We start from the raw sequence: 72,089 nt of genomic DNA on the forward strand, positions 1-72,089 counted from the left end.
TACCTATTAAACTGTTCTTATCTCAACCCTTGAGTTCCATATTCCTTTCCGATTCTCCTCCCCAGCCCTCTGGGTGAGAGGGAGTGAGCGAGCAGCTGCATGGGGCTGCGTTGCCCGCTGGGGCTAAACCACAACAGAAACCCAGACTCATCCTGCATGATGCCCTGCTAGCTGTACTGCAGAGGCAGGAGGCCTGGGAGCTTCCAGAGGAGGAGACGGAGGGCCATGTGAGGACTGGGGTGTCCGTGTGATGACTGGGCACCATTGGAGTTAGCGATGGTGACTTTAGAAAGGAAAGCAGCAACTTCATCTGCTTGTTTCAGAGTTTATAACTGACAGCGAACTTAGTTTGGTTTCCTTGACACTGACTCAGAAATGAATTTTCAGGAAACAAGAAGAAGGAAAATATACAGAAAACAAAAAAGGATTTCTCAGTTTTAGACCTCACTTTGAAGGAGGTGACTATAAGCTCTCTTTTGGAATTACTCCATTTTGATTAAATTGCTAAATACTCATTAGAAACAACGCAAAGCAGTGAAAAATCTCTCTTTAATCTCCCATTTAAGAGATTTAGATAGAAAGAAGGATATCATGGTGGGTTTTTTTTTCCTGCTCTGCTGAGTTTATTGTAAAACAAAAGAGTGTTATGGAAGATTGATGGTATGCTTCTGCAACTAGTCCTAGAGTTTTAAGTTGCAGGTAATGAACTACTGGTGAAGCTCTAAGGCCTGAGTTAGCAATTTGCATCTGTTCCATTGATCTATAGTAAAGAAAAAGATTATTAATTCCTCAGATCAGGTGTTAATCTATGTCCAGCTGCATATGATTTGATGGCACAGCAGTGAAATGCAGGGACTTTTTTCTATGAGATTGCTCAGCTACATCTTCTGGCTCTTGTTACCATCCTGGTAACAATAAGAAATGGCTAGCGTAAAGAGAGAGAGACTGCAAAAGCACCTCCTAGGAGGTGGCATCAGCCTTCTGTAGGGAGTGTAAGGAACTGAACATCTGAATTCTACATAAGCAAGGGATGACTTCACATTGCTAAATAACAGGGAGTGTTGGTCAGTCTTGCTTTTGTAGATCACAATTTGAGTATCTAGCAGTACATTTACTTTTCTTTTCTGGTGATTGCCTAAAAAGAAAAAAAAAAAAAAAAAAGAAGGAAAAAAAAAGGTTTTTATGTAAAGAGAAGAACAGAAAAAACCCACCAAACACTACACCACTTAAATCTTACCATAGTTTTTCTTTAATTTTCAGTTTGCCTCACTAGAAGATGGGTTACTCTCCTTGCCCAAAGGGACAATAGTTGTGATTACCAGCCAGACTGCTTTACATTTCATAAATGTTGCATTGAGAAATGTCCATAGAGCTATCATCACCTTTCTTTTCCAAAGCAATTGCTTATCACTTTTTGTGATAATATTTTCCTTAGTTATTTTAAATATTTAAAACTGCAGAGCTCTGTGAAGAGTGGCTTGTCCACCAAGTGCTTATAAAATAATTAATTTTTGATGTTAAGTTTCTATTGTTGTCTTAACATTTCAACCTCAGTTCACACTTGAAGGTGTAAAGTACTGTATATGATATGCATTTCCAGCACAAGCTCTGCTTTTTTAAGCAAACTTTATGTTGTGGTTTCTTAATTCTAAAAATCTTCACATGGTAAAACATGTTGCCCAGAAGCTATTAAATCTTTGTTTCCAATATGCATTTTCTTTGTGCATAAGAGACACATTTTAGATTAATTCTCTGCAATTATTTGGTAACTTTTGCAATGCACTTTTTCTACCTCCTTGTAAATCTACTATACGGTAAAAACTGAGTTAAGCAGTATAAACATATTCATAACAGTTTTTCACTTGAAATATCTATTCCTTATACAAGTTAAACTGTAAATTACAGTGTTTTGTTTTGTTTATAATTAACACCTATGAACTATGAAACACATGACAAAAACCACAGACCAATATTGTAAAATCAGCTTTTGCCCTAAAGAGAAGTAGGTTTTATGGCAAAGTGGTAAACAAAATACATCTTTAAGGTAGTTCAGTGTTACAGGGATTATGTTGTATAATGTATCCCTTTTTAATTAACTATAAAGTTATTGAATTATTTTAGAAAAGTACTAGACTTACCCAAATAATGAAAAATACCAAATAAGAAATACTTGTTTCAGGGAAATATCTTTAATGACTAACTATCTATCAACTGGACATAGATCCATTATCAATGGAGATGTAGTAAATTAGGTTAGTAGAATCTAAGGAGCTATTTGGCTGACCAGCTGCTAAACTTGAGACTTGTTTGCCTAAAATGATACAAGGAGGCTACATTTATGCAAACAAATCCCATTTCATGTGTGTGTATCAGAGTAAGATGAGTCTTTTGAGTGCATTGACTACCAGGTCGATTCAGTCGCCTAAACATGGTTTCAATTCCATCTAAGATGGCCTGGGGTATTCAAGATAGCTACACAAACCTGGGAACATGACACAGCTCCTGCCAGAAACTTGTACCTTTCTAGAATGGCAGGTAGAGGCCATGGGGAACACCCTGAAGAATCTAAAAAAGATGCTTAAGCAGTTAAACCAAGCCTAGCTCCAAGCCTAGCTTAGGCACATAGTTCATATAGAGATGTCTAAATGCAGGTGTCTTAATCTTGAACAGATTCCCAAACTAATTGTCTCCAGTTATGACCTACGGCCGCTCTTAGAAGGTGACATTTTGATCTTCCTACTCTCTAAGTCCTATTTTACAATAGACTGAGTGAAGAAAATCACTGAAAAACTTAAATCATTATTATACCAGGTTACCTGCAGCCAACCAGACTGTAGAACTGAACTGGAAAAGGTGAACCAGGTTTAAAAAGATAAGTAAGGCCTGACAGTGTGTAGGGTATGCAAATTCTAATATCAATGTAAGATGCTTCAGTGGTTCACCACAATTTCACTGCAAGAACAATGAACTCTGGGAACTAACCCAAAGACTGGATTATAGTTATGCATGTGCTGGCTCCATTTCTACAAAGGATAAAGTCAAGCATTCAGGAACAAAGCATATTTACTTGAACTCTACAGCATTAGGCATTTATTATACATTCATTATACTCTACTAAATGTTTCTGTGTTTTATTAACATCTTGTTTACATTTGAAGGAGCTGATGCTGTGGGGATTGGTGCAAAATAGGATACCGAAGCTGAAATCAAAATGGATCTGATAAGCAGTCAACTGTGTGCTGCAAACACAAAATGACAGCCGTTGGTATCGTGTGTGTGTGTGTGTGTGTGTGTACACACCTCCCCACACACAGAGAGACATAAACACACATATATATACACATATAATGTAGCTGAAGGACTAGAACAATCCCAGGAGTGAAGAGGGTTAAGTCTGATTTTTTTTTTGCCACCAAATACATTATTTTTAACTATCCATCCTTGTGCACTAATTTTGGGGTCAATTTAGAAGCAGATATATGGCTTTGCGAAAGCAGGAGGCTTATGATAAATAGATATTTCTATGACTACTGATAATCAGAGGGCCCAGCTGATGCTCTTGATGTTGACTCTGTGAAGACAGTGTTTTGTTTGTTATTCTTCAGGTTTTTGCAAATCATATTTTTGATGAGATAAGCATAGCTCACAAATCCATGCGGCCAATACAGTGCAGAAGCTGCAGCCCGAGTCAAGAGTTTTGTCATAGATTGACTATGGAGCAGTGCTCACACTTAGGAACTACAGATTCAGTTCATTAATGTTCAAAGGAGCAGAATGCTGATTGCAGGTATGGATTTAAATTTGGATTACCTACGTGGAATGAAAGAATAACGCATGTTCTGGCAAGAGGAACTACTGATATTAATGTGGGTACGACTGCACAAAGATAGCAAATACAAAGGAAAAAGGGGAACTAATTTGAACAGCGATACAGTTCTTTGTGTAGAAATGGCAGTTACCAATATGCACATTTTTTAGACAAATACACTGCATGCTGCTCCTTGCAACTGCTAAAGATGCATTTAATTCCGTATTTACCACTGTGACATTTTAGTCTGAGAGTAATAGTGTTCATTTAAATGGTGTTACGTTCTTGGTGGTGGTGGTAAAAGTCTTTGTGGTTTTTTTTTTATCATAATGTGTGGGTGAAGATAAAACCTTTCTATGGAAAGGTAGCATCAGCAAAAAGGGAAAAGGCAGATAAATGAAAGATCCCTTTGGGCAATTAAATATGCTGGCACAAGATCTCATGCATACATATTCTTCAAAACCTAATAAAACTGTATTTCCTCAGTAGGTAGAACTTCCACACACCTCTATCTCCCTCTGTGTATTCCCACTTACCCTTTTCATAGCCCATATGCATAGTGTGAGGCTGTGCAGAAGGATGGATAGGTTTTCTGAGATAAAATGAACTTGAGACTGGAGTTTGTATGTACAAACATTACATGGGAAATTTTACTCTTAGAGGTAGCCCAATCCAGTGGGCTTCACGCTGTGTGTGCATTTCTGCCATCCCAGGCTGACAGAAGCGATGCTTCTGCCAGCTTTGTGTCCCCAGGTCTGGCCAACAGTGAGGTTGAGCACGTATAGCAAGGTGTGTGTCCATACGTACACGTACCTGCACAGATGCACTGTACCGTACACACACCTGAGTAGTCACACAGGTCAATGCAGACAGAGCCTGGTGCCTTCACTGACACTCACATGTACACATACAGTGCTGCATTTTTGTATGCTTGCTTCTTCTGGATCTGCCCTAATCCTTTTCTTGCCTTTGGTCCTTTCCATAAACGCCTCATAATTACTTTTACACAGTAACCAAATGCTCTTTCCCTGCACCCCATAACAAGTTCTATGCTTCTTTAGGCAGCCGCCCCCTCTAACTTGCATGGCTTTCAGGAGAGACAGTTTCCTCCACTGACTCTTCTTGGTGGGTTTCCCATCAGGGACAACGGTTGAATTGTTCTACTTCAATAGCTTCATGAGAGTCAATTCGGTGGGTGCCATTTTCAGTGGTGATGTTACTAGGGTTCTTCCACCAGTCTTTGTATTTATTGTGATTAGCCTTTAATCATTTAATCTAACACTTTTATAGGTATGTGCAACATGCTGATGTAATTGCCCTTCTCCTTTATGTTCTACTGTTTTTCAGAGTCTGCATGCAAGTAACTGCAGGGAATATATTTTTGCCTGTCAGCTGCAAGGTCCAAAGTTGCAAAGCTGCTGCCTTACTCTCTTACACAGACATGTGATCACTTAAATGAGTTTAAGGTTTCAGAGTTACTAAGATACTAAATGTAAGACCTCAGTGGACCCAGTTCAACCCCACTGTCCTCAGCTCTGTTTCTCAGCCGGTGATATTCTCACAGAGATGAATAGATGAGAGAATTTAAGGTAAATTAAAGGTTTCACTGTTGAGAAATAAACTGTTTGTCTGAAGAACTATTTGCTCAAGAAGCTACTACATTCCAAAGCCACGTTTCAGAAACAATGATGGTGACATACCGGGTGCAGGAGGAATGGTGCAGAAATAACTGATCTATGAAAATCAGGTTTTCTGTGGAAGCATTTTTCTTTGTTAAAAAGAGTCAAAAGAGTTATTTTCCTCCTGGAGTGTCTGGCCATGGGGCTTACATTGTAGCAGCCTTTCCAAAAATTTGCAGAATGTGATGAATTCCAGATTATATGGCTTTCTGTGTAACACACCTTTTTTTTTTTTTTCATTTTGTTGGCTCAAGTATGTTTTATTTTCCTCTTGCATAAAAAAGATTGTTAGCTTTTAAGCTCTCTTCTGCAAACAGTGTTTGGGAAATATCACTCACTTTTATTTAATTCTTAGAATTTTAATAAGGCATACTGAGCATTAATATTTAAACTTACTTACAAAATTATTTTTTCCATGGTAGTATTTGTTCAGTTTTATGACTTACTGAATTGCAATACATTCACATTTCCGGGCTCTAAGAAGAATTAAGAACTCTTGTCTAACATGGTAAATAGAGTTCATTCAAACTCATATTCCGTAGAAAAAGAGCCCCACCAGATGCCAAAGAAAGAAAACAGAGACCAGAGCTTAGCTAAAAAGAAAATACAAAGAAATACCTTGGAACTCACTCCAAAACTATCATCTGCTGGCACTGGCTTTGGACATTCAAATAGCTGTTCCATTGACTTAAGTTATTGCCATTAAAGGACAGAATAAATAATTTCTATATTCATCTATAGTTTTTTTTATTGCTTTGGGTAATCAGTATTGCATTGCTTAAAGGCATATTCATTTCCTTACAGGTAGGTGATGATGTTACGTTCCCAAGAGTCATATTGTGATATCTGTTCTCAAAAGGACTTCAGTGAAATTACTGAAACGAGTTTCTATCAATACATGTACAGAAACAGATGGGAGAAAAGAATGTATTTTCTGATAATTTTGACTGCATGGAGTTGTAGTTCAGAAGATGGATAAATTACGTGACCCCGTGGCTGTTCTTTCTTCTATTCCCATGCGCTGAGGAAAGTGCCTAAGATTGCGGCTGCCAAAGCTAACTAAGCTCAGAAATAGTTGTTTCTCACGTGCCATCTCTCTAGAGATTTTCAAATGATTAAACAACATGCTTCAAGAAGTACTCAGTCAGATTGTCTGCAGCAATGCATTTGTTCCTATTAGGAACAAATGTTAGGAACAATATTCTACTCGTTAGGTTAGAAAGGTAGTCAGTATGGGTCCCTTTCTAGCCATTACTATTATTACTGCGTGGTGTATGGTAGAAAAATCAGAACCAGAGTTGCTTCAATGCCTGTAAAATTTATTAATCAATATCATCATGAACACACTGTGTTGTGATGCTGTCATGTTAACATATTACATGACTAAAGAAAATGGTCTTAACAACTAATTTACAGTAATACAGGAGCTAACTAGGAAGCTCCTAGAGTTACCAGCTTCTGCACTGCAGGAGCTTTTGACATTCTCGCAGCAAAACTGAATGTCCAACTGACTGCAGGAATAGCTGTAGTGTTTACTACAACACTTGTACCCCTGCAACCAGAACTTTACAAAATCTTTTTCAAAACAGATATCCTTTTTTTTTTTTTTTTTTTTTTTTTTTGCCAGAAAACTGGAAAAGTATCCTGTGGAGTTTTTTGCAGAAAATTCCTTTCATTTTCAAATGAGCTTTGCTATTGGTACTTCATTCCTCGTGGTAACAGCTAAATAAATGGGCTAATCCGGTACCCTTTGAAGTCAGAGTGCTGTTTTTCCCACTGAAATAAGGAAGCCCAGGTTCACGAGTAGATTGACTTCTTATCTTTATGACTGTGCCATTATCCTCAAAGTTGCTCTGCTCATACATTCACCTTTATAGCTGTGGGCCCAAGCTTAATGCACTCGAGATATTCAAGCCCCAGTGCAGATTAATTTGAAATCCTTTCCATTTCTATCATTTGCATGAAACCTGCCAAGTGTCTTTTCTCCTCCCAGTTCCTATGAGTTACTGCAGCTTTTGGTATCGTGCATGATATTGAAGGAAATGTGTTACAGGTTTCTTTCCAATTTGTTATTTCACAAAGGTGGATGTTTCTTCATTTTCCCCTCCTTTTTTTTCCTTTTGTTTCTCATATTCCAGTTTACATTTCCTTCTTGTTATATTCCCCTTCAACTCTTTTTTATTTAATCTTTGAGTCTAGTCTACAGGATGAGAGACTTAAACCCGTATTTTGCTATAAGCTACCAAAAAAAAAAAAAAAAAAAAAAAAAAGCTGAAAAAGCATAACAAAAATGGCAATGTTAGATAGTCTTCACTCATCTGGAAGATAAAATGCATGTTCAATTCTCTTATAAGTTACCTGCAGAGGACAGTAAATTCTACTATTCATGGTCATGCTTTTTAGTAATTTCTTTCATTCGAATACATGTAAACACAGGGCTGGGTGATCTTCAAAATAAAGTCTAACTGAATCGAAGTTGCTCCCTGGCTTAAAATTTCACATACACATAAGAAAACTAAATTAAAATCACTAGAAAATTTCAGAGTGACAAAAAAAGTGAATGTCAGAAGAAAATGAATCTATCTACTTCAAACAAAATGAAAAGTTTTAATCGGTGCAACAGGAATCAGTGGATTATGTCAGTTATTTATGAGGTGGATGGAATTCATCAGTGAGAGAGATAGCATCAGCAAATGTAATGAAGTAACCAGAAAACTGGAAAATTAGCCAATCATCCCACAAACATTGAAAATTAGTCATCACCATAAAGCCAGCAAAATCATGTATGGGATTAACAGCAGGCATGAACAGAAAGGTTAACAAGTCTGTGTGAGATAAAAGTCAATGCTTTCTTGATTTTTCCTTTTTTCACTTCTCTGCCATTGAACTGCAAATGCCCAGAAATATGACTCACCCAGAATACATCAAATTTCAAAGATATGACTGGATTGGTTTTGTGCTATGTGCATGGTTGGATTTAACTGCATCCATACCATAGATGTTATACATCTGTTCTTGGTTGTTATTTGTCCAGAATTTCCAGATATCTTTGGCTGTATCAGACTCCAATCAGGCTGAAAAAGGTCAAAAAATCATAAGTGAACAAAGTAGCCAAGAAATTTCCAGTCAGGAAAAGAGGATAAGCCTTGGGAAACAAAAAACAGATGAATGTCCACTGCTTCCTCTATACTATAAAACAAGTATTGAGTGAATTAATACAAGTGCTTATTTTTCACATCTCTCCATTCTACTTGGTACCTGTTTTTTTGTTTTCTAGCATCTGCTTTAAACTGAAAAAAATAAATACTGGAAGCTTTTCTAAAAGGTGTAATAAATATATAAAATATATATTTAACTTCTTGAGAGATTAATAGTACAACATTTATCTGAAGAGTTATAACAATGTTTATGAATCTTCTAGACATTACTGCAGTTTAATCACACATGTATTTTAAAGCTTTTATTGCAAAATCTTGTCCAAATCGGAGTTTGGAATAATTCTAATGGAATCTTAAGTTCCCAAGGTTACCTAAAACTGATTTCACATAGGAAACTGATAAATTACTTATAATCATTAATTTTGAGTCAAAGGATTGGAATTGCTTTTTGAAAGGAGATGGAAATATCAGGAAAAAAATAAATGAAAAGTTTGGTTTCTTTAGTTAAAGAAAACATAAAAAGAAGTTGTATAAGTCAACTGAAATTATTCTGTTTGTCAATAAATATAATACATTATGTTTAAATTAAAGGAGGCAGTCAGTGTATTCACATCTTTCTAAAGATGTTTAAGGTCAGTTTGAGTGCTTTTGGAACCTACAAGTACCCATTCACTATCAAGTAGAGTCTTTGTAAAAAGGAACAGAGACGGCACCCAGCAGTGCTCCACTACAGGTAAAACAAGGAAGGGTGGTTTCACTATCTTCATTTCTTATATGAAATAGACCCTCATAACCCAGGGAGCCTGCCCATGAGCTGCATGGGTTTGAGAGTCAGTCATACTCGACGTACTATTATATCCTGCTGTTAGCATTATAACTAAAGTGCCGTGCAATTTTGGAATGAATAAGTCTCCACAACAGAAATTTGATTTAAGACATTATTAAATATGATTAAAACAGTAAATAACAGCCTTTGGAAATAGTTTAAACACTTGTTAGAGTGTTCAAAATGTGGATGGATGTTGTGACATTTTATAAACAGAATTTAAAAGCAAAATATCTTTTTTTCTTATTACTGTTGTCAAGATATGCACATTACTCCTCTCTTTCTTTTATGAAAAAACAAAACAAAAGAACTTTGTTCTTCATTCACTTTTTTGAATTCACCCATCAAAAGATAAAGGTAAACAAGGTGAGAGGGTGACATGCCCTTCCCTGACTGTCCTTCGTCACTGGGTACCCAGGACTGACTGGCACTCTGACTAGGCTTTTGAGACTGCCTCCCAGTATGGTGGCACCACAGGCATACAAACATCTGCTCTCTAGGGGTTAAATTCCTCTTTTTGGATTATTTTTTGCATGCAGTGCACCCTTCTATGTGATCATAGGGACACATCTGTCTGTAAACAGTGTACCAAGCCTTGTATTTACAATAGAGACTCTTTTGTAAGACATAAAAATATCTAAGGAACAGGGGTATGAACTTACGAGTTTCCAAAGATAAAGCAGACCTTTTCAGCTTTCAACTACTTCTTCAAATTTGTCTCAAGTTAACAATAAACAAAAGACATTACCATTTAATGGTGTCTTGTGAATGAAGCCAGTGACATCAATATGTTGCTCACCTCTGTAATTCTGTTGCAACAATCTCACACAAGCGTTCACTAAATGGGACGCTTCTTAACAAGTTGCTAGGTATACCATAAACTGGTAGACCTGCATCTAAGCAGTGTCTCTTTCTGCTTTGACAGAGATGCAAGATTTGTTAGTTTGGAATTTTCTGAGAGTTATAAGTCGACTAATAAAAATGAAAACAAAAATGAAAATTCGAAGAAATGCACAGAGAGCTAACCCTCTCTGTTAATTACCTTATAATCCTTATTAAGCATCTGACTGTTTTGTGATGTTTATTGAACTGGAAATGCAAAGTTCAGCCTATTTCTGAAAATCATTGCCAGGGACAGAAAGAGATGTATTTCAGCAGCACAGCTATTGATCTGTGCTCTTCCTAAAGACAAGGGTTTTTCCAATTGTTCACACATATTACATGGGGTAAACATGTTTAGATCTTATTTGAAGCTTATTTCATGTTCTCCAGCCCTTCTTTACTGTTATTTCTGCATTTGTCTTCATTTCTTTCTATCAATAATATGATATCTTAGTACAACTTTGCTCCATGATGAGCTTTCTCTCTGAACCTCGCACTCCTCTGAATCTCTCACTCTTCTTGAGGTGGTGCAATATTGACTCTAGCACAGTGTAACAGAGGCTGCCACCTTACTGAATCTGAAGCACATGGCTGAACGAGCACCATCTCACCTGGTCATCTAAAAAAGCCGTAATCAATGCTGGTGATTTAGGCAAGGGAATAGGATGAAAATTTTCTGTTTTCTTAACCAGCCCCAGCAAGCCACCCGTTTCTTTTCTTGACCAATACTTTGCTCTGGCTCTCGAACACACTCACCAAGCCATGCATTCCCAACAGATGCTGATAAATATTTACATGATGCTGTTGGTGAAGTTTGCTGCTCCGCTTCGTGTTCAAGTTTGCCCCCTTCGGTTTGTTTTTCATGAGCTGTGATTTGTACATCTTCCTGCGTATTCCCTTCACCTTTGCTGTACCGGCAGAGAACAGGAGAGCTCCTTACAGCGTGCCCTTGGTGAGCCTTTTGTTCTTGTGTTCTTGGTGAGCTTTGCTCGCCTTTTGTTCGACTCCCCCCACAGCGAGGACCAAGCCAGCACCCAGCACCGGCACTGCTCAGCACGCACAGCGTGGTGAGGGAGGAAAAGATTGCGCAATACTGACCTTTGACGAATATTGTTACTATTTATATACTAACAGAAGGAACAATGCTAATTAGCCCTTCCCTTGTCCCTGCCTGGTCTTGGTCAGACAAGGCTGGTTTCATTCGGGAGCTGGAGTTAGTGGAAAAGAAAAATTCCAACAGAATTTATGGACAAATGTCTCAAACGTGAAGAAGGGTATCTGAAATGGATTTTCCTTGTCACTGAAGGCATGTTGTAGATTGTTAGCCTACCACTTCTTTCCTTCCACAAGCACAGGAAAATGATTTTTTTTTTTTAATATGTGAAGAAATAGAGATTTCTTTGAGATTCGGATTAATAATTCATTTCTAATCTTATCAAATAATTAAGTTAAGAATGAATGTCTCACTTTTTAAGTTAAAATCTTGAGATTTATGGAAAGTAAAGCATAATTCAATGTTTAAGAAATATATCATTAAAAGGCAATTCGGCTGGTCTTATAATCTCTTCAATCTTAAAATAGAGGATTTCAGCTGTTGAATAACTCACTAACCAGTGAAAAGAATGTAAAGAGATTCTGAGATTTTGATAAGTAATTTAGAAAGTCTCTTGTTTCAGGCTTTTATAATTTTAAAACTTCTGGGGTGTTGTGGTGGTATTTCATTGCTCATATTTTTGGCTTAGTAGAAACAAATAAAAGGTATTTTTCATTACTTCAAAACTGAGAAGCTGCTTCTTTACTCCAAAGTCTTTACTTTACTGAGTAGTCTTTATTTCACCTCTACTTGCAGTTGTTGTTTCAGAAAGTACATATTCATTATGGAGTGACATTATAAGATTTCAGAAAGTCCACATCTCCAGCAGTATTCTGCCTTGCTAATCGTGAGCTTGCATGCAGACGGGTCACTGGACTAGTAGTAGTTCATGAACTGGTCCATTAACTTTCAGGTATATTAAGAAGTTTTGAAGTTTTACCCCTAAGATCATGAAAAATTTGGAAGCATCTCTACTATTAACCTTCAACGAGGACTCATGTTCCTTAATCTCTTTAGTGTTTCTGACAGTTTTCCTATAAAATACTTTCATTTGACTGCTATGCCGTAGTATATCATTATATTGATACCATACTGTACATTACAGTGGTGGTGGATTTTTTCCCTTTCTCTGGGCCATTCTGGAAGTTTCTGATTAGGCCTTGGCACTTCTGAGTAATGAGTTAGGTGATTAAGCACCCCTTGATCGTGTCAGCAACTCTTCCATGACTAAGGCAGGTAACGGCTCTGTGCGTACCAGGCACTCCTGTTGACTGGTCAAAGTAGGGAACCAGAATCAGTTATTCCCTGACAGGCCTGGGACGCCCTGACCCAGATTATAACCCAAACAGAATGGGACCGTTCTGATTGCTATTTTGAAAAGTTACTGACTTGGTAATTTTCGGTCAAGATGGAAATTTAAAGATGACTAAAGCCAAACATCCCACAACCTTATAAACAGCGGTTCCAAAGGTGACCATGTGAAAACCTTTGTGCTGTGAAGCTCTTTTGAGCTCTCCTGGGCTGCAGTGGGCTGCAACGAGCATCTCCCTCTAAGCAGGATGTCGCTCAGAGCTCATGGACTCCCAGGATTGCAGTACTAGGTAGACTGTCACCCAAAGCTGATGATGGGGGCTGGGCTGATACCCTTGCACCTCGAGACCCAACCCTTTGCTCACTGAGAAATGCAAAGGCATTTGATGTATTTCACTGAACTTGAGGGGACCTTTGAGCAGGTATACCTTTGTACATTTGTGTATATAACCCTATAGATCTATTTCTCTTGTGCTTGTATGTATGTGAGTTAATTGATTTAGATACCTCATAAGTATTACAGTCTTAAATCAGTAGTTAAGCTACTTTTGTAATTTAAACAAATTCTATGGATTCGCTTTGTAGATGTTAAAGTAATCATAGATTAAAAGCTCCTAAAATCCTATGAACAACCTTAAACTATGAAAAAACCCTCTCTCTCTATATATATATATATCTATACCCCCTTTAGATATAAACTGTTGTCCAAGTCTGAGACTAAGGTTGGACCTAGCCACACCTAAACTCAATCAGGAGTTCAGAGTGCCTTGGTTTAACCCAACTACAACTAAGTACCATGCAGCTGCTCGTTCACCCCCTGCCACCCCTGGTGGGCTGGGGAGAAGAACTGGGGAAAAAAAAAAAAGGGAAACCCCATGGACTGAGATAAGAACAGTAAAGTAATTGAAATAAAGCAAAATATAAGAATAATATCAGTAATGGAAAGGGACATAACAAAAAGAGAAAGAGAAATAAAATTCTTGGGTTTATTTATCTTTCTCTTTTTGTTTCTCTATTTTTCTTTCTTAGGAAAAACAAAACAAATTATAAACAATGCGATTGTTCACCACCCACTCACCAATGACCAGCAAATACCCAAGCAGCGACCCTTCTCTGGCCAACTCCCCCAAGTTTATATACCAAGCATGACATGATATGGTATGGAATATCCCTTTGGCCAGTCTGGGTCAGCTGTGCTGGCTGTGTCCTTCCAATTTCTTGTGCCCCTCCAGCCTTCTTGGTGGCAGAGCCTCAGAAGCTGAAATGTCCTTGACTTAGTGGAAACATTACTTAGCAACAACTAAACCATCAGTGTATTATCAACATTATTCTCATCCTAAACCCAAAACACAGCCCTGCACCAGTTATTAGGAAGAAAATTAACTCTGTCCCAGCTGAAACCAGAAACCTCATGATTCAACAGCAGGATCCCCTTCACTCATTATATTCCTTTAGAGCCAAAGCTGTTGTCCAAGTCTGAAGCTAAGAGGAGATCTAGCCGCACCTAAATTATATTGAGTTCAGAAAGCAATGGAGTCTGCTCTAAACCTTGTGACTCAACAGGAGACTCTCCCTTACCCTTTTATGTCTTTGAACCCTATATAAACCACTTTTTCTCAATTCTAACTCAATGTTAATTTTATTTTATTTGTGTGTTCTATTCATGTAATAAGTAATAAAGTGAACCTTAGCATCAGAATTTTGAAGTTGCATTTCCACAAACTCACACTATTTCACACATACGTTTGATAGTGATCCTTTATGTGATTTATTTTTAATTTTTAATATTTTATATATATTTGAATTCATATATATATGAGTTACTGAATATTATTTTTTACAAATAGAAAAAAATATTTTATATTATATATGTGCTAATTTAATGCACTCATTCCACAACAGTTACTACATGCAACATCATAAAGAACACCAACATTAAGTTAATTCATGTAAACACAGATAAAAGCATAGACATAAAAATACAGGTCCCTGTCTCTGTTTCATCGTGTACTTCTGAGGGGCCATTGGGAAATGGATCCTAATCTTGCAGTTCAAGTTTCATTTTCGTTTAGAGAGAGATGGCTTCATACTGAGCGCTTAAACCATGAGATCATTACAGCACTGGAGGGCTACTGCAAAGTTTATTTTTCCTCTCCTGAGTCTCCTTAATCCCATTCTTGAGGATAGGTACTTCCATAATCCCTTACTTTTGAGGAAAGATGTCATTGTTTCACTAATCCTCATTCTTAGTGGACACTGCTGCATAAACAAAATTCCTTTAACCTGGCTACCAAGAGCTATTCATGCCCAGCCACTGCATCTGCTCTTCCATGATCTTTATTTCCAAAGTGCCAGGAACTAAAAGACTACTGAGAATCATCTGAGACTTTTTCTTTTTCCAAGTTTTTATTTATGAGAAGACACTGGAAATACAGAAGGAATTATAGCTTTGAAGAGAGATTTTTTATTCATGCAGAAAGGGCCCTGAAAAAAGTACAATTGCAGAAGATGACAAAACATAAAGCTTAGTTCTTGAAAGTGCCACATCTTTCTAAGATGCCTGTTTTCAACTGCTGTTGTGGGTTTTTGAATCAATATACAATTTTTCAACTTGCTTTTAGCTGAAAGCTATTTAAAAGGTCCTCTTTTCAATCAGAATCCTACAAAGGCAGAAGTGTTTATTCTGAACTTGCATTGTTATGTTATATGTTATACAGAAGCCCAATTTTAAAACTTGAGTGAAAGACAAACCCTTGCCTTTTGGCACTTGTACAATAGGTGCTTACAGAAAACTCAGAAGATGGACTTTTTTAATGTTAAAACATGAAATTGCCTGTCCTGAGATACACAGAGAAAGCCATTATGTATGGTTCTTACTACATCAGCTGGATGCTAGCTACGCTTTATTATTTTCTCTTTTTGGAGAATCAAGACCCTTTTTTTTTTTTGAACTAGGTATTCAGTTTTGTGCACTGTCCCAAACAACATAGAAACTAAACTAATATTCTGGTTTGGGGAGCTCTAAGAAAGTTACAGTACAATGCTACTTGCAAACCAGTTGATTGTTCATTAAAACTTGATAATTTTTTTGTTTCTTTTTGTGTTTTGCATTAGCAGGTGAGGAAATACAGGTAAATGAAGCAATGATAACTAGAAAGCTACTTCCTTAATTTCAAGTATACTGTGACATTTTCCTAACTGCTCTCAAACATTTGATTTTTTTTAAATTTTTTTTTTTAAAGAGAAACCTTTCCATTTCATTCAGGGTTTAGTTTCGTTGCTTGCTTGCTTTGGTCAAACAAAGTGATCAACTGACGTAATATTTCCATTCTTAGATAAAATTTTGTACATAAACATTTTGAGCCATGTTTTAAGGTGATACAACTCAAAAATCATGTTTAGAGAAAATACATATAGCGTGCTCAGTACTTAAATATGTGATTTCATAATAGATTTAGAAAATACAGTAATATTTTACTGGGGTTTTCTGTAACTAGATCGCGTTACTCTGAACGCTATTACCAATAAGCAGTCAGCTAGGAAACCATCCTGAAAGAATCATACAGCAAACCCTGTCCTTTAATTGTACTATTGCAGATCATGCACAATAGTTGACAAGTGTACCCCATCAAAATACCCATTTAATCAATGCTGCCTTTCACTTTTCAGACACTTGAAAGTGCTCCAGTAGTGCAAACTAATCCTGGTACAACACCATAATGTTTTACTAGAAAGTAATGGGAGGAAAAGATTTCAGGACTCAAAGATCCTTAAGAAATAGTCTGAAACTTTGGACAAACAAGAACCATACTCTTTTACAAGGTTTTCAAAAGTGAGCAGGTGGCCTGTTCTTGGATGTCCCTAGCTTAAAGAGTGCTGTGAAAATACCATGTAGAGTAAATGGGATGCTACTTGACAGGGTTGTAAACAGAGAAATCACCAAGAAGGTAAGGTTTTGGTGAAATACTGTATTTCACTGATACTGCTTCTTACAGCAAACTTGTGCCGCAAGATTTATTTACTGTTTTGTATGTTTAGAAACACTTCATTCCACCACGTCAGTAAGTGTGTAGTGCCATTATCCTATCAAACTACGTATTAGTGCTCCACTGAAGCACTTAAAGTGTAGCACTGCTGCAAGATGCACTGCTTTCTGGTGATGAGTTTTATAAAGCAGTCTGACAAGCCTCTGTGATAGCATTTGCCTTTGTACCTGGAGTATAAGACTAAAGAGATTTGATGCATTGTGTCTTGTTATGTCTGATTCTGTCAATGTGTGGCTTTGTGTGGCTCAAAGTGATATGATATGATGTGAGCTGTAATGTATCAAAGGGACTTAAAGTTTCTTCTGCATTTTGAATAATAACAGAAACTTTTGCTACAAGACTAATGTTATGTAACGTTACATATGTAATAGGAAAGCATTTGTAGAAGAGTTGCAATGCCTAGATATGGGCATGATGAAGTGGATGCAGGGGAAAGGGGAGAAATCTGTGTTACTTCTTTGATACATACAGAAATATAAAAGGAAGACATAAGATAATTAGCATCCAACATCTCTAGCAAATCCTAGTATATGACAAATGTTACATCTACAAGTGCCTTGTTGAGACTTTACAAGAAAAGAAAGATTACAAAACAGTTTTGGAATTTTAGCTGTAAAACCTACAAGCTTGTAACTTATTTAATGGAAAGTAGGCATTTGTGGGCAAGATAAATAATTCTATGTGTGTATGTTTGTGTGAGAGAGACAGACATGGCAGAAGTGAGACAGACAGACTTGCAGTGAGACAGAAAACTGAATGGACAGTGGATCAGACATCTATGATTTTAAGATGTCCTGTGTAAGGCATACATCCTAGACTTTTAAGGGGCCCTCTAAAGGTAGATGCCAGATGTTACAGGAAATTTGTTAGGATGACTCATTAGAGGACATCTACCCTCCTAAAACAGTTTTAGATGCCTGAATTAGAAGATTTCTTCTAGGCTTTAAGTCTCCCTTTTTCATTTCCCCATATCTGAAATAAGCATAATAATATCTTACTACCTCACAGAAACGTGATGAAATGAACATTTGAAAGAAACTCGGGTATCTCAGAAACTAAAGCCATACAGGTAGCAAGATACGGCCACTGTGCAAAATGTGTTTTAACCATCAAAAGGCAGCAGGTTTACAAATCCCTCACACAGATTAGGAGGCTTGTTTGAAAATCTTGGCTTTGAAAAAGGTGGCTTATTGTGGAATATGTTGAGAGCTGATGATGGCTGCTACCAAGAAAACCTTTGATCCAAAATTTAAACAGGCATCATTAATGCCATCAGGTGTTCCAGATACTGTTTTTCAGGCATGGTGTTAAGTATCTGTTAAAACAGCAAAGGAACCGCCTAAGGGTCTGAGCATATGGCAGATCAGTAGTAACTAGAAGGGTATGCCTGTTGGAAGGGGCGCATGGTGGGAGATGAAAGTTGGTCTAGGGAACGAGTCCTGGTTAAGTGTCACAGCACTCTCCAAACTATCAAGCTGAAACAAGGTCTTTTACCATCTCATGCCAACACACTCTTCATACCAGTCCCACTGCTGCCCTCTCCTCGTTTCATCTCATCCAAGGCATGTGTTCTCTCCTCTCATGCTTCTTCCTCTCTCTGCTTCTTTCTCAGCTGCCCTCTCTCCATTGCCTCTCAACCCCTTAACAGAACCAGCCACAGCTGCACCTTATCTACATCGGCCAACCCGCAGCCCCTGAAGCCAGCCCACAGTTGCGTATTATCAATGGTAATTCACCCAGCTTCATTCCTCTACATTTAAGTCCTGAGAGGAGACATTGAAATGGGACTTTTAGGAAACAGAGGTGAAGTGAGATGGAGTAATGCTTTGGGATCTTTTGCTTCTACTAAACAGAATGACCCTACTGCATGTTTTTGTCATAAATAGAGCCAGTAGTAAACTTGATATAAATTATTAATTTTTCCTAATAGCAACAATCCTTCTGGAAGACACACACGTTTGACAATTCTCTAGGTGCATAAATGTAACATTTTATTAGATTATATTATTTCAATTTCAGATTGCAGAACACAACAAATAACAACTAATTAAAAAAAAAAAGTCAGTGAGAGCTATCTCCCTACAAGCCTGAAGAGGGGAAGAAATAATAGTGTTTGATTGTGAAACACATATACAAAATGACATCCCATTTTCATACATTCTGAAAAAATCTTCAGTCACCTCTAGCTGCTTGTCCTTGTGAAGAAGTGACCTGTATGAACAATCTGTTAATTTTATCACATTAGGTAAAATCTTTATCCATAATTGTCAATAGGTTAGAAAGTAATACCTGTCAGGATACAAGCCAGAAATATTGAAAAGGTTTTCTTTCAAAATACATCATCCATCTGTACTACAGCAATTAGAATTTTAAATGGAAGATATGACATAATTTTTTATGAGTGACATATCAGGAAAGGGTGAAATTTACAATTCCTTGTTTCTAGATAGAGAAGTTAATGCAGCATTCCCTATACTGGTAGTAGAATGTTAACCACATCTCTTCCACCTTTCGTGTTTCTTTCTGCAGGAATAACATGAACGGAGGTTCCAACACTGTGATACGGAAGTCTTCTGCAATTTTATTTTATTTTTTTCTGACTGGTCTTATTGCTACACAAGGTGGAAGGAAAGGAAAATCAGGGTCACTTGAAAGTGGTGTTGAAATGTATGGTTTACACAGGCACTTGAATGAACCCATCTTTTAATTGTGGCTTGGTTTTCTCACTACTGATGTTGAAACCAGCTGTGCTGTGTCAGTGTACTGCACAATCAGACCTGCTAATACATGTAACTCACAGAACAATAAAAAAACAGGTATAGCTTCAGCTATAAACAGAGAGTAAAGAGTATTGTTCCCTTTCCATTTCATGCTGTCAGTGTGGTGGGTGTGGTACAACTCCCTTGAACTAGAATAGAATCAATGCCTCTGTAAGTATTGAAATGAAAACCGAATACCTTTTCTGATAAATAAAATATAGCCTGGTGTAACTTAGTGCCGCTGTTGGAAGATAAGTTTAAAAACTAATATATCTTCCTTAGAAGGGTGGAATAATTTGTTTCTTCAGAAAGTATTAACATTTGTCACAGAAAAGAAATAAAGGAAAATCTAGATTTGCAACAAAAGAAAAATACAGTCTTTGAGTGAGACATAACACATGATGACACCAGGATCCATGTGTTTCCTCAGATTCCAAGAAATGGTCTGTCATTTATGTTGTTACAGAGAACGGGATTACAGAAATGCAGTACCTGCTGAGAAGATAAACATTTTAAAACTAAGCCTGCTCAGAGGAATAAAAATACACATGTTGCCTTTCACCATGAAAACTAGCTTTTTGAAACTCAGGAAGGAATGTTTTATGATGGGAAGGAAGTAAAATGGTGATTTGTATTTTGCCATTCAGAAACAACAAAGTTGACTACTGACACTTATGTATCCTATTGGGTATCAGCTGCATATGCAACATACATCAACTTACAACTTTTTTCTTTTTACATTTGAGCCTACGGTTTCTATAGCTTCAATTTAGTGAACATTTGGGGCCTGGTTTTGAACTGAACCTCAGGAAGATAAATATAATTATATATGAAACTTTTTATCTTCAGTATTCTTCTCATTTTCCCACCTCTTCAGATATGAAGCCTATCTACTATTTCCACTCATTATTTCACTCTTGTAAAGGCTTTTGAGTATCAGATTGATGAATTAACCTTTGTGGTTTTTTGTTTTTCTACTTAATGTTTCTCTAAGTCACTCTTTCTCTGGTCACCTTCCATTTCATTGCCCAAGACAGAAGTTATTCTTAAAGTATGTTGTTCTAAAATGATTTTCAACCTGACATTTTTTAAAGCATGTCTTAAATGTGTCCAGTGTGACACTCAACACATTTTCAATACACCTAATAAATATCAGCTGGCAGATTCACATACACCTTTTTATGATTCAGGTAGGAATGACTAATTCACAGTATTAGAAACCATAAACAAAGAAAAATGGGAAACTGATACAAATATGGCCATCCTACAAATATGCTTGGTTTTAATTTCCATCTCTTCTCACAGTCCAGAGTACCCGACTGATTTATCTTTTGAATTCTTTCTTCGACTATCTTTAAAGTGTTTTTCTTTTTGATACAGGTGGGTTTTTTTTTTTTTTCTGTTCTTTATTTCAGCAGCATTATACCAACCAGCACTACTCAAGGCAGCAGAAAGTTCAAGATTTACACTTACACGAATTAAGGTAGAATTGAACCTTTGGATTCAGAGAAAATACATGTGCTGCTTGTATTCCTTTGTACTGTTATAGGGGGCTAGAGATTCCTATCAAAAGTACTTACTATTCTCATCATTGTATATATAAACAAAGACATCACATTTCAGTACAGGTACAGTATTAAGCTGAATTAAATTTAAGGAGCAACAGCAGGTATATGTTTCCCACAGTATGTAGGCAAACAGAAAAAGCATTCTTTTGTCAGGCTTTTTTGCTAATATTTCATGTTCATTTTCACCACCATCCGTATATCATTTATGGCCACCATTCAGCAGTGTGCTCTCAGAGCTATTTTATATGCATTTCATTTATGTTTGCTGTGACTTTTATTTAAGGACATTCCTAAGAACATTTTTATACACTCTGTACAGGTTTGTTATATGGATGGTCTACTGGTTACTTGGCAGCCTATATGTGATTTATCAGACAAGGGCTTTGATGCCTAGAGCACCAGTTTTTCAAAGTTGTCTGAAGTGGAAGTGATCTTGAGGCTATGATATATATTGATTTGATTATTATTTTGTAAATATTTTCTTGCTTAATACAGAGAGAACAGTATGCCCCTCCTGCAGTGTAACTACTTGTGGAAAAGGGTTTGTGCTAGTCATCAAATAGGACACATAAATCAGTATTATTGAATAAAAAATCTGTGGCTTGATGTAAAAAATAGGCTTGAGGCTTTTTTTTTCAAGCTGAGTTTTTGGAGACTGAATGGATTTTTATTTATTTTAATTTTTCATCTCTGAAAATTCTGATTTTTTTCCATATTTGCATTCCTTTCTTCATCTTATGTAGCAGCAGATGAATTATACACACTGAGAGATTTCACTGATTAAAGGATAGTTATTAACAGGATATACGTGCTAGACATTATTGTTACTGTAGTTCATACTTCAAGAGAATTGAAGTATGTACATCACTTTGCTTATTTTTCCTTTACTTCTCTTTAAATAACCTTCATGCTGGAAAATAATGATAGTTAAGCTGATTACCACATGTGAATACAAGATAATTCCCTGTTTCATATACCTCAATAGTGGGGTTTTGTTTGTTCTTTTTCTCCCATGTCTCTCTTTTTCCTTCTGTCCTAGGATACCTTGCTTCCGACAGTTTTGAAAACATGGATTCAGTTCTGCATAAATTTAGGCTGTTTTTCATGAAGATGTGTTCTCAACACCCAACCCTTTACATCAGGTTATTTTTCTAAGATTTTTTAAAAATTACATTCCTTTTATGGAAAGCTTGTGGTTTGTTTTTTTGTTGTTGTTGTTGTTGTTTTTAATTTGGAGCAAAAGAAATAGTGATAATTTTTTTGGTTTTGTTTTGTTTGGGGTTTTTTTTTGTTTGTTTGTTTGTTTGGGTTTTTTTCCTCCAGAGCCTTAGAACATTCTTTAGTAGATGGATTCATAAAATGTCAAAAGTACCTTTTACTTTTCATGTGGTCATCTATAATACAGTAACATTAAAATTATGACACTGATTCACTGGTTATACTTTCCTTCCATAAAAAATTTCAAATAATTTGAGTATGCTTTGCTTACTTGCTTGGTTGGTACCTAAAAGAAGACTTCTTTTGCTCAAATATAAGGTAAATCACATTATACTGCTTATTGTCTGACTCAACCTTCAGATCAGAATTCTACTTTGAAAATTTTGCAGAGCTCAGTTTTCCAAACCAGGTCATAATCTTACGGAAATAATCAGGATTGTACTCTATCTTTTACATTGACTTCTCAAGTTGTATAATTTTCTACAGAAGCTCATAAGGTTTTGATACATCTCATTTTCTTCCATTTTCAGTTTGTCATTTGTTGCTGGGTAGTAAATACTTTCCCTAGGTCATCTCAGCCTTTCTCTATCTAAACAAAAAGGTTTTGCCCATCTCACTGTGTCAGCTTAGTCCTTTGAAAATGAAATCCGTCATTTTATTTTTTAGAAAACCATCACAGAAGGCTCATCTGTGAGATGAATAGTGAAGAGGTATTGATACTCCTTGAAATCTGAGCAAGCCTAGCTGAAGGAAGGATCTATTTACTTTCTTTCATGTCTCATCCCATTTGTGCGTCTCTTGTTGGATCAGGAGGTGATCTCAAAGTGTAGTGTGACCTTATCTTTATCTCCTTTTCCTGGAGTTATCAGTATTAAGCTTTGCTTGGGGTATTGTCACAAATTATGATTTTCCAAACTATTCCTTTACACTTATTTCTCAGCCTGGCTTTTTCAAAATATGTAATTGTGCAGGTGAGCTCCTTTAGTAGTTTCATAATAGTCTGTGATTAGCTTTTATTAGTTAATGTTCTACTTAAAGTTATATGAGTGGGTTTTTTCTCAGTTCTACAGAATAAGCTAATATTTTGGGGTGGGGGTGGGGTGTTTGGTTTGTGTGTTGGGTTTTTTCCCCCCTGGAAAGTAGATACTGCTAATATCAGTAAATATCTGTGTTGGTTTTATTTTACAGCATTTTTTGAGTCTTATTTCTGAAGCATCACAGTGTAGCATTAGTACTCTGAGTATTGGTACAGTGCTTAGTCTAAGTGTTTCATTTTATAATTTTGAGTTGTACCTTTGTTTGGTGGATCCCTTCCTACACTGATAGCTCACACTGAGAGCTATCCCAAGGATTTACAGCGTTCTGAGAAGTGACTACAGCTTCTGGAAAGTTACATGGCTGTCACTATGCATCACATGGTCATATGCAACCTTCAGAAAAAGCAGAAAGGTGTGAAATAATCGGTGTGAACCCAAGTTGTCATGTCTCTCGCACCTGCAAGGCATTAGCAAGACTTAGGAGGGACAAGCACAGATCAACGGGAGACAGTGCTCCAAGGAGTTTAAGGTTTTAATTCCAAGGTATTTGGAGAAGTGATAGAAAAGGACAGGTATGTTCCTTCGACTATAGTCATCAGAGATCCCTGAGGAGAAAGTTGGCAAGAATCATATGTAACTGTACTTGTGGCACTTGTGTTTACACAAAAGTGCTGTGTTGAACTGCAGCTTGCTAGGATGCAAAAAGAAGGGAAGCATGCTAATCTTTGTGGATTTGCTTTATGTTATACAGGATTTTTTCCAGTTTTTATGTTCTATGTTTCAGATTCCAGGAAAGATCAGTAGGTTCTTCAGAGGGTTGTGTTTCCTCTCTCAGAGTGTTGCTGATAGATCAAAATCATACAGTAAGAGCTTATCTCCTTAACCATCTTATACCTGAAGTCTGATTTCAGATTTGTTGTCATGAAGGGGCTAAACACATGACAGAATCCACAGGGATTTCTTAACCCAAAGCACTCTCTTAGATGCTTACATACATTTGCTTCTCAAGCAAAACAGTTTCACTCCTTCTCCTCTTTGCTCATAAAGGTGTGTCCATGTCCTGTGGCCCCTGATCTAGTAAAATGCCGGGGGACCGGCATCGTGAATAACCTGGATTTTGGATTTACCTACCCATGCCTGACCACTGTAAAACAAACAAACAAACAAACAAACAAACAAACAAAACCCCCCAAAAAAACATTTCATGGAGACAGTCACAAGCTCTATTACCCCTTTGCTGCAATGCCTTTGATGTCCCACGTGTACTGCAGCTGCCTGACTAGGATGCACCCTCCTGGGAGACTGGCTGGCTAGGGAGAGGTCTAGCATCCAGGTTTTCAGAAAATTTTCTAGATGTAAAAGAGCACACTTGGAATGGATGATGCTCCTTTAGAGGACTCCAAAATAAAGCACTATTAGGCTGAAGTGGGAACAGGAATTTTTAAAAGAAATGAGCCCACAGACTTATTTTACATGCCAGCAAGTGTGAGAGGCACGTAATTCAGAGTAGCTCCACATCAGCTTGTGGACATGGTGGCATAAGCATTTCTAAATAATTAGAGGACATTACACAGACTGCTTTGTTTTGCAGCATGACTTTGAGGGCAAAAAAGGGTGCAGTATGGAGATATGCAAGGGTGCCAAGGCTACCGGGGCACTATCAGAAGAAACTGGGGCCAAGCCAATTTTGCCCAGCCCTGCCTTACTGATGTGTATGCTCTACACATGTGCTAAAAGGACGGAAGTAAAAAGCAAGTTACTTTTCACTTTTTTTCTCCTACCCCAAGCTCAAGTTTCTTCAGAAAGAAAGGCACACACTTCATGCATACCAATGTGTATGCAGGCATATAGCTGTTTTGGACAGTCAGGGATTAGGGCTCAAGTGTGACATGAGAACAAGCCATTACAATAGTACAGGTGCTGTGAAGTGCCTTTTGAATAAAGGCTGATTTAAAAATATGCTTGTGCACATTGTGAAAGCAGAGCATTGATGTGTAGGTCAAAGAACAGAACTTAAATGTTGGGACACTTCTCTGAATTAAAACCACCTAGCTTTTCTCAGTATCCATTTCAGCTCTGTTTTCCTCGTGATAACTCTAATGTTTAAGGTATTTGGGCTGAACCATCTGGGAACATAGAACATACGTGAATGCACATAAAAGCAGTTTCTAAAATAAAGGTTAGTGCTTTTCCAAATATTTTCTATTTTTTGTCAAATATGACATGATATTGCCAGGTAAAGAATACTTAGAATTTATGTGGAAAATAGAGGTGAAAAAGGAGGGTGAGTTAAATTGGTTGTATATGAGTCCCTTAAAAAGAGAAAAGCTTCAGATACTCCAACCCCTAAAGCAGCTTTGGGTTTTCAACAATAAAAATATACGGGTGGATCACAGGCTGATGATGTAGGTAGGCATACCTTTCTTGACTTCAATATAGTATTTTTTTTCCTAGTTATATTCCCCTTTTTATTTCTTTTCTTATTTTTATATTTTTAAGTGTTATTTCCACTGGATAAGAACTACAGTAATTCCTCAAGAAAAGAACAAGACACAATGCACAATCCCCCGTATATTAACTACCCTTCTACATTATTGTCTTGTGTGCTAGTCTTGGGGACAAGCCATTTGTGCCTTCTGATTATCCTGGCAACATTAATAAAAAGTTCACACCGTGTTCTTGCTTACTGAACACACAAAACAATTATTGTTAGCTCTTTTGTTTAAAACAATCCACATATTCCACAATATACTCTCTGGTTACAACTAAAAAGTCAGCCTTTGCTAACATGGGGTGATGTGTAAGTTTTTCACTATTCCTCCCTGAATTTCATTTGGAAGGTTTCTACTGCCGCTGTGTATAATGGTTAAAAAAATTTGACTTTCATAATAGCTTTTCTATATTTTCATTAATGACTAGGTCTGTCACCTTTTACTTTCACTAACCTGCCTTAAACTTAATAATGCTGACATGATTGTTCATGGAGTAAGAAATAATAAGGTGTGAAAAAAGAAGGCATGAGCTGATGTAAATATTTATAGAAGATTTAAGTTTTATTCTCTCTGTACTCCTTATTGCTTCTTTTTTTTTTTTTCCCTGCCAGCAGAGATGTATAGTTCCATTAATATTTCCCAATCAATAAACACAGATAAGTAATGGCATCTGCTAAGACATATTAGCTCCCATCCCATCCTAATATTCTACTCTTATTCTATAACTTAAATTTTGCTAGGAATTCAGCCAAGGTGTGTGAACATTCCTTCTCGATAACTTTTTATGCTTTGAAGGCCCAGTTAGGAAAACAGTTGGCAATATAAATACCTGTGGAAAAGTCTGGAAAATAAACTCTTCAATCAAAACCAATATATAAAGTAAGTAAATTATGAGCATAGGATTATCAGAGTCTTCTTTTAAATAAAAGTGTTGCAGTAAAGGAATCCATTACCAGGGATGATGTTGATTGTTAAGAAGGTAGCATTTTCCATAGCGTGACTTGGATAAAAGAGGTAGATAACCAGTGGTTATTGTTTTAAATATCTGTAAAGCATCTCTTCAAGCAAACAGAAGCTGGAACAGATGTAAGGGTACAATATACGATGCGATGCCATGCCGCACACAGGGTAGCACTCTGGCTGGAATCAGACCAGTATCAGACCTGGAGCCCACAGTGCCTTTAGCATGATAAAGTGCTACTGTTTGTGGAATGCATTAGAAGTAAATAGGAATTGGATTTGTTCTTATTGTTTCAGAAACTTATTCTAGGACAGGATGAAATGTCCTTTGAAAATGACCTCTCTCTCCATCGAGACTGTACAGAGATGAACAGTTTAGCCTGGACAAGAGGACATCAGGTTTGATAACATTACCCTACCTTAACATGTGCTTCAAAAGTTTTCAAGGTAATTTGAAGACAAGTTATTTATAGACCTCCATGTACAGTTTAAACTAAATCTCAGGATTTGGGATGAGAATTTTACATGTACATGATTAATCTGGAAAGAAAAGCATCATTCAAAGTCAGTAAAATGTGTAATCCTAAATTGTTTACACTGCAATTTTGAAGAAGTGCATGTTTTTTTATTCATACAATCCATATTAAATATTTGGAAATATAGACCAAGGGTTTTTTTTAAAGAGTAACAACTTAATTCTGTTAATCAGGGGGGTAAGGAGCATTTAGCATTTTTAAGTTAATTCAAACCTAAGTTCCATTTTTGTCACACTCTAGTGAATACTTGTGAATATTTTTTAGGGTACTTTGATTTATGTGGGTGCCTTAAAATGAATGTAAATACCATTTGGGATTAGTCAGATGTTTTCCTGATTGGAAAATACAATTGCTGAAGGGAATATCAAAGGCTTATTATATATATCCAATAATACTTTTAGACATTCATGTGAACACCTAAATATCTCAATTAATGTTCACGCGTTTTGTTATTTCCATATGCTTCAGACTTTGGTTAACAGTGGTCTGTTTTGTAGCAAATTCAGCTATCTACAGATGTAGAAAGGCACCTTTCTGCTCCCTGATACTTCTCAGAAAGTGAAATCTGAGTCAGACACAAGCACTTTTAGGATATCTGTCCTCCTCCCCTAACTACTAGTAGAATGGCATTAAAAAACAGCTTTTGCACCCTGACTTAATTTCTATTAAAGCTAGCGTAAATAATTCAATTTCACTTTTCTTAACTGGGAGTTGCACTTTCTAATTCTTTCACACTAGCTTAGTTCCATTGTGCTGCCACTTCTAGCAAAATAGGAAAATGATACAATATAAATTCTCTCTTCCTGCACATAGACCATGTGTCATAATTTATTTTATCAAGAATAAAATCTATTACCTTTGAGGTATTTGCTTGTTTGTCTTTTAAGCAAATGCTGTTTTAGGGTCCAGTTTTTTTAGTAACGATTTATTTTTTTTAAGCTACAAAATAATTTTACAGATTAATTGAAAATTAATTAACATACTAGAACAGGAGGTAAAGAATTTACCTCAGTTCTAAAACAGATACTAGAAATTGCCATGAAGGACAGATCATAATTGAAAATTATTTTAGGGAAAGAAATCTCAACTCTCTTATACGAGTTAATTTGCATATTACTTTTGGGACAGTGTTAGAGAACAAGAATCTTTTAAAACAGTATGTCTCAAACTCACAGTTTCATCATAAAATTTCTGATAAAAATTTCCTTACATTGAAAAATGTAACGTCAAACAAGTATTGTATTGAATGGGATTGCATGTCTCTGTGTGGATTCAGTGACTTTGTTTGAGTCAACTCTACAGATTTTTTTTTTAAAAAAAGTAAAACATGGTTATTGACTTTTTAAAAAAATGAAATATCTAAATCAACTCTTTGGAATAATTGGCTCAGTTTAAATACGACTGGTTTTATTCTTATGTAACTCAAACATGGATGCAGCAGTTTTATCCTACAGCTTCCCTTTCCTTGAATACTAAACAGCAACCCTAAAATCTGACTCTTCCACTTAGATCTTACATTTTTAAAGGTAAAACAGAGTTCAAGATTAGTAAAACCTCACATATGAGGGTCTTCACATATGTATAAGTGAAGTCTGACCCATATTCATAAGCATAGACTGTGATGGACACAATATCATGCTTGTAGTAAAATAAGCAGTAGCTCAGTTAGTGTCAAAAAGAACAAAAGCAATAATTTCCTTCATGGGCTCAGAGTCCAGGAGTAGAGTGGTCTTGTAAAATACAGCTGGTTTAAAATAAAGCATAGAAGTTCTAAGTCTTTTACTTTGTACTTTTGCCTTGGTTTCCTCTAGTGAGTCTGCTCAGTTGCTCTAAAGCAGTTACACTCAGGGGAGGAAGCTATCTTTGCTTTAGAAAAGCATCATCAGAAAAACCTAGCAAAAAAGAAGAGTTTGTGGTATATCTGATTTTGATGCACAGGTGATATCCTTAGGACATATGTTCCTGCACAAGTTTGGAGATATTTTATTTTTATTTTACTATTTTAAGCTACATTTGCTTTTTTTATACCTTTTTTTGTATCTTTATACCTATTTATGCCTTGCACATACAAAACCTGAAAGAATCTTAATTTGAAGGTGCTAACCTTTGTCACTAAAAATTATTTCCCTTCAAATTATGGAAAAGTATCTTTGTAAAATAATATGAAGTGTGAGTTTGCACTAACATTGATGAATGCACCTTGATTTTTCTGATTTATTTAAAAATATAAATTCATTCTTTGTTTATTTTCTGCTTTACAGATTTTTTTTCATCATGTTCTCTGCAAAATTTCTGTTTCCAAAGTGAGAAACTAAGTAGTTATGTCCCATTTTCATGCACACCTTTAGCAGTGGGCTTTGTTTCAATTTGCTGTATCATCTGTATAATGTTGCTTTCGTGGCATTATAAACTTCTCATGTGTACTGCGAGAAGACATAAAATGGCCCAGTGGCATATGTTATGTTCTTGCATCTGCCTAATTTTCAACTTGAAATACCACACAGCAATGTTTGTGATAAACTACACACAACAAGGTCAAAGCAGGTGCCTGCTGGGATGAGTAATCATCTTTATTTCATCATCTCGTATCAACAGGTATCATGGAGACAAAGTAATAGCTTTTATGAGAGGAGCTTCATACGTACCTCTGAAAAGTTATGAGACACAAGACAGAATCAGCTAAGAGATAATGACTGTAGATTTGCTATGGAGTGCCCCGCAGTTCAATTTACATTGCATCCTGAAGGGTACTGTGTGGCAAGGACAGATTTTTCAAACCAAATAGGCTTGGAAGTATTATCTAATCACTAATGTTCAAACTGTGTGTGCTGTTTTTAGAGTTCCCTCTCTGTAGAAAAACGGGGTTTGTTTGGGTTTTTTTACATGCAGTTTTAGCTCTCTCTGTACTCTCTCTGGTTTTTAAAGTAACAAATATATGCATCCCCCACTTATATTTCAACACTTGTGCAGCCCTAATTGTCACATGAAAAGTGAAAGAGTTTTACATTATTTAGACTGAAAATATTTTACCTCTGTATTACCGCTAATATCTAAAGAATGACCGTATTAGAGACATGGTGGAAGCTGAAGGTCAAATAAGTAAGTATAGGTAATCTTTTAGAAGAATAAGCTGCAAGAGTTTAAAAAAAAAACTGTACACAAATACATCTTTTCTTAAAAGAGTATGGAGTAAAATCTAAAAAAATAAATAATGAAAATTGTTGTAGGCAAAATCTGGATATGTAGCGCACAGATCAAGGGTTCAGCTGCCTGCAGCAGTGCTTTGTGAAGCACAACTGTATGGCCTTGGCTCAGCCTCAGCGAACAAAAACATCACTAAGCTGTGTGAGTGCACATGAGTCAAAGCCATGCAAGACAAGAAACTTGAAAACAAACCCAGGAATTATTTGTTAGAATTAGTAATAGTAATTCAAAGCATTCTGAAAACCATGAAAAGGTATAGCACTTGATCGGGTTTGGAAGATGACTACTCACTGAAATAAAACGTCAGCCCATTCCAAGTACCAGTGGGTGTTAGAGGGAAATACACGGTGCTGATAGGGCAGCTTGAGAGACACCTTGCTGCTGCAGTGCCCCCAGGTCCAACAAGCAGTAAGGCTGAAAACCTATTCCACAGTGGCAGATGCACAGAAAGCATACGTATACACCACATACACACATGGATGGCCATACCAAGCACAGACAGACCCACAGAGCACTCACACAAAAGCAAACAGCATCAATGGCATCATGTTGCTGTCCCCTCTGGCTGAGCAAGATGAAGGCCTGTTAGTAAGGAGGTACATATATATATATTTATGTGTGTGTGTGTGTGTGTGTATATATATGTATATACAAACAGAATGTGGATCCCTCCAGCAGCTGGGCTCAGACACTCCATTTGCCCGATAGCTGCCCCTGGACCCCAGCATCCCCAGTTGCTGCCACCTGGCCATACAAGCCCCTGAGGCTGTAGCCCTGCTCCCGTGGCTGGCACTGACCGTCCCGCTCACACACACACAACCCCCTTGCTGGGTTTCCCCCAGCAGACCATCCCTCTGTGCTCTTGCCCTTAGACACACATGCACATGTGCCAGTGGGGCTCACCCTCAGGGACCCCCAAATCCCATGGTGTCTCCAGCAGCTTTCCAGGACTACCCTGGTCCTGCTCACAGCCAGTTCCTCCCATAGTGTCACCCATGGAAAAGAAATGTAATGGATGAGACAGAGTGTACTGATGAGGTTTGGGGCATGGACAGATAAGCAACTGACCAGCAAAGTGTTCACACATGACCAGCTGTTTTTTATCCCCTTATGCTTCTCTTATTTCCACAGTTATTCCTCCCCAAATCACCCAGATCCTTCCTCTAAAGACCCCATAATAAGAAGTTATGTGCAATCTTGAAACGCTCTTCCTCTGCATGCTGCAATGTGTCCCACAGGCCTAGGCAGTGACACTCCTTGGACCAAAAGGTGCTTCTCCAGCACTGGCTCATTTTGATGTGTTTCTCAAGTGGACTCTGGGACTAGGGCTTTTCTGGAACAGCCCTGGGAGGGCCTGGACAGGACGTCCCTTCCTCTGAGTCCTTAATTGGAATCCTGTCTGGCCTTGTGCCCCATGTGCTCCTCTGAGGTTTTGGAGATGAGCCTTTGATGGGCTGATGGCTGCTGTGATGGGCTTGGGAGGAACAGGGTCAGGGTTTGCCTGGGTTTCTCCACCCCAGCTACTGTCTTTTTATTCTCCTTTGTGGGCGTGCAGATGAACTTTTATCATAAAACCTGGCAGAGCGTAGGTGATGCACCTGCAGTTGACCGGTGACTGCCTACCCAACAGTGGCTTGTCAAGTACTTGTTGAGCTGGTGAGGAGCATGTTCATATGATTATTGTTAGAACATTAGTCCTAGGCATCAACATGGTGTATTAAGAAATACTTGTTGTATACTATAGAAATGGCATGTAGTCCTAAGATACTCCAAACGAAACTGACCAGTGAGGGCAGAGCTGCAGATCGTGTTGCATCTGCACGCTATCTGGTCCCTAAAGGAAAATATACAAAAAGAAGGCTTTTCTACCATGGGTGCTTCAAACACGTACATTTCATTCACTTTTCCAGTCTCCAGGTCTACCTGAAATGATTTTTCTATAGATACCAGCCTTTTTCAATGAGATACATGGTCAAAGAAAAAGATGAACTTTAAATTTCAGAGTTTCTTTTGGCTGGGTGATAGAGGTCTCAGTAGTGGGAGAAGACAGAGTGGCATCAGATAATTTTCTTGGACAAACAGCAACACTCCAAACTCTATCTTTCAGTCACCATCATGTCCCTCCATGTGCATTACTAACATTGAAAGATACCTGAGGCAAAAAAAAAAGCTTTTATTCTTTCCCAAGGAGAGTGGAACATGATTGCATACTTCATTTTGAGAAGCACCTGGGAAATCATTTTAATGAAGAGAAAAAGTGCTAATTGTGAGCTGCAAACAAACTTGCTTTGAAAGGCAGGTAGCAAATTGTGAGAAAAACTGCAAAGTGGTTGCAACATTCACTTACTCTTGCAGAATTTCTTGACATTTACAAAGAAACAGAATAAAACCTTCATAGCAATAACATTCTGTCTTGGTTTCCACACATCAACAGTTTATAATTAGACTGTGGATTTTCATACTTTGTTTACCTATAGCAAAATATTCTGCAAAGTTTGATGGGAATAGATTGTGCAGATTTTATGGGACTGTTTCAAAATAGGAGTGCACCCCGCAGGAGTAGCTCAAAAAAGAGCTCATAAGAATTAGCAGAGTTCATGCAAGTGGTTGGTAGTAGAATTTGTGGGTATTCTTCCTCTTGAAATGTTTACAAAAATAGTTATGATGGATTTAAAATATTATAAGATAGTTGTATGCAAACCACATCTAGTCTAAAAGACTTTGGGGACCTATTTACTATGCTAAAATTCATACTTTTAAAAGTGTGATTAACCCTGGACTCCCTCTTATCCCAAGTGAATTCTATAATGGGCCTCTTTAGCACTACAGCAAGATTTAAGTTTTCTTACCATTTTCTAAAAGCTTGGCCAGGCAAAAATTTAGCCAGCCCAGAAAAGAATACTGAGCTATTTGTGTGTGAATCCCTGGAACAAACGCTCCATCCTGGGAGGCAGAGAGGGAAAACGACAGGTCAGGTGAAGTCCCAATTCACCTAAGAGGACGCTTGCTTAGTTACAGAAACCAGAGATTTTGGCAGCAAGCCACCGCCTAGATTAGGGTCATAAAATAAGGCTACAGGATAACCTGTGGCTGTGGCAATAGAAGCCAAACGGGAATTTTTGTGGGAGGCCAGTCTGGTCAAGACCAAGCATGTTTTTATCACCCTGCCTTAAATCTGAGAAGAACTGGAGCTATTTATACACACATTGCTGCAATTCCAGTAGAACAAACAGGTTCTGGTCTACGCTCTGGACTCGAAAGACTGAGTTGAAGCTTGATGGACTTTGAGCTCTGGACTCTGATCTATATGAAGGAGCAGATATATGCAAACCCAGCAGACTGGATCTCTTAAAGTTTTATCAGATACAGCCTGTAAATTACATAAATGATAGGAAAGATTTCACTAATCCTTAACTGGTGTTTCTAAAGGCCACCCTGCACCCAATCAGTAGATGCAGCTTATGTCTGGTTATGACATATGTCAAATTACCGTTACAACTTTCTATTTAAACCCACATCACATACCTGTGCTCTTTTCACATGACCCACTGTTTGTGATTAAACCAAGTAGTTTCTTGCAAGCAAAACACAAGGGAAAACAAAGAAATTATGATAAACAAGAAAATTGTGTTGTGTTGCCTCCCAAGCTACTAGAAAGATTTGTACCATAGGTACAATATATCAAGTGCATGCTGTACATGTGTAAGAATCTACATTCAATGACAAATACACGAAGATAATCACAGAGGAAGGTTCTTAGAATCATTTGAAAAAGAGAAATCCCTCACTTCAATTCTGTTCTTGAACCATTTTGGAATCTCTGTCTTAATTTTCTTCACACGCGCTCTACAGTGAGAAGGAAGATTCTTTTTCTAAGGGTAAACAGTCATGAACATACAGTACTTCTGTATTTTAAAGCTGCAAACATTTTCACTATTGTGAGTTCATGGAAAATCAGGGAGTTTCTCTATACTTCCCAGGTGGAAAAAAGTGAATCAAACCTCAGCTGGCTGCAAAAATTGCTGCTGCAGGTTTCTAGCTGTGGGAAGCTCACTGCAGATTCAGCAACCACATGTGACATTATGCTTATTCTTCTTTGGGCAAGTAATTAAAATGCTCAGGTTTCATATATTTCCAGTCCACAATTTATCACAGTTAACAGGGGAAAAGGTGTATCAACACTCCAAAATGTCTTTAACAATCAATACATGGATAACAGACAATACAGTAGAAGTAGTTGTTTTTACATGCAAAAAAATAATGTCTCTCTCCACCTGAATAACTTATTCAAGGTTATTTAAAACAATACATGGAAGTTATCTGTAAATGAAAATACAGTGAATCACTCTTTTACATGCAATGTAAGTTGAATATGAGTACGAAATAGCAGTCACCTTTCTACCATCTGCAAGAGACTGCCACTCTTTTATACTTAAAAAAGGAGAACACAGCTAGCAGAATGACACAATCTCTTGAAAGCTGAAATTCTGCACACTGAATAATCCTCCCCTACCTCTTTGTAAAGTAACACAATAAGACAAAATTTCCTTTTTTTATTATAATAATTCTCCTCTAAATGTCATCCATATGTGGAATTTGTGAGTTCATACGGTAAGCAGAGCTTCCAAAGTAAACAAGAAATGTGATGAAATAACAAGCGTGGTGTCATAATTTATGATAAAGTACCTGATAACCAGAGAGACAAGCCATTAGAGTTGATGCATAAATAGCGGCAGATCCAAAGCTGTGTCGGATCGCCCCTCTGTACCATTAAAGAAGCTTTGCCACAATATGTACTGACTTCGGGAGTGTAAAAGCTCCATTTCCATTTCCTCTGTTGCTGTAAACATGAATTGACTTTAATAGATGGCATTTTCTGGGAGATAGTCAGGAACTGTTTTAATAATTTTTGTTCCTAAGAGTTGCTAGGTACCTACCCTTTCTGCCCCATGAAAGGAACCACTTCAGGTTTACAAATGCAATTTTGCTAGACAGTACCCTAGTAACCCTGGCTATAGACTGACAGCAGCAGTGATAAAAGGAGTAGCAGTAGAGATAATATCAGCAATCATATGTCCCTCTGATACAGCTTTGATTGATATTCCAGAAGTTGCAAGGCCTAGGGGATAAATGCACAATGGAGGCTGGTCGTGTTTACTTTTATTACCTCTTGATGTTTCATATGCAACTTGCATGCAGGATGCAGGAATACATATAGCCAGTGTATTTTATATAGTGCTTTACACCTAGAAGAACCTTAGAAAAGAAATGATCCTAACAAACAAAAAAACCAAACCCAAACAAACAACCCCCCTCTGTAGTTCACAGCTTTAGAATATCACTGTTGAAAACATCAGTTGTTGCTGAAAAAGATTGTACTGAAATCAAGTGGGACTTTCGAGATTCTTGCTATTTACCTTTCTTTGCTTTCTTGCAAATAAACACTTTTGTATTTAGGTGGGGTTTTGATTGACAATCTAATGTTCAAGCCCTAGACAAACATTGTATTTTGAAAGATGGAGGTATTTCTGTTAATTAGAAAGGACTCCAAATGAGAAGAGCAAATATTCCATGAGAGGGGCATGAAAGGGTTTCTCCCACCCCGATCTTTCTGAAAAGCATAGCCGCTTGCAGTTGCAGCTTTCCCTCAAAACCACACAGCAAAAGGGAAAAATGCCTGGCCATAGGCACAGAATCCGCCAAGGCAGGGTCACCTGAGCATTCGCTGAATCTGTGGTTTTGGCTGACTTTCCGTCTTGTTCTGTCTCACTAATTGCTCCAGTCTTTTACTCGCAGCTTTTTCATACATGCCCAATTCCATTTTACACCCTCTCCCTGCCCTGTTACTCTGTTTACTTTCCTTTTTTTCCCTGTCTTTACTGCCTCTGAAATAAATTGCTAAAGAAAGAGAAATGAAAAAGATACTAAAAGCATGTTTATTGCCACCCTGTGGTTCCCTCTGTGTGTCAGCTCCCATCTCCTTTCTCCATGCAGTGAAAATTTTTCTATGCAGTGGAGTTTGAAGAGAGGAACACCGACCGTTATGTGCTTTGTATAGTGCCCAGCACCGTGGAAGCTCGGTTTAAACTGTCTCTTAAACACTGCTATAAGAAGAATGATTAAAAATAATTATGATTTATGTTAATTCAGTATCTGAAAAAGCCTGAAATAAGGTCTATGCCTTCCAGGTGCTGGTTCTCAAGTTCTGAGCTGGAATAGTGCTATGTTTCCCCCCCCCCCTTTTTTTTTTTTTTTTCTAATTAGAAGAGGACTAAGGTGTTTTTAGCTTAGGTTCGCCAATTCCTTTAGGTAATCATTAACCCACTCACCAAAAGTGGCCAGGAGGAATCCAGAAAGACCTAGCTAACTCCTGACAATAGCTGTACGGCCATGCATTATTAGAAGATGCTCTTTCCAGCAATTGCACAATCAGATATATTTCCAGGGTACCTGTCAACTAAGGTTTGTCCTACCACTTGTGACCTTTCAAAAGAGTGTCAGCTACACTCTGGTCAGGGAAACAAAGGCTGATTTTTTGGTAATTTTGTGACAAACTCTGTCTTTTTTTAAGTAGTCAATAACTGTACTTGAAATTCATATGTGGATGCAGAAGTGCCTTCCTCAAGATTAATAAAACCTGTCTTTTTGAACACAGTGAGTGAAGATTAGTTCTCAGCGACTGCAGCATCTGCCTTCATCTAAACTGGGCTTCAGGACACCCTCAGGACCTCTCCAGGGTTCTGCGGACCAGGGATGGGAGCCAGAGTTAGATCAGTTTGTTACAGGTTGTTTTTGTGTACACTGGAGTTCTCAGAAAGTGGTACAAGTGCTCAATCTCATTCCAGCTCTGCTGCCAAAAGCCATTCCTTTCATGAAGCAACAGAAAGCTAACACTGAACATTTCTGAAAATCTCATCCACAGGGTCTTAATCACTATGACTGTGCAGCTGAAAAACAGTGAGAGAAGATGCAAAAAGAGACAGGTGTCTTTTACCATTAGCCCTTCCCAATGAATAACCTCTGCAGTGTCATAAAAAAAAAAAAAAAGTAATTTGAGGTGTTTGATATACTCTCCTGAGGCTAGTTGAAATTTTACACTCAAAAAAAAGAGTATTAAAATAAATGGACATTTCAACTGAAGATATTTTGTCCAAAATATATTCAAGGAAAATATGCCTTTCCACTTCCAAAACAGTCAAAAACTCAAGCTAAGGTATTGGAAAAATCTCCAGTAATAATCCCCCAGCAAACCTATAAAAGATGCATGTGATAACCATTTTTTCTTATGATCTTATCATTTATATGTCCTATGATGCAACACTGTGGTTTCCCATACAAGAATGAAATTAAGATTGCAAAGATGAAGAACAATGACTCAAGGCACACAACTTTCTCAATAGGTGGAAACCAGGAAAATGGAAGCTGTTGTGAAACAGAGTTGAAACTTGAACTTTAGGTTGCAGCTCTGTGTCATGCTTCTTCGCCACATCTTAGGGGATGGCCATACATTTTCATTCTCACATTGCAGTTTTCCACCTCTTCAGTAACTTTTGCCTAAAGAAGTGTTTGTGGGGAGACACTGTAGACAGACGTTCAGAAATAGAGATAATCAACAAATTGATACTTTTTTTTTTTTTTTTTTTAACAAAACCCCCAATTACTATAAATCATTGACCTGATCTACAGCTCAAGCTTTTTGACTTTTTTGTCAGAACTAATGCGGTAGCAGGCAGTGACTTACAGCTTCTAAGCTGTCCTCAACGTAATTAGGGAACAGGCCTCTTAGCCTTTGCCTAAATCTATATTTAACTTGCTATTTGCTGTCTTGCAAGAGAAGGAAGGTTTATACACCTTGAATCTTTGAGCTAAAACATTTGTTCCCATAAATAGCTTTTTCCTGAAAAAGTGGGAGAGAAAGCATTTTTCCAGTACCTGTGGTCTACATTACAGGCTAGTAGTAAAGTAGCAAATGAAGGTTAGCTTGAGTGGTTTGTTTTCATTAAGAATTGTTAAAGCTTCTTATAAAAAACATCGTTTTCATGCAACCCACAATCTAAGTAATACAAAAGCAGTGAGAGCACTGTAAGCTTGGTAATTACTGCTTCCTTTATTACAGTGTTTTCTCTCGGGCTCTGGAGGATTTCTTGTGTAAGTCCTGAGTCTTTGAGAGTCTCTCCATTGTATCCTTTAGTAACGGCCTTCTGCCTTGTCTTATGTTTCATAATATAGTACGTCCTTTCTTTTTCAAGAATGCAAGAACTTAAACAAAGAAGGTCTATGCACAGGCAAATGGGAAAAAGAGAAAACAGAATGATGTTCACTACTGCATTCATATCCCATACCTTCTTATCTCCCTTCAAGCAATAGGCCGGTCAGTGGCATGGCTTTAGTTGCTCTTAACAGCATAAACGTAACAAGAGCTGTGCTAATATGCCAGAGACCAAGAAACAGTCACACAGGCAAAAATATGTAGTAGAAAACTCAGCAGAAGTTATTCATTTGGAGATTTGAAACAACCCATCTTAAAGGTATTGGAAACTGGCAACTAAGATGAACTGCTTTCCCAGGAGAAAGACTATTATCATAGGCTAAACAGCTGTTTAAAAGGAAAAGTTGCTTCAAACAAAGAAGAAAACAGATGCTTAACTAATTTTTAAACATTTGTCAGAAGTGAAAAAAAAAAAAAAGCAAAACCCACAAATGCATGAAAATAAGTTTCCTTTAAATACCCAGAGAGTTTTATAGCCTAAGCTGAATACCAAACAAAAAAACGATTTCTAATACAGCCTATCCTCTTTTTGAAAACCCTAGGTATTCTAACACTTTGTCCTTAGGCATGTATAGCAAAGCTTTGTACATCTTAAGAATCCTCATGCTGCTCCTGGTTTCGCTAACTGAGAGTTGCTGCAATTGAGGATTTCATTTATCCACAGCTGGTTATATGTTGCTAGGGCATTACTGGAAATTTCCCCAGGTTCAGTCACAGAGTGCAAGTCCCTGTTTCTGACACGTGAAGAAAATGATGAAAAGAAAGCATCTCCACAGACCATTTTCAGTTTCTGCAATACCTGATTTCTACGTGATGAGTGCTAATGATACTTCCCAAATTCCAGTGATCTGTGACTGTGCTATAACAATTATTAACTCCTCATCGAAAGCAGAAGTGGACATCAAGAAGTACAGACTTTGAGAGTTTAGGTACAAGTTTAGCAATCGGAATCCTGAAGTTGAGAACACAAATTCAGCCCAGTATATAAAGTTCTTATGCAACAAAGATCCTAAAATGAAATGTGTATTACTTGCTATCAACAAATAAGTTTTTCTATGTCCTGACTTGGATAAAATAGTCATGGTTGTGTCATGGAGTTGTTAACTCCATTAAAACAGCTACCTACATTCTTTAGGATCATCATTTTGCCTATCACTATGTACAGAAGCCAGATTCTGGTTTTGGTTAGGCTTACAGTGCTACCACAACATAAATAAAAAGAATGTTACCTCTAAAAAACTGCAAAAAATGAATTCATATTGTCATGGGAATGTATCTTAATAGTGTATGCCGAAGCATGTAGAAATTAAAGCAGATAAAAATGGTCATTAAATAGATATCTGAGATAATTAGATAATTTATCAAAGGGTTATGTTTTAGTCCTGCAACATCCTGAAGTGACTTGTTTAGAAACGGACAAAGCCTCCTGGATCATCCTTTTGTGTCTTTTTCAAGCTTTCAAGTGATTCATTTTTAAAATATTTTTTTTCCTGCAACCTACCCACTGGAAAACACTTTTAAAAGCTGTCCCTTTCATCTAGGTGCTGAGCAAGATTCCTTTTGGGAGCTGCAAACTTTCTGAAAAACTGTCCCATTAGTAATGTATGGGCAAACATCCATTCTGGGTAGCAGAGCGAAAAACAGTATCAAAAGGCTTAGTCCTCTGACAGCTAAAATGTAGCTTGGGGATTTTCATTTGTCTTAACCATAAAAGCATAGTTCTGGAAGCAATTTCTTGATCACTAAATTTGGTCCAATCCTCTGTTCTTGTACAAAACCGTATTGCAGAAATAAGACTGGAAGGATGCTTTAGAGGTTGCCTAGTTATCTAGTCTTTCCCCATGTTGTGTGGATCACAGTGCTCAAAAACATTTTTCTAGCCTGTTCTTTAAAGCTTGTGGTAAGAAGTTTCCCTAAGCACCGCATGCAATCTATTTTAGGGCTCAACGGTTCTTACTGCCAGACAGAAAGCATTCAACAGTCAGTTTATAACCAATTATTGTGCTAACATTGTCCTTTAGTTAAACAAGTTTTCCCTTACTTTCCTCCCAGTATAGTTATAGAAAGTAATTTTGCTTCTAGCCCTCATTTTGCTATGATAAATAATTTGATTTACTTATTCCCAGAAAAATACCTCTCTATCCCCTAATATTGCTACTAATGTCTATTCCCTTGGTCAGTCTAATAGCTGCTTCAAATAGGGGATAGAAGTAATACTCAGCATTCTGTCTAGGTAAGGTCATTTTACAGCCGATTTTCTGATTAAGTTGTAAAATAACATCTGAATTTTGAGCAGTCAAAATCCAGTTTGCAGAGGACAGCACCACAGAACAAATGGCTCACAAATAGATCAGTAACACCAGTGAAAACCTTTCTAGCTAAAAGCAGGAAATAGTTCACTATAATAAAAATATCTGAAGGAAATTTATCCTTAAAAAAATAATAATTTTAAAACAAAATGTGTGGGGAACAGGGAACTTGAATTCCCATAAAGTAAACATACTGTTTGGACAACGGATTATTTTTTTTTTTTTCTTCTCCCAGTTCTAAAGTGCAGAGAATTCTGTTGAAAATTTACTATTGGATTTTTACAGATCTCCATGTATTGGGTGCTAAACGCAGCAATTTTTTTTGGAAGATGACTTTCATAATGCCTAGGATATTTTCATTTAAGAGCACACTGTCCTGATTGTACTGAACAGACAAGCCATGACAATCAACTATTTTAAGTTCTCTACAAGTTTGCTCTTTCCTCAATCCTCTTCTCATTTTCTGCCTTCTTTCTTTTCCCTCCTACTTCTCCTCCCTTGAACAGGGTGTTAAAAGACTGTGACCAAGAGCTGTTGTTGAGCCAACCTAGTGGAACTAATCTGCTGAATATAGCTGAATAAAGTATTATAGAAATGGAATTTAACAGTGACTCACAGTAATAATAATTAGGTGGGAGAACAATCTGGTTTTGAAGATCTGTTGTCATTCATGCCAAAAGATGTGGTCACCTCACTATTCCTCTGTCAAAAACCTTGATATCTCAGTGTGACTGGCAATAAAAAAGTGAAATATTAACGTGCCTTGGTCATACTTCTGAATATTATGCAGTAGAACCAGTTTTCTAATGAAAAATGGGATGGGATGTGCGATCTGTTAAAGGGAAGAAGATAGCAAGTGCATGAAGAAACATTTTGCTGAGTGCAAATAACACAGCAGCTCAACCACCTCTGTGCTTCAAAGAGGTGGCTGAAATTTCCCCTGAAGCCTACAATACTGCGGGGAAATGACGAGTGAAGAAAAGGCCTGTACTGAAGGCTTTACAACTCTGTGGCCACTGAGAAGCTCAAGTGATCAAAACTTAGAAGTGTGCATGGATCCTCTGAAAACCTCACGGATTTCTAAAAGGAATTGTCTGGAGGGATTCTCCAAAGCTTCTGTGAAGGCAACTGATGGCAGTATCGTTTACTCAGAGTAACAAGAGTTGAGTAAAAGTGCTAGCCACCTTTTATGGTAAAAAATATTTTCCTCTAGGCTATTTTAACTTTTTAGGTTGTTTTCCTAGATGTTCTCTATGTATTTCCTTCTGGGGAAAAAAAAAATATATATAGAATCATGATTGGCAGCCCACAATTTAATTATGGAACCTGTCTTCTGATTGCTTCTTCTGCTATGTGATTTTATGTTTATGATTTACAGGCAAAGATTTAAAATCACAGGGAATCGGGTTGAGTGTTAATTTTAGCAAAAGAATACTAAGAGAAGTTTCTACATGGTTTGAGTACTTACAGACCTGGGGAATTCAAACAGTAAGATGTATTCCTCAGGAGAAGCAACTCCTAATTGAAATGCTAAGGGAAATATCACTGAAGAATTATGTGACTTTTAAAATTATTTTTATTATTATTATGGAATTTTTTTGTCTCCCCTTGTCGTGTTTAGGGCTCTAAAGGCATGCTGATGATTTTGAGTATTAGGAACCGCTTAATGCAAAGTTTTCTTTGAGTCCTTGAAAGTCAAGCTTTCACCCCGATCTGTCCTCTGGTGTCTTCCCCAGCGTGCAAATTCTTCATAAAAAAATAAGCTTTGTGCTTGGGATTTAAGAATGCAAGGAATGCGATAGCTATAACTTATGTACTCTTGCCTAAACTTCGTTTTGAAAGCCCAGTTATTGCTAATATAACATGTGAAGGCAAGTTACTGCTCCATGAAGTGGAAATACCCACTGTGGTATTCCTGTGCTTCATGCTATGCTTTCATTTGTTCTTTAAAAAAATACAAGTCTGGACCAGAACTAAGGGGATGTCTGAGCTGGTGCAAAAATCTGGTAATTAATACTTACGTGAAAATGCAGTGACACACCTGATATGTCAACCAACAGTGTTTGAACCATAAGAAAGTCCTATTAATTACTTCCTCTACGAGAATGGCAAACCCTTGACCTTGGGTACAAGGTCATATCTGAATAATTCAGTTACGTTTGCAGATACCCAGCTGAGCCGAGTTTCAGCAGTACTGTCCTTATTTTGAGTGGTCTGTAGTTTACTTCTGCTCTCCTCTGCTTTTTTAGCACTGCAAACACTCTAAGTGTTTAGAGAAGATTTCTTTGTTCTGTACAGGGAGATAAACTGTGAAATTAAGCCTCATCAGCACAGCAACTTAGTTTATTTAACACATTTTCCTGAGTAAAGACTACAAAAAATAAAAAGACGAAGCGAATAATTTTCCAGTGAATTGCTATCTGCATTTCAGAAACGTGTCAGTCTACAAAATATCCTATAAAACAGTTATTATTTTTTTATATTTACATAACACAGCTAATTACAGATAGTTATGTATTCCTTCCTTGCATTGCTTAAAATATTGGCACAGAAATAAAATGAGATCTATCTTGTGGCAAAGTGCCATAGCATCGTCCAATTTCTGAGGAGCCATATGGCAATGGTACAGCCATCTGTTTATCTTGATATTCCTTTCCTGGCAAACCTTTTACCCATATGGGTTATTGGTGCCCTCATCTGTGTATATCATGAAGAGGTTCAAACCCAAAATCTATAATTTTACTTGGTATAACTTTTAACAATTACACTGAACATAAAGATCACGCTATCCTCATGTTTAGCCTCATCCGTTTCTGTTTTGTACACACCTGCCTTCTTCTGTTAGATGCGGGAACAATTTGATTTCCAGGATTTGTGAAAGCTGTCATCACAAGCTGTCAGGTTTGAGGCATCATAATCATCTCAAAGGACTGATAGCTTGTGCTTTGTGGATTTTAAACTTCATCACTAAAGAGATTAAATGATCCGTCCTTTTACATGCTGACAGGGTAGCAATTTTGTGTCACTGTAGAGATTCACGCATTCAGACAATAAAGCCATGCCGAGTATATGCAGAGTCCTTTTACATTTTCTTTGACAACCACTTTCAATAACGTCTAAAATATTTGACATGCACTGTTTAGAATAATTTTAAATATGGGAGAGCATCAGCTTTCAGCCTGATGTATTAGCAAGCCTGAGTAAAATCATGTTTATATCCCGTTTAGCAATCTGCTCTTTAATTTCCTCTTTATGTGAAAGAGTTGTTTCACATCGGATACACCCAGAGCACAAACCAGACATTTTGTGTATATATGTTTCAAATCACATCAGAATAGATAAACATATTCCTTTGTGTATTTGAGGATTGCCCCCCTTTTTTTTAAACAATACAAACAATTCCATTTCAGATACCAAGCAAATGCAGAGATGCAAGGAACATAAGCTATTGCATGTATGAGGGCTATACTGAATTATATATATAGGGAATTGTTTTGCAGCATTTAAGTGTTTGTTGACTAATGAAATATATTGATTTGTTGCATTCTACAAATTTGTAATGTAGCTTATTTATGAAATTTATTGGTTTATTTGATAACGGGGCTTTTTTTGAAAGGTCATGGTTTGTGTACATTGTGCTAATGTTACAATTAACATAATGTACTTTTTTGGATATTGAATTGGATTATCTCTTTCATTTTTCAATAGGATTTTTTTACAAAAACATGTGTATTTGTTTGCATTTTAAGTATTCCGTGTCTGCTGCTAATTTCAGTTTAGTGAAGTTTAAGGTAAAACTCTCTTTGATTCCCAAAGATCTCTACCACGACCCTTGTCTTTTAAGATTCTTTGCTTTAAAAATTAATCATTAGGAAATGACACTTCCAGTCCCTTTATCTTCTAGATGAACTTGGTCAGAGTCCCCACCATTCATTTCAGATACAAGATTTTTCTCCAGCCTTTCAGAAACTTCTACTATCCAAACCACTAGCGAATCGACCATTGGCTTTGATAGTAGTAGGATTTTGTCTGGTGCACAACAGAAATGATACAGGATTTGGCTTTATATGTCATAAAATACGGCATGTTTGTGTGCATATGTGTGTTTGCATCTCTAGTGATGCTCTATATGACATATATCTATTGCGTACAGACATATTAAAAGTAACCAGTCTCTTCTATATAATCACCTTCCACATTTGTTCACACCCTTCTGTCTGCTGTATCTGTCATATTATATACTTCAGAGGTAGATGCTTGAATTTGGCTCAAATTTGGCAGTAAACTAGTTCTATTTCCATATAAAACCTTTCAGTGCAACAGAGAACAAAGTATTTGCAAGGCTGTTAGTCCAAGGCTGTGCCAAACAGGGAGGAGTTATAATGATTAAGGAGTTAATAAACCTTTGATTTTTTTCTAAGAAGGTGTCCTAAATTTAACCTGTGAACTTTACTGTGGTGTTGAGTCTTCTGTATCAAGTGCAAACATGCTCTGAGCATTTCTTTCTGAGCCAGATGATTTGTCTCAAACTCTGCATCTTAATGGTGCTCTTCCATTCTATGTGCTAACATAATACCCCTGAACAACATTCAGACATCTCTGCCTTCTATTGCATCCTTTAAACTTTCTTCTAACTGAGGAAGCATTTGAAAAGCTGCTTGCCTTCCTAAGGGGTCAAAGTTTCTATATCAGGACGATTCGAACATATCCTCTTGGTCCCAATTTAGTAAATATAACTCTGTCTAGCAACTTCAATTCTGCCTTAAAGGCCTTGGCATAAGTAAGAGACAGCTGTAAATGTGCTTCCTCCTTTTACCAGCATGCCAGGGCCCTAGCAACTCATGAATAATTCTGCTATGAAAAGAGTTATAGGGCAGAAAGAATAAACAGATAACGTATTGGGGTGCAGTGGCTATCAAAGTAAAACAGGACAACGGCCTCAAATATCTCACAGCTTCCAGAGCCTGCACTGCAACTGCACCGGTCTGCTCAGAAGGGCAGAGATCAGAGACAGTTTACCTGCAACAGCATGTTACTTCATCCAAGCTAATATTATCCCTTAGAGTCCCTGTTAATTACTTCAAAGTATTTCAATGCTAACATAGCCATATTTCTTTCAGAACCCAACATAGAATCTCTGCTTGCTTCTCTACATTGTGCACCTCTACCGGTATTTAAAAAAAATAAAATATGTAAAATGTAAAATAAATAAATGAATGAATGAATAAATAAATAAATAAATAATATAATTTAAGTACTTAGAACATAAGGCTACAGCTGAACTAAGAAGTCAAACGTTCCTCAGTGCTTCCCAAAATCCTAATCCCTAACTTTTCAGGCTGATGACCTGACCAGATCACATCACACCTCCCATCTAGGCCACAAGTCTGTCTTGACCCTTCTTGAAAAGAAGAGGCAGGACGATGAACGGAGGAAGCAACAGCATGTGCCTAAAGTGCAGCTTAAGACAGAATTGGGTGGCAGGTGGAACAGCCAGCCAGACTGAGCCCATCATGTAGACACTACATACATTGGGTTTGAAAATGCACCTTGTAAGGGTGTGGGGACAATGTAAATTTTTAGATTCCCTTTTATCACCTTTACAGCTCCTCTAGTAGCTTGTGCATGACTTCCTCCAAACTATGTCTTGTGTTACTATGAACACACCACGTTAAGAATTAATACAATCTGAAAGGTCAGACAGCATTAGAACTGAGGCTGAAAAACCTCAGCTAAGTGTCTCTAAGTAACTTTGGAGCTGAGCACTCACCTAGGAATCCCAAATAACGCTTCTCAAATCACGAAGGGCCAGAGAAAATGCTGATGGATAAGTACTAGACTTTTAATGAAAGCAGCGTAAAGTCAGCTTATAACAGTGTTAATCAATGGCTTAGTACTGATAGAAATAATAAAATTAAATGGTCACAGCATACAACCTACTGTGGAGAAAGAAACAGGCTTAGTGAAGGCTTTGGTGTTTTTTCCTTTCACTGACAGTAAGCTATGCAAATCTTCAGCTAATGAGCTCATGAAGCATATCCCTGACTTTACTAAAAAACTTAAACAAACCTCTTGAATTAACGTATTCAACATATGAATACCATTAATTGGTAGTGTTGTCAGGAATAAGTCCTTTAAGTGGAAGACCAGTGTACATGTCACCTTTACTTTTGATCCTTTTGCAACACCTCTTGTCCTGGACAGGTCTCACAAAACTCTTGTCCAGTGAGAAGGGCTGGCAGCACGTGAAAGCATGGCTGGAAGGCTCCTGGTGTAATAGACAGTGTTCTGTTCGTGGACGTGCTATTTGACATTAACACTGCTAAAAAACCCTCTTTATTCCACTAAATCCGTTCAGGCCTTGGACACAACAGTCAGGATTACGCAGTTCTTCAGGCAAAAGCAGAAAAAATCCTCTGTGGAAACACACCACAATGGCAGGTAGATAGACATTTTTTAGTAAGTACAGTTTTTGGAAGATTTGGAAAATGACAAAAGCGATATTGCTTATTTTTTATTAGCATCAGATTGGGTGAGAATTGCACAGCTTGATGTTCCATAAGAAGGGAAAAGACACTACCGCTCTTCATAACAAACCCTACACCCTGCACTCAGATTCACTGCTCTCTCAAGAATGTCATGAGTTCACTTTCACTAAGCTCTTGCTCTATAGCCAAAAACACTTGGGGTTTATTTTTCAAACAAAGCGAAAAAAAACCCCTCATAGATAGTAAGAGTTCTCTAACCACTTTACATAGTAAAATTTTACCTTTTCATGTGGCCTTTTGCAAGATCATTTCAATAGACTGACTGTAAAAGGTGAAAAAAATACCCATTTTTTCTATTTTGTGAAACTCATTGCTTTAGTAAACAAGACACAGTTTGGCTGTGGTTCACAGTAACAAGCAAACACAGGTCGTTTACTTATTTTTTCAGGTGGTGTTGGCAGAAAGCAAAAAGAAACTTCACCACCACCACGTATTTGCAGAAAAAGAAGGCATGTTACTTAGGGTGAGTTACTTGGCAAGACAAGATCTCTGAACTTGAACCAAAGTTTTGTTACCTTTATTAGTTTTCTGTTACTTTTTATTCAGTTAATTCAGAAGTCACACTAATGCCTATAGCACTGACTTAAGTTTAAAAACATTATAGTCCAAGTATTAATGTTTCTTCTGTCCGGTTTTGGAGATCTTTTAGAGTGCTAACTTCATTTTAGCTTTCCCTCTCTTGTCCGCAAGCGATCAAAGAGAAAAACTATAGCAGAACCTACTTGGGAGATAGTAGGTTCAAAGGTGAAAAAGGATGAGAACTGATTAGCTTCAAAAGAAGACATACAATACTGGTTGAAGAACAGGTGGAATGAGGAATTCATTCATGCTGAATCCAGATTACTCTTCAGTTTTGGGTGAAAAAGACAGAATTGTACCTGAACCATTCCTTGGGCATGTTTGTTGAATCACAACGGGAAAAAAAACAAAGCAAAACAAAACAAACAACCCAAACAAAAAACCCAGACAACTGAGGAAAAGGTACAGTGGTACAATGCTCCTTCTCTTCTCCTTCTGCCTCTTGTCACCTGTCTGCTAAAAAGTCTGTGCCACTAGCAGTCCAGGACAACACAGGGCTACAACATTTTTTGCAGGACTTTAATCCCATTTTCCAGATCAAGAGGGCTGGAAAGAAGCTATGTTACTGTGCAGGGAATGAGAGCATGTGAGGGCTGAAAAAGAGGGCCAAACTGTTTCCTAGAGAAAGGTTTATTCATTGCTATTTAACCTTTTCTAGTCTTCAAAATTGCATTTTGTAACACTGACCAGATAATTGTTACGAGCATTAATCGAAGATAAAACCAATATGACTTCAGTCATAACTGGAGTGGAAATGGAAGCAAATGGAAAAATCTGCTGGTCTGTCCCACTGAACACAATAAAAAAAGGGGAAATAGAGAAGTACTGTCACTAATCCCTTTTTGTGACACAAGACAGAGGAATACATCTTGTCAGCATATTTCTGATGCCATCCTGTTTCCACTTCAAGCCAGTTCCAAATGATTTGTAAGAAATCACACAGAATTTCCAGTGCAGGCATACATAAAATAACCTGTTGTTTGTGATATGCATATGACCACCTAAAATACATGAATACAATGGCAAGAGCTTGAATTGTTGAGGATGTGGATGCACAAAGATCACAAAAAGATGGATGCAGGAAAAAATATAAAATTCTGAAAGTATAACTGTGCCTTGTATCAGTATTGTTGGATTCCTTTCCAGTTTTCTTTTAAAAGAAAAATCCAGTTAATTGACCTGATTCTTTAAACATGTTGATTTTGGCAAGATTTCATATTTCAGTGAAAACTAGTCCTGTCAAAACTGTTGAAACCAACTGTGTTTGTAGGCTTAATGACTGACTTATGCCCTAAAGCACAAGAATTTCTACACTGTATGTTGGAACAGCAGTAGTAGACAAAAAGTTTTTGATGGTGCAGAGGGACCTGGATGGGTCACTCATTCCTTACTTCACTGGGAGACTGAAATAAAAGCTTTTTGGATAATGTTATGTACTTAACATTTTCCTTCTATGCCCACACTGAACCAGTGTCCTTATTAAGGTTGGAGATCACCTCTTCAGTGTCTTAGAAGACAAGCTCCTAACTGCCCACAGCTCATTAAAAAAATTGGTCTTTATAACGTATCTTCTCTATTTAAACTGCACCTAATTAAAAAGGCAATATTTTATTTCAAATCTACTATGCGTCCTTTAATTTTATTATGCCCTGCTGCCCAGCAATTCAGTAGTGGACTGAATACATTTCACTCATTTTTTCTATGTTATAAAATGTTGTTTGGATTTATGAAATTTCAGGTTGATTACTCTGTGAACTATGCATGTAATTATCTAAGACCATGTCTACAAAAGCTGCTGCTGTTTTGTTTTTAGAATTGGTGCAGTTTGATAGCAGCAAAAGCTCACACTGCAATATCTCATGAAAACTTCATTTTCTTTGTCATTTTTGACTTATTGTAATTTAAAATTGGTCTGTTAGAACAGGAATTTGCTATTCTTGTTTGCAGACAGAATTCACAGGATGGGTTTGGTTAAAAAGCTACAGTAAGAGGACTGCTCACTCTGATTGTGCATTCAGTTATAATGAAAGGTACCTTAAAAATGTACAGTATTGCATAGTCCAAAAGACAGTACTGTGCAGGGTCAAAATTCATTGAATAGCAGTTGGATAATATACTTGGAAAATGTTCAACACAAGGAATGACAATAGGTGGAATGTTGTGGTGGTGGGTTTGGTTTTTTTTCTTCTTTGTGTGGTTAAAAATGAGAGGATGGAAAAGAATGAAATGAAAAATAAGTAGAAATGATTTATGAAAGCAGGACTACATTTTGCTAAACAAGCTTCCATCTAATTAAAACTGAAATTTAAAAGAGGTGATAGTGAAATAGCTTATTGGAGACTTATTAATGCTTCTTGTTAAGTAATAAACATGAAAAGTTATGTGTAAAATTCCAGGTCATAAAATTCTCCATCACTATGTGGACTTTTGGCAGCCATTTCAGAAAGACTAAAGGGTACCTGAGTGTGGAAATGAAACTATTCTTTTGACACATCAAACTTTTCTAGGTCAGCAGGGTGGTATCAGTCCTTGTCTAAGCTTTACAGGTTAGACAGTCTTCAAATGATAGGTGTGTGACACCCTTCAAAAAAAGAAACATTAAAAATTAAAAATATTAAGAAAAAGTTAGACAAATGTAGCTGTAAAGTGTGAGTAACTGAAATCAGAACAGAGGGGGGGGAAAGTGGATTAGCATACAGGAATGCTTGAGAATGCCATGACAACGCAAAGACCGGCAGGCTCAGGCTATTTCACATCATTCCATTTGACTTATCCTTGCCCCCTGCCTCTTCACTTTCAATCCAGGAGAACAAATCCTTTGTGTGCTATTTCCATGAAGCCTTTGCACATTTACTGGCAGTGAAAGTCATTTTCTTATTGTTAATTATAACAGTTCTCCTGTTAGTACATAAATAAATGCCATCCTAATGGTGTCCAATTCTTGATTTCTCCCTCTGGAAGAAAACAGTGTTATTGTTACAGCAGCATGTTTAGGATGCTTTAGTTAAGATTCTGTCAATATTTTCATTAACTCATAGTTTCAGGGTTTTCAAAGCTCACAAAAAGTATTCTGTGCACAACTAGACGGCACCTGACAGTGCCTAGGACCAGAGCCTGGGGCCAAAGTCAATACACCACCCTAAGAAGTATGAGTGAGCTAGATAATTCTTACACATACAAAGAATTTCTATTAAGTAATATAGAAAGATTTGTAGTACAAAGGTATATCTAGCATGGAATCACAGTCATGTGGTCTTTGAAGGTGCAACCGTAATATTGCTTTATGTTATATGCTTGTTGTAAATCAATGGCTGACAGATAAACATGGTTGTTCCAAGATAATCTGATTGTTTTTCCTGATCCAGTGCTATATGCCACACATAGTAGGCATATCACTTTTAATTATTCTGAAAAAAGCACATGTGTCTGTCATTTTAGTTGCAGTAATTTATATTTTTTTCTGAGGAAGATGAGTCTTTGTAAAGCAGAAGCAATTTTCGGTAACATTATAAATCATGTAATACAGGAACTGTTATGACATTATATCAGTAAACTGAACAGCTCAAGCTCTTCTTTTCTCTTAACACTCAGCAATATAAAGAAAACAGAACCCTGACTGGATTATATCTATGAGGCTAAATTAGCAAGTATGTTGCTAATAAAAAGCCGAGCTGAAAGCTCATTGGTAAGTGAAGAATCTTCAAAATCAAGGTAAGTTGAAAAATCATGGAATCATAAAACGGTTTGGGTTCTAAGGGACCTTAAAGGTCATCTAGCTCCAGCCCTGCTGCCACGGGCAGGGGCACCTTCCACCAGACCAGGCTGCTCCCAGCCCCATCCAGCCTGGCCTTGGGCACTGCCAGGGATGGGGCACCCACAGCTTCCCTGGGCCGCCCATGCCAGTGTCTCACCACGCTCACAGTAAAGAATTTCTTCCTAATATCTGACCTAAATCTACCCTTTTTTAGTGTAAGACCTTTACCCCTTGCCCTGTTGCTACAGGCCCTGCTCAGAAGTCTGTCCCCACCTTTCTTATGAGCCCCCTTTAAGTATTGAAAGGCCGCTATAAGGTCTCTCCAGGACCTTCTCCTTTCCAGGCTGAACAACCCCAACTCTTTCAGTCTGGCTTCACAGGAGAGGTGCTCCAGCCCTCTGATCACCTTCATGGCCCTTCTGTGGACTCAATCCAACAGGTCCATGTCATTCTTGTGCTGAGGGCCCCAGAGCTGAACTCCAGGTGGGGTCTTACAAGAGCCAAGCAGAGGGGAGAATCACCTCCTTGGACCTGCTGGCCACGCTTCTTTTGATGCAGCCCAGGATACAGATGGCTTTCTGGGCTGCAAGTGCACATTGTCAGGCCATGTTGACCCACCAGCATCCCCAAGTCATTTTCCTCAGGGCTGCTCTCAATCCATTCTCTGCCCAGCATTTTTTAGCATAAATTATACAAGCTGAAAAACTAACAGAGTACACTGGGTATCAGCAGATTTGGAGTATTTCTTATATTAGAAAAAACAAGCGATTATTCCACAGGGGAGCACCTTCCTGCCCTATTGCCTATAGAGGGCCAAACCCGATGGCGTAGGAGCAAGGTGGTTCCAAAGCTGGCAAATGTAACTTCCAGCAGAAGCACATACCCTCCCAGTCAGAGGGACACTGACAGTACTTGGTACGCTTTGTGTTGTCTTTTTCCACATTACTGATATCACTTCTGTAAAGTCTGAAGTCAACCTTCCTCACATCACTCTTATCCCTGCTGTGGTCACATCTAACAAGACACAGACAAAGAGACCAGCTGCATGGGAAGAAATGCAGACAGAACTTTGACTGGCATTTTGAAGATACAAGCAGAGTATTCTTCCAAAAAGCTTTCCCTTACTCTTAGAGGCAAACCTAAACGATCCTCTTGGGAAATACTATCAGCACCCTGCAGTCTGTTGAAAGACGTCTGCACCCAAATTTCTTATTGTAAGTGTGAAAAATTTCAAACTAAATACCCACAAGGCAATATTAGTTTGTTTCTTTACATTTAATCAGGATGTTCACAACAACTTTTGCGTAGCATTGGCTTTTAAAATGTTTCCGAGTATTGGTATATTTCATTTGCATTTCTGGTCCACGCATATTTTAACTTCAGTGAAGATTATAACGTTACTGAGTGACAGGTAGTAAGGTTATTTCCATCAGGTCATAGGGTAGGTATTATTATCTTTGTAGAGAAGATAGGATCTTAACCAGTGTAGCTGATATTTCTGGCAGTGTTAACATATATATATATACCAGTTATGTATTATAACACTGGTGTGTGTATATATATATACATAAATAAATATATATATTTACACACACACATATATTGCATATATATTTTTACACACACACACACACACATATATATATATATATAAACACTGGTAATGCTATTTTGGACTGAGAAGTCCTCTATAACAGTGGTAAAGGTGGAATTACTGTGGCATTCCCTAAGAGATTGGCAAAATCAGTTCATCAACTTTTGCACAGAAGCATATGAAAGTTCTTGAAAGAATTTGGCATTTAGAAATCAAACTACAGCAGTTCAGCCTTCCAGTAGAGAGGGACTGAGAAACAGATGTTCTTCTTTAGAACACGTTACTAAAAGAGCTAATGACTAATAAGCCCTTGTCAGTAAAGCTGTTGTTTTATCAGAAAGAAATCTTAAACTGAAAAATCTCCCCCCCCAAAAAAAAGACTTTGCTGCAGTTCAATATAGTAAGAAAGCTATCACTAGAAGAAAGAAAATTGGTGTCCATATATATGACATGGTCCAAGACAGTATGGAAATAAGATTATGGTTTACTGCATAGTCAAAGCTCTGAGAGCATCTTATATGAAAGTTTATTTCTAATAAGATAGGTACCTCGGTATCTATGTGCTCTTAGTACCTGAATTTAGTGCTTCAAAATATGTTAGATGTTAAAGGAAAGTACTTAAAGATGAATAAAAATAGTTAATGCAGAATAAAGTTATGAAAACACATTTTACAATTTTTATTATTGTCATAAAAGTTTATGGTTTATTTTTCTTTTCATTGAAGTGAATAGCATGATTTCCATTCTCTTGTTAGTTTCCTGATGTCTGTTTACTTTAACCTTTAAGTTGTTCAGAGCTACTTGATGCTGGTTCATGAGGAAACATTAGCAGCTGCTTTCTGTTCCTCTGGCTAGACCCTTTGCCCAAGTGGAAGCACTGCCGTCCATCTGAGGGGTTTTAGTCTGTATTTCTCACATGTAAGAAGGGATCTGTTCACAGGATAACAATTTGTTCTGAGAGAAAGGATCTCAATCTCTTGTTGGTATTGCTCCACTTGGTATAAATTATTTTATTAGAATACGGATGTTCCACTGTGTAATTGCAGTCTTTGTCTGTGGAGCTTTTCAACTGCTTATAAAATATTTAAATATTCATTGAGCCAAAAGAAAAATGTATGTGACCCTGTAGTCTTTGATAAAGCCATTTGCCTGGTTTCTGGTTCCTGTTTCAGAATATATTTAAATAATTCATATGAAGACAGAGAACATCACTATAAGGTATCCAGAGCAAATTATTACAGCATATTTGATAGAGCAGGTTGGTCTGTTCTTCCAGGAAAATCTGAGTATCTTTTAGAGCAATGGAGGAAACTCTAACTGGCCTTTGGTTTGTTGGGTGAATGCATTGGGCTTTTGCATTAAAATAGCTAATTCCTTATTAGTTTTAAAAGTTGTGGGGTTTTCCCCTGTGTATATAGATTGAAATAGTTCACATAAAGCATAACAAAATATCTCTAAAGGCAGAGGGGAAAATAAAAAGCCTGACAGCCATTTGTTCAGTCAACAAGATAATATCATTCAGAAACTTCCTTTCCCAACTCACCTGGTTAGATGACTACCTAAGGAGTCATTATTTACATGGTTGTGTTCCTATATTTTTGAACAAGAGATAGAAAAGGCCACTATAAAAGACTTTGAAGAAGACCCTCTAAGAGCCAGACATGCATGACACAACTTGTCCCAACTCTCGTTGCCCATAGAGAGTAGATCTGGCTCATGTTTAAGTGGAGATTTTTGAGTGTTAGTTCACATTCTTCTGGAATTTTATTAAGTCAGGAGAAAAATCACTGAGGTCTACCTTCTTTTGCAGAGAAATAATTAATGATTTCAGGTCATAGCACAGATAATTAAAAATAAACAAATCAGGAGCTAGCCAATTAAAAAAAAAGGTGTGAAAAATGATTATTTTCTGTGGACCTAAAGAGTGTTTATTTTCTGTATAACGTTAAGTAAAATTATTTAAAAGTTCTTACACTGTTTTTTACTATTTTAGGGGAGCATAACCTGAAAAACATGAAGTCAAGTTTCCCAGTATGAAACTGTCAGATTGGTAGTAGTTTCACTCTTTACTTTTCCTATAGGAAAATTATTGTCCCCATAAAATTTTAAGCAAAATGCTTTGGGGTCAGCTGAATATTTAGTGAAATCTGGCTTGTCTGTAGATTGCCTGTGTATGTATGAGGAGATTTCCTTTGGAGAGAAGGATTTTCAGATTTCTGAGCAAACAAGAAAAGAACTCTTATTTCCTTAGAGTTGTGTGCCCTGAATATTCGTAGTAGCACGATGCAAACAGATACTTCTTGTTTACAGTGCTGTCATGTTCATAGGGCAGACGTTACAAAAAACCCATAAAGATTGAGGGATTGTGGTGTGGTGGACTCTAAAAGTGCACTAAAGATTCAATCTTGTGTCCATGCATTGTAAAATAGACAGGCTAAGGTGCATTAGCAGATAGCACAACCCAGAGAGGGATGGATCTACCAAATGAAATAGTTGATGTGGAGGAGCTTATATTCATTCCCTCCACATTTATTTCACACCTGTTCCATCTGGACCCTGTTGACCAAATGACCATTACTAGTTGGAGAACATTCAGTGCATCCCTGGGGAACACGTTCTTGTTGAGTTTTGTCCAAAAGGAAATGATCGGGGAAGCCAAGCAAATCATGGCAGCTGGGGATGATCGGATGACTAACTTCAAATACACACTGAAGTGTTTCTGTAACCATACCACCAGTTCATCAGCCCAGGTAATTTCTAACAGGTCTTTGGCATCTTTCTGTGAATAACATTCTCATTAAATCCCACCATAATGTATATTTTGGGGTCACGAAACATGAAGACTAACTTCCAGCTGGTGTTATTGCTACAACTTGACATTTGAACCCCATCAGAGGACAAGATTTACACATGCAATCACATAGACTTTTAAAAGGCGTTGTTTGAAGAGGTGGTAGAACACAGACACACAAAAAAAATATTAAAAACTCTCAGTATTTAATTTTTTCTACAGTCAGGAAAAAATGGCAGGGCAAGAAAGGAAGGAAGGAAAGAAAGGAAATAAAGAAGTGTAATTTTATTTACTTTTGCAGGAAAAAAAAATAACGTTCCAATAGATGTATTTCTTTAAACAAAACCCATGAAATCCTTCTCATTATGAACACTTTTAGTAAGCTGATACTTCACCGAAGTGTATATCTGAAATTGTTTAAAACACTTTCCACTGCTCTACCTTTGCCCAGCTTTCCACAGAAACTTAAATGCATATTCCATGTACTGGTGATGGTGTCAAAAGCCCATAGTTTGCCAAAATAAAGAAATAATTTTCATTATAAAGAACAGAGTGGGTTGAATCTACAAGGTTTGTTCTGACAAATTCTGCTTTTGTCCACTCTGATTGTCTGTGGTAAACACATACTGTGAATGGAAAGTAAATAATGGATTTCAATAGGGACAGAAATGCTTCATACCTATAATTTAGCTTGTTAAAAATGTACGATTTGTGTACTTCTTCTATTTGAAAGCATTTCAGATCTTTGATTTTTCTATATTGGTAAGAACATAAATGTTATTAAGTTTAACTAAGGTTGTAAACTGATAGAAGTTACAGGTAGGCAGCAACTTGTTCCTTTTGGTTGAGTACACTGCCTGAAGCTGTCTATACAGGCTAATGTTGGGAAAATTTTTCTTCTGTTAAATAAAACCAGAAAATAGTAACTCAATAGAGGATCAGGGTCTCAAATTCAGTTTTTTTAATAACTTGTGTTTTATCTTAGACCTCTTCCCAAACCAGCCAAGCTTGCCCATTACGACATTTTACTAGGTTACTATTAATAATTAAAAAAAAAAAAAAAAAAAAAAAAAAAAAAAGCATTTAAAGGTGATAGTATGATCTGTTCATCACATTTCTTGGAAATATCTGTCTTGCCTCTATGCCATTCATGCACAATCCGTTCTCTGGCATTATTGGTCTTACATTTTCTCTCCTTTCCAAAACCCTGTGACTTTAATACTGCATTTTAAGTTTTCACTTCCTACAAGTTTGCTAGAAGTTTTCCTTTTTCTGCTCTGGCATTCGTATAGCTGTAGGACACAATCACTCCAATTCAGCTGTGATGCCAGAGCACTGGAACAGGCTAGTGTTGGCAAAGCTGTCAAGTACTATAGCTGGGGCTGGATGTTGGCTATATCTCTCCTGAAGGATGTAGCTGAGGAATGTATGTTGTATGGATCTCTGATATCTATTTCTCCCACCTGGCATTAGGACAATAACAGCATGGTTCATCTGGCTGCTGCCACGAGGAAGGACACAGAGCAGAGAGGCTCCAGGAAGAACTGTCATTTACTCTGAAAATCATATATTTTTGGAAAGAGCAGCAGAAAATATTTTTTCAGGTTGTTGGGGGTTTTTTTCTTCCTTTTTTAAAAATATGAATGCAATTCCCTTTCTGTACAGAAGAACATGTCATAAGTCAGCAACTAGCTCCGCTTCTCCCTGTCTTCAGTTAAGCAGTTTTAGCCCATTTCTTTTACCTTTACTTTCCAAGCTCTTCTTCGCCTTCCAACTTCCTTTGCCATCCTTTCCATGTCTCAGTTTTGTCCATCTCAAAAGAGTGGCGAAAATCAATATCACCTCTTCTACTGTGAAGTATTGTCACCCTGCTTAGGCACAGAACTCTTCACAGTTAGTTAGTCAAAAATACAAAAACTAGAACCAATATCACTACTCTAAGTGCGACAGATAATTTATCATTGTTAAAAGCAGCAGCTCCAGTGACCACATGAAGGTTATCTTAGAACTGTCAGTTTTCCACAGAGCCTGATTTGAAGACAGAGACTCTCAGTGTTATAAAAAGCCCTCAATTATCTGTATTAAAATGAGGAATAGTTCTGTTCGTGTTTTCAAAAGAACTTGAAGAGGAGAGATGGAAACAGATTTTTCAAGGAATTATTGTTCCAGAAGCTGTTATAAACATACATCTACAAAAACCAGGAGTAAGGCCTGAGAATAAATTATTTAGAACAGTGTGGGACATGCTTTTCTTAGAGATATGCATTATTATATTAATATAGAAATTATCACAGCCTGTAGTTACAACAAAATAGGTCTTACCCTTCCGTGGGGATATCTGTTGCTGTATTAGCAAGGACCAATTCAATTTCACTTTGTCTAGGGTCCTTCAGCTGTGTTCCACTTCGCTTTCCCTTCTGTTACCAAACTTCACTTCCAAGTCAAGGTATTATTAGAACTCCTTCTTGGATTATATCAAAATGCATTTATCTTGAAGAATGAGTTTAAAGAAATATAGCTGAAAGCTTTGTGACTAGCAGCTGACTATTTTCTGCAGCTGTAGTTGATGATCTCACTCATTTGAAAACTTTTCTCAGCAACAATTAAGAGTGTTCTGAATGAATTTACAAAATATAATGCTAATGTGTTTGGAGGGGAGGGACTGATAAAAAACGATGCTTCAGATAGATATCAGTATATATACATTGGGGGGAAAAGGAGAAATATTTTATGATTATGGTCAAATGAAATGAAGCAGTAAGTTTGGATTTTTTATGCACAACTGTTTTAAGGAGGAATGCCACAGCACAGGTGCCAGTCAGCACTGCTAGAGGTGAAGTGAACAGAATGGGCGAAGAGAAATCCCCAAGAAAGATAAAAGGAAAATAGAAATGCTGGTTATTAAAAAAACTTCTGTCTGCCTATGTGCTACTGTATTAAAAATTAGTGGAAGGACAAAGCAAGAGCCTGCAGAGCCACACAGACAGTTGTGCTGACTGCTGCAGGGTAGTGCTCCAGAAGACAGAAATTATTCAAAGTGAACAGAGCTCTAATTTTACTTTTCCTCCCCACTGGTTCATACAGCAACACAAAACACGGCTAACCAGTAAGAAGCATATCTTTGCATCAAAACCGATGATGTTGGCACAGTAGTCCCATCTGACTGAGATGCCTGAGTGAGGAGCTGGGGCATCTTCTGCAATCAGAGCCCCCTGGAGCACTCCAGAGCAGCTGAGGCTGGAATCAAGAGCAGAGTCTCAGCATTTTGCCTTGGTGTCTCGAGACATCATTAGATGCTCTAGGCTCCCAGTTCAGGTAGTCAGATGACTGAAGTGAGATGGTGTGAACAGTTGGCCTATTTCAGCCTCTGTGATCATTTTTGTTGTTCTGGTATCTGGGAAATATCTGAAGAGCCAGTACTATAGAATAACAGGTTATTTGTATAGTACTCTGCGATCACCAGGTGAAATGATAGAAGTGCAAATTAATTTGTACTGCACTGTTGCTTATTGGTCCTAAATGGGATAAACCTTTATGCGCAAGAAATTGTATACCACTGCAGGTTTTCTAAAAGCTGACTCGTGATGTGTTACCTATTGGCAAATATATTGCATGATTTGTTAGACACACATCTCCCAATATTCCTATGTTGGTTCCATCAACTGTATGATTATTGCAAAATCAATATGATATTGAAAAAAATATTGTTGAAAACTCCTTAGGCAGCTGGCTTTCGGTGGTCTGTAATAAATGAGCATGACTGGCAGTTTTAAACCTTGCATTTCAGATGCATAAGTATATTTCAATTAACAGGCTAAAGATGCTGAATAAGCTAATGTGTTTGTCACTGTTGCAGATCCATGCTCAGCTGTGCTGATGTCTTCCTTACTAAACACTCACTCAAGAAGTCCACAAGAATAGTCCGTAATCCACTAAGGTGGTGCAGAACAAGACAAATAAATAAAATGCTGGTGCACAAAACCTCCTTTGGGCCTTTTCCCAGCAATTATTTACATGGAAAAGTAACTCACACGTTTGAGCAATCCACTTGCAAATGGACACTTACATAAAATCTCACATACATCAAAGAGCTTGACAGTTCCAGGCCTCATTTACAAGCAAGGTCTGTGATCTGAATCCCATAGTGAGGGACACAAACTAAAAAAGCATGGTGTTAAAATGGACACAAACATCTACAGAAACATCAAGATTAGTTGTACATTCGCAAGGAAAAAAATTATAAAGTTGAAAGATTTATAATTTACCAGATTTTTCATACAATAAACTACTTCAATTTCCCCCTCTTGGTGCTCTAAAATTATGTCTGCTGTTTAAAAGAAAAATCTCAACAGGAGAGGAGTTCCTCAAGTGTAGACTTCTAAATTTCATCATAATCCAGTGATAAAACTTTTGCCATGCAGATGCATGTTTCCCCTCCCTCCCAATATACAGAGGTAAAAATTGATTGCAAATGCATAACATAGCTCTCTGTCTCTCTTTTTCAAGCACATCCTTGTTTGCACACCTAGCGGTTTTCAGTAAGGTGATGACATTCAGTGCCCAGAAATAGCGATGACGTTACATGAAATGGGCATCTCACAGGCAGCAGTGAGAGCTCGGACCCTGACATCGATGGGCATGGCAGGGACACACTCTGCATCCGCGTGCAATAGCATCCTGAGCATCCAGGTTTTTCTAATACTTCCTAGACTATTGCTTTCTTTTCAAACAATTAATTTTCAATAAAATATTACTAATCACAGTTACAGGGTTGGGTTGGGGTTTTTTTGTGTCTCCAATGCAGTCATTTACCTTACTTAAACATTCAAGCCATGTCCATTATGTATACATTCAGTTTACTAAAATTGTGAAATGTTTATATTTGAAAAGAAGACAATACTCATGGAGGTTTTGTGCTTTCCACATAAATATTTGTGCAATGTGCTTAGTGTGGCAACGTATGATTGCTGAAGCTAAAGCGTATTCTTCAGGCACAAGAGTACTTCTAATAATGGAAATGAATGGCAATCCAGTCACTGTGCAGGTTAGGGTGGGAGGGAGGAGAGGTGGATGAGATGCATTAAGTGCTCAGTGCAAATTCCCAAAAGCTTATGAATATGCAGAGGTATCAGTGCAAATGCGTGACTATGGGAACATTTTCAGATGATAATTCTAGAGTTTTCTCAACAATCTGTATGTAGTTTGCCATCTGCAAAGCCTCTTAAAGGAGCATGAATATGGAGTAAGTGCAAAATGTAACCAAGGCCTATTTATGAAATGAATTGGCAGATTTCGTTTTGTTTGCTCTGGAGAACTACTGCAAATATATTCATTCAAAATTTTATTTAATTTATGCTAATAAAATAAGACAGATCAGTAATAGGGAAGATAAAAGGCATAGTAAAACACTAATATATGAAATCTGAAAGCTCTACATTTTTACAATTTTGGTCAAACACTATGTTTATATTTTTTTTTTTCTCTGTTATACTATGTGACCATCCCTGGGGCACCAGGAAACCAAAAGAAGTTAGAGTAATTGGTTAGCAGTTGCCCAAAACCATCATTCATCTGCCAGAATTGTTGCATCAAAGCTGACATGTTTTCGAAACCTTTTCATTTGACTGGTAATGTAAGCAAAACACAAAAAGGCAAATCACTTCTACACTTCTACATGATCAAACAAAATAAAAGGTTCACTGCCACGATATAAGAAATACTTTTAACAATTTGTTGCAACAATTTTTCAGCAAAATAAAACATTTTTCCTCAGTCAGAGCAAGCTGGAAACACGATGAATATTGTTCAAAGCATGAGCTAACTTTCAGCCTATAAATCATGAAGGCCAAGAGCATTCCTGACTTTCTTTAGATGTGATGACACCTTGGTGAAATACTGGATGTGAGAGATCCTGTTCTGAAACGGTGATATAACATCGTTAGCCACACCATTCCCCTGTCACTGGGCACTACACCAATGCCCTGTACCTGACCTGGGAATAAATACAAAAATGTACCACGTCCTATTAGGATTTGTCTGTACTCACAATTTCTTACTTATATTGGAGCTATACTAAGCATATTTTTCAATGTATAGACTTTGCTGTTAGCACTCTGCCTGCAGCAAACTGTGTTTGCAAATGGGTAAACTAGGAAGAGGGGTAAAAACACCAAACAAACCAGAGAAGTCTCATAAGCATCTAATTTGGTTTTCAGGCCCCAAAGACTGGAAGTTTGGTCTAATCACCTCATAATAACTCACGTAAATGTTACGTGCATTCCATTTTAGGAGGGAGACTGACTATAATAATTAATAAAGAATAATTATTACATTAAGTAGTAATAAAATATATTTGTTTATTGTTTAATCATTTGGCTTTGTTTACTTGAGGGAAGTGATGTGGCATTGCAGATCCTTTTGCTGCATAAAGAGCAGAAATTATCTGGAAGTCTGGAACTGGTCCCCCTCTTTCTTCTTGCTGTCCTCTCTCTGATTTGAAGAGGCAGCTTAGACTGAGGTTTCCTGAGCATCTGCAGTCTCACAATTGTTAGAAAAGGAGAGTCTCACTTGCCTTTCCCTGCTCCCAGGTACAGCATTCTGACACTCCCCAATGCCTGCTGGACATCCCACCACCCAATTAATTTAAATAATCCATAATTACCCCCTGGTTTTATTTTCCCTGAGTTACTGAGTTGAGGAGGCTCAGTAAGGGGGTTGGAAAAGACTGAGGGGGTGTAAGACAGATGAGGGAAGCATGTGGCTGGCAGTGAGGGGGGAGGGACAGTGGGGAAACAGGACCCCTTCCTCCAGCAGCGGTGGGCTGCGAGGCTGGCCTGCTCGCCTCTGGAAAGTGGTGCCACAGGTTCCTAAGGACAGAAGTAGGTTTGATCGTTGGATCCTGGTAACACAGCATTTTAGGGAAGCCTGTAACATAGAGAGAGAAGAAAGACCCCACATTTTGGTCCCTCTTTCTCCAACTTCCTTCAGGTTTCCTAAAGCTTTTGTGAATTGCCTTCTTGTATCCCTGACAATGTTTCTCCTTTTAGTACGTAAGAGGGAAAATGACTACTTAATTAATTGCTGTTAATGACATTTCTACTGAAAACCTAACTACTACACTATGCCTGAATGTCTTTTCAGATGTAATCCGAAGTCTGCCTCTGCCATGCCACCTTCGTAATCCTTGCTCAAATATGCCAAGGGACCACACACACCTGCAGTGTGTGAGGCATTGGAAAAGTAGATATCTGACAGAAACAGGAGAAAGATTGCAACTCTAGGGAAGGAACAAAGGCGAGGTGAAGCTGCAGCTGCTGTGTTCCTCCTCCATGCAGGCATCTGTCTGAGCGATGCTGTAAAAGACGTGCAATGCTCTTTGTAAAGAGTGATGGCTATTGCTTCCCATGCCTGTATCCCCCCGAGAATCTCTGTGCCTGCTTCAGTGGGCTCATCATGTTGTTCTCTAGGTGTTAATTCTTATAACTAAAATTGAAAGTAAACAGGTTGCCTGATAATGGTCAGACACTTCCATGAATGTATATAAGCGATTTCTGTCTTCAGAAAAGTGAGTGGGGTTTTCACATCAACAGAAAACATTTATAGAGTTTCAAGTGTATATGTGATGTAATACATAGCATGTGCTCACATATTTCTTACAGTTTTCAATGTAATACAAAATGGCAATTATTTCATAACTGTGTTAATAAAATAAAAGAAGGGATCTCTGAAATAGATGAGCTGTTTATCTTGATAGCATAGTGAATGTTACCTGAATAAGGCGTCAGGATGCTAAAACACAGCCACAAAGCCAATAGATTTTATTAACAAGCTTTGATCCATCTCTATAGTGCTGCTTGATGTTTGGTTAGAAAGCCTTCATAAGCCAAAAGTGTTATTTCTCTGGGGCTGATGGCTTCTTTTATTCCTGTTAGTCCCCTGATTTTATAGTGACATACAAAGATTTGTCACAAAGAGGCATATCAGGGATTCACAGTATCTGTCTCTCACTTTGAAGATGTTCTAGTGTGTCCTGGACTTTGATCCAAGAGTTCCCCTCCAAACAAAACTAATATATTTTATGACTGTATTTTGCACTAGTTCGTTTCAGATAAACAGCACCACATTAGGTGTGTTGCAGGCTCAGTAAATATGAGCTATATAAGAAAAAATGTCTTAAAAATAGTTACTCTTTGAAACCTTTGGAATTAGACAGCACAGAAAGTACTTTTGGCCTGTGTTTATTTTTTTTCAGATAAGATGCAAAACAAGGTGTGAGGTACGTAGTTCTGAAACTAATACAGAAACCTCATTTTTCCAAAGTAAAGTGCACATTTTCAAGCAGTTGATAATCAAGCTGTAATGACTGACTTATTTTGATAAATAACTTATTTTATGCTCAGGGTAGTAAACAAAGACTGAAGATAGAAGGAGAGGGAATTAGGCTATATTTATCAGATATATTGTGACTGGGACATGTACACTCTGTGGTGAGCCCTGGAGTTCTCACCCCTTGCCACCTAGCAGAGAGGATGACATCTTGCTCCCTGTAAAAAAACGAGTCCAGGTTTGCTTCTGCAGCAAATCAGGGTGGGTGTTCTGTGCTCTTTACTACTGCTTGTAAGCAACCATCATACAAAGTCTTCTCTCTCAGTGGTGTTGTGTTATCATTGTTGTTCTGCATGATACCACTATGCCTCTCCAGGAAGGTTTTCTTTCCTTTGGAAATGGGGATGAAAGGATCATCGGTTTTAGCTTTGTCGGTAAGACGGCAATTTTGGCAGCTGTGAGCTTTCTATTTACTGATGGGGAGCAAAGCTGATGTGTGCCTGTTTCTCATCCAATTTTAGAGTCAGGATGCAGCCAGAGCATGCTGAAAAGCACTCCAGGTCTCATAGCAGACACATACCCTACAGGTTAGATGTCTGGTTTAGCTGGACTATTTCTACAATTTAGCATTCATTATACAGTAGATTCAGGTTTGCGCTAAAAATTGGAAGGGAAAATGTTAGTACTCTATATCCAAAAGACAACGAGCAGTAATAGAGTAGCTGAATGTTTGAAGTATTAGCACAGATTTTACTTTTTCGTTTTAGACACAAAGTTAATGTGTCTGCAAACTGAACATACTATTGCCATCAAAATAACAGTCATGTGCTGCTCAGATTGAAACATTCCCAAGCAAACCAGGTGTTGTTAAAATCCCCTTTGAACACTGTCTCTGGTCAAGGAAGCATTAGAGAATTGAAATGACATTTTTAAAGAATCCCACATAGCTACTAGGCATTCCTTTGCATAAGATAAATGAATTGTTTCTTTAGAGATAGTGCTGCAGAGTCTGCCGAAAAAAGAATATGTCAAATTTGAATCTCAAGTGTACAGAATGGTTGTTTGAAAATATGAATTAAAGCAGAAAAATATAGCTATTCCTGACTAAGATAATTTTGTTCTTTTTGGTTGTTTTGGTTATGGTTTGTTTTGGTTTTAGGCAGAAGGGAGTTTGATCTACCTTATTGTAATTTAAAAAATATATAAATTTTAAATTTTAGAGCTTTCTATTCTTTTTTAATGTTTTAAGAAAGGGGCTTACGTTATCTTCTATTTGTGGTAAACCTTTTTTTTTCCAAAATTCTTGTGTGCTTTTAAGTGTTTCTGCAAATTTTTATTTGAATTGTCACTTGCAAAACATTTGCAAGCAGTCAAGGGCTAAATTTGCCTCTGAAGCAATACAAGATGCCCTGCTGCTAAGGAAATCTCTTGTAGTGGTAGACTGAAGGACAACGTAAAGAACATGGCAATTGTGTAGGACTTCAGATCACGGGAGTCGAGGTTGGAAGGTACCTCCTGAAATCATTTAGTCAAATCCAAATGCTCAAGCAGGACAAGATACTGCAGGTTGTCCAGGACTGTGTCTTACTGGGTTTTGAGTATGTCCACAGTTGCAGCCTCCGCAACCTCTCTGGGCAACTTGTTCGACCACACTCACAATCAGAAAGGCTTTTCTCTTTTTTTAGAGAGAATTTCACATCCCTGTTGTCTCTTCTCCTGTTGGTAGGTGCTACTGAGAAGTCTGTCTCAATTCATTCCCTTCCATCAGGTATTTACACTCATTGATAAGATTCCCCTGAACCTTATTCAGACTGAACTGCCCCAGTTCACTCAACCTCTCATATAAAAGATGCTCCAGTGCCTTCATCATCTTAGTCATCCTTCACTGGACTTGCTCCAGTAAGTACTTTTTTGTACTGGGAAGTGCAGAACTGAACACAGAACTCCAGTTGCAGCCTCACCCATGCTGGGTAGAGATAAATGATCACCTCCCTTGACCTGCTGGCAACACCCCCCTCATGTAGCCCAGAGTGCTGGTGGCCATTTTTGACATAAGGGCACATTGCTGGCTCACGATCAGCTTGTCCACCTGGGCTCCAAACTCCTTTTTGGAAAAGCTGCTTTCCAGGCAGCTGTTCCCCAGTATGTACTGGTGCTTAAGGTTATTCCTACAGACATGCAGGACTTTGCATTTCCCCTTGCTGAACTTCATAAGGTTTCAGCCACCCATTTGTCCAGCCTGTCCCTCTGGATGGCCTCTGGTGTATCAGCCACTCCTCCCAGTTTTGTACCATCTGCAAATTTGCTGAGGATGCACTCTGTACCATTGTCCAGGTCACTAATGAAGGTATAGAACATTATCGGCCACAGTATCAACTCCTGGGCTATACTACCAGTTGCTGGCCACCAACTAGACTTTATACCACTGATCAACCCTCTGAACTCAGCTGTTCAAACAGTTTTCATTTCACCTCACTATCCACTCATTTAGCCCACATTTCGTCAGATTCTCTGTGAGGATCTTCCAGGTGATAATATAGTGGAATATGGTGTCAAGAGCCCTAATAAAGCATATGTATAAAATTTTTCCCAGTGAAAATGTAGTTGAAGATCCATGTACACTGCTTAGAAAAACATACTTGATAAGATTCACTTCTATAAAGCCACGGAAAATGAAAGAAGCTAATCAAGAAAGAACAGCTTGCAGACAAGAAAAGTAAAAAAAAACCCTCAGCTGTAGATTTCTGGTTAGTTTCCCTTCAAAGCATTACTAACTGATGTCCACTGCAGCTTTTGCAGAAAAAAATAATCAAAGACTGCTATGCTAACAATCTTAGGCTAATAGCATAATCCATCTACTCAGTCCTTCTCTTCAAAATGCAGGATGGTTGTTAATCTCTTTTGGATAACCACTGTAAATATTTGACTGTCCAATTCTGACAACTGTGAGCTGTATGTGTAGTAAAATTTGTTCAAAAGGGCTCAAAATGTTTCCTTTCATAAGCTACAGTCTGAAATCTGTTCTCTTCTGCAACAAACCAAGTCAGAGCAGCAGCTTCCTTTCTATTTTGTTTGTTTTTAAGTTAATAAATTAAATTATTTAAACATTTCTGGGATAGCAGGTGACATAAGGCATTTTAAAAATATTTACACAGTGATGCCTTCATGATAAGGCAAAAATATTGGAGACAGACAAATTTTTATTTTATTTGAAAGTATTTAAGAAAACAGATCTCTCCAAAACTTGGATAAGAGATTAATTTTCAGTACAGATACCAGAAATACCTATTACGTGAATTTTCATTTGATGTGAGAAGTGGTAAGCCTTCTGTCATTCTGCCTGTGGATGACATGCAGTTTGCACTGAAGCCAGGAGGAAAAATATGCACATGAAATACAAGGGCAGATTTATGTCACTAACCTACACTTGAGTTTCAATTACAAATAAACATGATCATGTTTATAGGTAATAATTTATCTTAAAATTTGCATGCACAAAACCCTAAAACCCAGAAGCCCAATCAAGTAAGAGAAACAACTGAGACATGAAAAGGATGAGATTTTTAGTTGAATAAAAGATAAAGATCTGATTACAAGTACAACCATACAGATTCCTACTGAAAAAAGGACAAGGCATTGTCCCTGCCTCCTTCCACTACCAGTAGCTTCCATGCAAGGGTCAATGTGATCATGGACCAAGGTATGGACAAGGTAAATCACTGCACATTCAATACAAAGCCAAATTGTATTTCCTTTGATGGAAAATTTCTATGTAAAAGATAAATCTTCCAGAAACCAAATGCAGCAGAACAAAACAGTGTCATTTCAATTTTAGTGGAATCCTCTCTAGAATCCAGTACATACTGTCTCATCATAATAAATAAACATTCTCATGTTGTGTGTATATTTTAGCTGTCATCTGAGGAAAAGGTAAATACCATACTACTTATTTACAAAACCCATTCCTGATCTTCCTAAATTACATACTGCTTTGAAAATAAGCAACCAGTTACCAAGCAGATGCGTATTGACAAATCTCCACTGAACTCAACGAAGCTTTGATTATTTACACCCCCTCAGGATAATGCAGAAGTATATAATAGCCTAAGATGAGATTTTAAATGTAAATGCACATTATCATTAAGGAATAATTTCATACAAGAACTGCAGAATTGGTAAAATATACAGCTGTCTTAAGAATGTGAAGGCTAAGTGTGTCCAGCTGCCAGAAAGTATGAATATCAGAAGCTTGTGAAATGTTTTTGTGATGCTTGCACAGTATCTCACATAAACATGTGTTATAGTACAGATTACTTACTTTTAACCGATTGCACCAAGATATTTGAAATTAGAACATCCTATATAGAAATTGAATAATATATCTCACATTTTTATGGAAGCTTCATCCAAAAACACTCTTAAATTATATTTTGCAACCTTTTGTTTAAAGTCAACAAGATTAATAATCCACTTCCACTAAAAAACAGAATATTAAATCAGATTCTGTGATTTTCCAAAATGACAGAGAGATCATGTTAAAACATTATTATTGTAGTGATTTTTGTAAGCCTACAACTTGTACATTGCTGTGGAGCCCAAACAGTTTTCAGCATGTTGGTGTTAAAACTTGAACTGCACTGTCTTCTTTCGCAAGCAGTCTGTTGACTCTTTCCATTTGAAATATCTTGGGGTGAAGAGGCTATTTCCTGAAGGAAAGAACCTCATATGAACCCAATAATCATCTGTATATTTCAAAAACATATACAACTTCTATTGCTTATTTACCTTATAAAATGCAGAACAGCATCATGTCTTTCCTCATTAGCAAAACTCATCTGTATTAAATATTACAGTAAAAAAAAAAGGGTGGGGAGGGGAAGCCAGTATCAAACCTCTGCTGACCTGAACACGATCAGGATTTCACATTAGTTTTGCTAAAAAGACATCTTTTTTCTCTGTCACAGACTGCTAGAATCAGGGTCGATCAAGTTCAAGCAGATAATGTCTCATAATCATCCTAAAGCTAAAGTTAAAGAGAAAATTAAGGTGCACCTACAAATGTATATGTATGGCTAACATCTGTATCTAATATCTCAGTAATTTGGAACTAGCACAGATCTGTGTGTAAGTTAGAAAGTATCACAGGTTTCAGCTATTTCATTTCTGTTTTGAAAGTTACTAAAACTTTCAAATACCAAAGAAAATTGAGGTGTTTTTTTTTTTTTTTCTCAGTCAAAGCCTACTACAGTACATTATCACAGAATCACAGAAAATGGGCTTGGAAAGAACCTCAAGAGATTATCTTGTTCATCTCTTGTGCCTTGGGCAGGATCAGTTCTCCCAATGACATTTCTGACAGACGTTAGTTTAACCTGGCCCTAAAGCCTTCCAAAACTAGATTCTCCATATCTGCAAGAAATGTAGTCTCACTCTTAATTATACTAATGTTTAGGTTAAACACCAAGTTGTTTTTTTTAAAAAACAAACATTTCAAACATTCACTCTACTGAAAAAAAACAAACACACAGAGAAGAACTCTGGGCTTCCCGATTCTCATTTGCTCACCATTAACAACTCCGAAATGAGAGAGCAAATAATTCTGCTGATTATCAGCCAAGCTACACTGATTTAATTTTTGCTATTTATTTGCTACAAAGAAGGTGCAGCCCCAACAGGGCTAAAACTTGGTCTTCCTGGGTGCAAACTGGTGCTCCCAGACAGAATCTGCATAAGGCAGCAGGTATTTGTACAGGAGAACCACAGCAGCGCTGTGGGTAGGGCATGTGCCCATGTCAGGCAGCACATGCGGCTATGGGTGTGTGAGGATGGATGGGTGCTTGCATGCCACCTCTGTGTATTTGAAATTTTACTGTCTGTGGTACTTGGCAGACCATAAACACCCTCAAAAGATTTTTTTTTCTCCCTGCTGATTCTTTGTTCTGTTTCTCTTTTGTGTGTGGATAATTATGGTGGCAATTTGGCTACAACATTCTGAACTTGCGTGATTTTTAGTAAGGACTACATGGATTTGAATCTGACAGCTAGTCATAATGCTTCCTCAATATTACCCATTTAATGTCAATTATAGACAAAAAATAGCACACTTATTGTCTCATATTAGCATCCACATCAATAATTGTGCAGAACAAAAGGCATAAACTGAGACCATCTGCTCTCGCTACAATAATCTACCTAAAAAAGCTTAGCCGGTAACTCACAGTAAAAGATTTTGATGCATTTGTCTGGGATCATGCTGTTTAAGTGTCTTTTGTGATTAAAATTATTATTGCTTTGGCCCATCACCTATTAGGACGTATATTTCCTCATTTCAAGTAAAATATTGTCATTTTATTTTTATTACTGTATTAAATTAAGATGACTTCTGCCTTTATTTTATACTTCATTGTCATTTTCTTTCCTGTTGTTGCTAACAATACTTAGACATTTCTAAAAAAATCATATATGCTGCTTATTGTTTTGACAAGTGCACAACTCTTGAACTGTGCTAAATGCCAGTATAAAGCCATATCAAAATGTAAAATGTTAACCAGAAGTGCCATCATGTCCTGAAAAGTAAAAAAGAAAGAAAGAAAAGAATATTTAAGAGCCTACAATCACAAAAGATTGTTGATATTTAAAGAGAATATACTGTGACTTTTCTCAGCATTGGATATGTGGAATTTTTCCTGGCAGCTTGCAATAACAGATAGGAGTTTAAGAAACATTCACGTAAAAGTACAAAAGGCAGGCAAATCCCTGCTGGTTTATACCAATGTCCCTACCCTATTCTCCAGCACACCAGGCCTGTCAAGATATCTGTTTTCTCCTTCCATCAGAAGTATGTAAATGAAAATAATGCATTGTAAATACCCAATGCATTTAGTAGAATGTCTTAAATGTTTGGTCCCAATCAACTGCAGATTCAATAAAAGGTTAAGATTAGATATTCCCTAACCCCCAATGACAACCATTGAGAGTTGATAACAGGCTGTCTTTGAATAGCAAAATATAGGTTTTTTTCTCCAAAACTGAAACATAACGTTACACTTCCTATGTTTGTTTTTCTAATATGCTAAGCACCCATCTTTCCCCTTGATTTCAAATGGATTTTTATGTGGTCACAACATAATTTCTAATCTTTGGGACTTCTCTTTCATCCTGTTTATGCTATGAGCTCAATAACAATTTGCTTTACAATATTAAAAACAATATTTGGGAAGAAATCAAAGATTAATTATCCTGTTAGGAAACTTGGGTTCACATAGACATATATATATATATATATAAAATACTGGTAGTTCATGATCCAATCCTATGACACCTGAAAACAAGATTCAGGAAGA

Source organism: Falco cherrug, chromosome 1, assembly GCF_023634085.1.
Source record: "Falco cherrug isolate bFalChe1 chromosome 1, bFalChe1.pri, whole genome shotgun sequence".
Classification (NCBI taxonomy): domain Eukaryota; kingdom Metazoa; phylum Chordata; class Aves; order Falconiformes; family Falconidae; genus Falco; species Falco cherrug.